This window comes from Lampetra fluviatilis, chromosome 73 (assembly GCF_964198595.1).
Source record: "Lampetra fluviatilis chromosome 73, kcLamFluv1.1, whole genome shotgun sequence".
NCBI lineage: Eukaryota > Metazoa > Chordata > Hyperoartia > Petromyzontiformes > Petromyzontidae > Lampetra > Lampetra fluviatilis.
Window position 1 is genome coordinate 961,722 of NC_136347.1, and position 72,089 is coordinate 1,033,810.

Consider the following 72,089-nt stretch of genomic DNA (forward strand, 5'->3'; position numbering starts at 1 on the left):
TGTGCGATTACCCCACGCTAGGGCTGACGGCGAACTGGGCTGAATCAACCCCCGAGAAGGGTTGGGGAAGATGCTCACCTCGGAGACTTTTGCCCGGATAAATCCATCGCAGCTGTGCCCAACAAACGTCACGCGGACGCTGAGGGCGGCGGGTGTCCACACGATTCCAGAAGAAGACCCCAAAACTCTCCCCATTTTGCCCTCTTATCTCAAAACCCGTTAATCCCCGGGTGACATGACGTCATCCTGCGCGTCCAATCGAAAGCTCCTTACCGGCCGTTAGGGGGGGGCATCACGCCCCCCCCCTCTTCCCCCCCCCTCTCCATTGTCCCTGTAGCTGCGTTCTTTACCGCTGACTCACCGGTTTAACCTGGATGTCGGCTCGCCCAGTACACACTGCCGACGACATATTCGTGATGCCCGCGGGGATCTTCCCCCCCCACCCCACTGTAGACGTTGTCCGTAGGGCATCTGCTTTGGGGGGGGCCACCATGTAATCCGGCCTGGGGAGGGGGTCGGCCAATCTCCTGGTCCGGGGAAACCGTGGAACATCCCTGCTAGGGGGTCCTCGCGTAAAAGCCCATCGTACCAGGTGGCCCCCCTCGAGACCCTACGGGGGTGCATGTGAGTGTTTTAGTGGGGGCGTGCGTGCGTTCGACCGAGTTGCTCCGCTGCCGTGGCACCACAGCCACTCCCCTCGTGTGTGCTGCGGCCAAGAGCTGGGGGGAAAGACGCAGAAACGGGGGAACAAAATCTGTGGGCGCATAAATTTCGATTTAAAGCTTTCGTGACTGCAGGGATTCATCTTCTTGGTACTTTTGGTAAAGTAACGTAGAATGGAAATAATAAAATAATACAAATAAAACATAATAAAATAATTCTCACGACGCTTCGGCCACAACGCAAGCAGCCGTCCTCAGGTGAAGAACAGGTCTGTCGGAAAGACAGCGTCTGAATGAACACCACCAGGCTTGGCAGCGTATATTTAAGCTGCTGGGTTGGTCTGTGGGCACCCTCTGATGTCAACCTCGTTATGAACCACAGCGAGTGTGCGTGTTAACCACGTGGTTTTCAGTTTCATGTGTAGAGGAGAAGTCTGACGACGTGACGTCATGCGCGCTGCGAGGGGCGATGACGTCATGTCGCGGCAGCTACTTAAGGGGGGGACCCCGTGACGAAAGCGGGGTCGTTGTGGGAGCCCGGGATGGTGAGCGTCTGAAGAAGGCCTCTCCTGCTCGTGACCGGACGGTGTTGGCTGATCGCCCATCCGGGTTCTACGAGTAGGAGAGCCGAAGAGATTGCCAGGGGTAGGGCTCAAGGAAGTCGGCAAGAGCCGGCTAAGTCACGTGGGGTGCTGCTCTCCTCGGTCGAGCGGTGTTGGCTGAACCCCCGTCCCGACTCGAGTGAGAGAGCCCAAGAGATAGCCGAGGTGAGGGACACATAGAGCCGAAGGTCCGCGTGAAGGACCGAGTGGAGGGAGATCGACCTCTGGGGTTTAGTGCTAACCCCTGTGTGTTAAATAAACGGCGTAAGCCCTTACCTGGAAATCTGCCTCCGAGTCGTCGTGCACCACACAACACATGTGTTAGGTATAGCCCTGTGAGTCATGCGGCTCTTGACTCGGGTGCAACAAACAAAAACATGAACAAAGGACATCTTAAAGTGACTACGCGCAACAGAGGGGTAGCTAGGATATTTTGCGCCCGGGGACGAACTATAAAATTGGCGCCCCCCCCCCCCCCCCGTTTAATCACATTTTCCTATTACATCGAATAAGGAATAACAATATAAATTTTAATGAAACATTGTATTTAAAGAAGCAAATTTATATAAATTATATTACATGGCTCACTCAGTCACTGTCGTAGACTGGTTGACATAGTCTACAAAAGATTAATTTTTCTTGATTTCACTGTCGCAAACTGGTCAATCATGTAATCAAAATCTGTTCTTTTGCAATGTTTCTCTTTCAACGCTAAGAAGAGCAAGATCGCTGAGACGATCTTGTCCCATTGAAGCACGCAAATACGACAAAATAAGTTTCAATTTGCTGAATGACCGCTCACAGCTTGCAATTGAAACTGCTATTGTTAATAAAATTTGCAGTGAAATTCGCAAATTCGGAAATATGTCGTCTCCATAAAACACAATAAAACTAAGAAGATCCAAAGGAGTTTCTGGTAGAACTTCATTCCGGTTACTGAGCAGCATTTTGCAATCTCCAATTTCTGTGAAAAGTTCGTGGCCATTGATGTCGGTGTCATAGAAATTTCCAAAATATGTGCAATTTAGACGAATTGCATCGACATCTGTGTCGGTTAGAAGAGTTTTGACGTCCAGCAGAAATACATATTTTGTCTTCAGGTCTTTTAGTCGTAAAAACCGTGTTGACATCTCCTGTTGAAGTCGATAAAGTACGCTCTTCATAACGCGCACAATTTCTTCTTCTGCTGAAAGTCCTGCATCTCTTGCCAGTTTTCCTGGCATCTTCTTCTGTCCACATCTATCCCCCAGGCTGTGCATCTTGTTTTGGCGTTTTCTACAGCAACTTGGCTCAAATCATCACGAAGCTTGACAAATTCATGCTCCAAAGATTCAAGATCAGTTGCTGCTTCGTTGAAGTTCATAGTAGGATCCTGTTGTATCTATGCCCCGTTTTCCAAAAATTCCTGTAAGCGCTTCTGAACACGATACATTTTTCCAAGAATGACATTCTAGAAATGTAATAAAACTATGAAGTTAAAATTGAATACGCATGCCTGTAACTGTTCTGCATCGCTTCTGGTTTCAGGCGTTATAGTTACGTCCTCCGATAATTTGTCTAGCAGCCCTACTAGTTCATCCAGTCCTTCATAGATAGCTTTAACAGCTTCTGATCGTGTACTCCAGCATGTTTCAGACTCCCACTTTACTGTGATGGGCACAGCTTTTTTAACTCTTCCCAACGAATTGTTGAACGAGAGAAAAACAAATATATACTTTCAACTGTTCCAAAAATGTGACGAAATGTGGATCCTGTTTAGCTGAGTGTACTCCTGCTAAGTTTAAGCTGTGCTTGTCACAGTTGACAATGCTCTGTGATTGTCACATATTCGTTGTTGAAGGCCAGATATATGCCCAGTCATCACAGCAGCATTGTCATAACATTGTGCCCGACAGTCGGCTTGAGGTATGTTGTCAGATTTAAGTCTTTCGACGATGACTCTTTCTAGGCTTGCTGCATCTTTTGCATGTATATCGATATAACCTAAAAAAATATATTTGATAGTTACTTTTTTAGTTTCAAAATCCACATCCACAAATCTTATGACCTGAGAAAGCTGTTCCCGATGTCTTAGATCAGGAGTTGAGTCAAGTAAGATACCGTAGTACTTGTTTTTCCTGATATCACTCAACAATTGGTTCTTTACAGTCGACGCAAGTATGTGGATGAATTCATTCTGGATTTCCGGTGACAAATAAGAAACTGATCCCGGATTTTCTCCTGCGTGCTGTACGTGTTTTGCTAACAATGGGTCATACTGCGCAACGAGTTTGATCAGCGCGATAATTTTTCCAACATTTTAATCCTCATCCGCATTCAAATTTTCCTCATGGCCACGTAGTGCCAAATTTTGTGAAACCAGAAACTTAATACAGGTGAGTATTCTTTGCAATATATCTCGCCAACGTTGTTTTTCCAAATGAATCTGAGCTTGAACCACAGCGTCAATTCCAGTACCATCAATTATCCTTCGTTCGGCTTCCTTCCATGCAGTAAAAGCTGTGCGGTGGCTAGGATTGTTTTCATGAGAATTTCGTTTTTCTGGCTTTCCCCACTTTTGAAACCGTTTGTTAACTCAAACGAAGCTCGTGAGTTTGAACTCGATGATGTAAATAATAGACAACAAAAACAGTAAGCAGCTTTATTGATTGGTGAATATAATAGCCACGAACGATTCACTTCCTCTCCGTTCGCTAGTCGGCGTTTAAACCATGCTGATGTAATTGAACGTGCGTGGGCTGCTCTGGCTGCTGCAGCCGCCTGGAGCGTGGTAGTGTCACTAATAAGAACTAAAAATAGGCCGTCGTAGTTACTGCCACCAAAAAACAGACCAGTGACTAAGGCTGAAAGACTGCGCCTGTCTGTTGTTTGGGACGTTCTTCCATGTAAGTTCTTAATAGGCGCGCGTACCAAAATGTAATTACATGACATGTAGGCTGTGTGTGGCGGGATATATAAACTTTTAGGTTGAGGTGTAGATTTGTGCAGTAGTTTCAGGCTGCTGCGCCCACCGCAATAAGTTATGTAACGTTGTAAGCCTCATTTTGGCGCCCCTTTACCTTGGCGCCCGGGGACATATGTACCCCCCTGCCCCCCCCTCGCTACGCCTCTGACGCGCAATAGAAACATCCAGGAAAAAACAGCTAAATCTTCCAGAAAAAAAGCACCGTATATCAACGCTGTGTGCAAAAATCCCAGTGGGATGCAATTCAAACAACCATAAGATAATTTAGATCAAAGTTATCAGGCTAACTCTGCATTTCAACAAACAAACATTGCCAAACCATACACCTTCTAAATCACCAAAATAAAGCTACAAAAACAACATAACAGTGATCATAGGAACTGTGATTCAAATTTAACAGTAAACGATATACATACCATGTACGACAAAACTTTGCAGCAATAGCTGGCAGCATGAGTCACTCCATAACAGCTGGAGTATCAGCAGGCCTATCACCTTTAAAGATCAGCACACTATAATCAAAACTCAAGATCATACTTTGCAGCGGTCATCCGGAACGATACATTTGATTTCAGGCCACTGCATAGCAGTGGCAGCTAGGGATGTACAACTCCTCTAGAGCAGTTTTGAGTTAATATCTCAAAGGTTCGTGTCCACGTTGTTGATTATCGTCACTGCAGCTGGCACCTTTTTTTTTAACGCCTCTCAATTCGGGGCGCGTCTCGAGACACCACACAACGCCGTGGAGGGGGGAGATGTCCTCTTGGTCCCTTCAGCAAGCCCCACTGACCGGCGTGGTGAAGTATAGTCAAACTTCACCCCCCACGCACACAGCTCATCGGATTCCTCCTGCAGTATAAATAAACATTCTGATAAAGTAATCGCTACAGGCGCGTCGTACCGCCGTGCCCAGTAATCGATTACCAATCAACCCAAAGTAATCCATTTACTTGCAGTGTGGGACCCCATTTGTTGGGGCCACTACCGCAAGGTAGATTGGGCCGTAGTCAGGGCGGCTCTACCAACCTCGCAGAGGCGTGGGTGGTGGAAGAGTTCTCGTTGAGAACGCAGAAATTACATATACTGATGCAGCTTGAAAACATTACTAGGTAAGAAACGAGTTTTGCAATGCACGCACTTTCAATTGCACTCAAAAAGAAGAACATTGATTGTTTTGACCCCATGATTTATCAAATTTGATGTGATAATAAAAGTGTTTTTTTTCCCCTATTGAAACAGCTGTATGCCATAAGGACCTGAAAACCCAATTTCTCTGTTCAAGAATACGACGTGAGCCATGTGGGTTGACAGCAATGGGCTAAGCCGGGGGCGGCACGGTCTGGAGAAGAGATGGAATGATGTGGTAAGAAGATATCGAGCTGAGTGCTGACAGGCGGCCAATCACCTCCGTATTGCTCGTCTATTTTGTGACTCCACTACTTGCATCGTCGCTGTCAACCCGCACGGTGTTCAGGCCGTATTCGTGAACAGGGAAATTGAGTTTTCAGGTTCATACGGCGTTCAGCTAATTCAAGACGGGCAAACAAAACATGTAAGTCCGTTTGTTTGTGTTTCTCCCTTGTGACGGGACATTGTAGCATGAACGTTGAGATGTATAAGGGTGCACGGCGTGACCACTACAGGTGAGACTTGGTCTGTGTTAAGGTAGGGCACTGATAGGGGTTGACAGGTGAGACTTGGTCTGTGTTAAGGTAGGACACTGATAGGGGTTGACAGGTCTGCATACTTCACCACCCAGGTCAGCACAGGTTGCTGAAGAGAGCAAGAGAACTCCCCCCTCCACAGTAAGCGTGGAGGTGACCACGGTCACACACTAACAATGTCACTTATACCACTACACCACTAATATTATCTCTCTACGCACATTGTCACAATCACAACACCTCTGCCACTATGTGACTCCTATGATACTGCTCACACATCAGCAGAACCTGCAGGGCGCGTGGTACTGGGGTGTAGGGGTAGAGTGTGGGCACCCCCACCACTCACAACCACGCCTCTGTGTGTGTGTGGTGGAGTAGAGTGTGGGCACCCCCACCACTCACACCCATGCCTCTGTGTGTGTGGTGGTGCTGGGGTGGTGGGGTAGAGTGTGGGCACCCCCACCACTCACACCCACGCCTCTGTGTGCGTGGTGGTGCTGGGGTGGTGGGGTAGAGGGTGGGCATCCCCACTACTCACAACCACGCCTCTGTGTGCGTGGGGGGTGAAGTTTGACCATACTTCACCACGCCGGTCACTGCGGCTTGCTGAAGGGATCCAGAGGACGTCTCCCCCCTCCACGGCGCTGTGCGGCGTCTCGAGACGCACCCCGAAATGAGAGGCGTGGAAAATCCTGTGCCGGCTGCAGTGACGATAATGAAACACTCAGTGTGGATACGAACCATTGTGTTTAACATATGTAGTGGCGGTACGTGCTGGCAGGGGGGGATCGTGTGAGAGCGCGTCGGGTGTGGCTACATCGCGGTCCGCAGGCAGGTGTCCACATCGCGGTCCGCATAGGCCCCGCCCCCTGGAGCGGGGGGCTATAATAGGGCGATGTGCAGCAACACTCGGGGGAGTTGGTAACCAGTGAAGACGGAAGACGGAGGAGGAAGAGATAGGGCCCTGAGACCCCTAGCCCCGCTGTTCTTGTAAGGGCCGGGACCCTGTGTGGCTCAGAGGCGAGACCGTGGGACCCGCGGCCGGACGTCCTTGTGAGGGCCGGGCTGTGGGACCCAGTGGTCGGGACCCATACCCCAGCTAGGGTGGGTCTGCGAGTTCCCCTGGAAGCTACGGGACCGGAGAGCCCGTGTGTGTGTAGCCAGGTTGGAACGCGTAGCGTAGGCTGTAGTTCGGCTACACGTGTTTCTGTAGTTAAGTAGATGTTAATAAAAGTGTGCTTCCCGTCAAGTGGTCTCCCGCCGTAATTACCATATTACACGTACACACTCGCTGTGGTGAATGATAACGAACCCACTATGTCGTGGTTTTGTATCCCCGTACCGCATCTGTTTTCCCAGCTCTTGACCGCAGCACTCAAGGGGGGAGCAGCTGACCAGCACAACACCTACCAGAGAGCTCCAGCACTCGCCACTCTACACACAGGGGGCTGGCAGTGTTGATTACGATGCACAAATTGTGGAGGAGAGCCACTGAGTTGTGGTGGTAGTTGTTGTTGTGTACGCGGCTGTGTGTGTTTGGGAGCGGTGGTGTAGTGGTTTAGCGCTATGCTGCGCTACGAACCCGGCTATAACCCGAGCTCGATTCCCGCTCACGGCCAACCCCAATGACGATTATCTGAACGGGTCAAATGAGTACCTGGAGTAACGGTGTGTAGTGAACATCGCCACTGGGGGAGAGACAAAGGCGGTCTAGCGTGGTGCACTCACACGCAATACTATCACACACACCACTATCACACAGCACTCACACACACAGCACTCACACACAACACTCACACACACAGTACTCACACACACAGCACACACACACAGCACTCACACACACACAGCACCCACACACACAGCACTACGCACACACAGCACACACCAGAGGTGTGGACTCGAGTCATGTGACTTGGACTCGAGTCAGACTCGAGTCATGAATTTGATGACTTGCGACTCGACTTGGACTTGCATAACAATGACTTTGTCCCACCTCTGGCACACACACACACAGCACTTATAAACACAGCACACACACACATCACTCACACACACACAGCACCCACACACACAGCACACACAGCACTCAAACACACAGCACCCACACACACAGCACTCACACACACAGCACACACACAGCACTCACACACACACAGCACTCACACACACAATCAGGTCGTGGGGGGTGTTTGACCATACTTCACCACGCCGGTCAACGCAGGTTGCCATCGGGACCAAGAGAGCCGCCTCCTCCCACGGTGTGTGAGAGGCGGCTTGTCTAAAGAACTGAACTCAGAATACCGCTCACGACAAGACACCCCCCTTTCATCATGGACTGCAGTGTGTGTGAGTGTCAAATCTAGAATGTACTGCAGTCATTTTATTAACACAAAGCTAAACATGCCTCAGTCTCATGAATCAAATATACAACCTCTGAATTCAAAACATTTGCACAGGGTAACTGAAGCACAGAAACGAGTTGCAAAGTCGATACAAAATGTCCATACTTCTCTAGCAATGTAAACTTGTATACAACGTAAAGAACGATGTGCACATCTGTAGATTGTATTTGGGTTTCAGTTCAATGTGCGCACCACGCCTCTGGCTGGATGTATGAAGGACGTTTCAAGCAAGCACCCATTCAGATGGAATGGAAGTCTGATTTTATCTGGTAATTAAGGCGAGTCAACGTATAAATGTATCTAGTTTACGATACAACTTCAGTACACAGGGAGGGAGCCGATCTGCTACAAATGGCAACGCATTTCTTTGTCAGGTATGAAAACATTTGAACGCAGTATTTTATTTATTTATTTTAGACACGAGTTCAAGTCACAAAAGCTCACTGCCTCGAAGCAGAACAGGAGGAGGGGAGATGTCGTAGCCACGGTCACACGACAGTCACGGCGCCAGCGATGTTTTGGTGGTAGAGGTGGATGTTCTGGGAATGGTGGTTCGGTCTGTGGTTAGTGGGCGTGGGGTTGTGGTGGAAGTGGATGTGGGGTTCTGGGGGTGGACAGCCACGCTCCCCCCCCCGGGGGTGATAAAAAGAGCGGCGGCGTCGCTGCTGCTGCTATTGCTCGGTGTTCGAGGCGACCCCACGTCCCTACTTCTTCTCCCCAGCAGCAGCACCAGCAGCAGCATCACAGTTGAGACGAAGAGGTGAGGTTGTCTCTCTCGCCCTGCTCACGGATACTGCGTCCCTGGGTCCCCACCGCGATTCTCGGGGTTCCATTTGGTTCATCGACTCCTCGTGTCGAGGCGTCTCTCTGTGAGAGTCTCTGCCTGTGACTGTTACACTCGTGGTCTACGTGTCTCTGTATATCACTCTGTGTGTCTCTGTGTCTATCACTGTGTCTATGTATGACTGTGTGTCTGTGTCTATCACTCGGTGTATATGTGCGACTGTGTGTCTATCACACTGTCTATGTCTGACTGTGTATCTGTGTGTGTTTCACTATAAACATTCTTCGGTTCTCGCCACAGCAAAGTGGAGGGTCGCCTCCTGCTCTCGAACGGTGGTTGAGCCCGTGGTGGACTTACGGCACTCACACACGCAGCACTCACACAGCACACACAGCATTCACACACACAGCATTCACACACACAGCACACGCACACACATCACTCACACACACAGCACACACACTCACAGCACACACACACTGAAAATTCACAACACTCACAACTCGCTCACACACAGCACTCACAACACACGTCGAACGATTGCGCACCCATCACCCTGTAGACTCACTCCGTAGGACCGTGGGCTCCCAGCGCTCCCCGCCTCGCCCTCCCCCACAGCTACATAGATCAGCGCATCAGCGCATCAGCGCATCAGCGCATCAGCGCATCAGCGCATCAGCGCATCAGCGCATCAGCGCATCAGCGCATCAGCGCATCAGCGCATCAGCGCATCAGCGCATCAGCGCATCAGCGCATCAGCGCATCAGCGCATCAGCGCATCAGCGCATCAGCGCATCAGCGCATCAGCGCATCAGCGCATCAGCGCATCAGCGCATCAGCGCATCAGCGCATCAGCGCATCAGCGCATCAGCGCATCAGCGCATCAGCGCTGTGTGATCAGCGCATCAGCGCATCAGCGCATCAGCGCATCAGCGCATCAGCGCATCAGCGCATCAGCGCATCAGCGCATCAGCGCATCATCGGTTCAGACCTCTAGATGGCGCCGATGATGGCAGCCTCGGCCGGTCGGTGCTCCCTGTTTTGTCTTGTTTTGCTTGATTACCTGTGCTGGTAAGAGAGGCCTGCTGTTCAGTCACACCTGTGCTGGCGAGAGGGGCCTGCTGTTCATCACACCTTTGTTGGGAGAGGCCTGCTGTTCAGCACACCTGTGTCCTGTGCTGGTGAGAGGGGGCTGCTGTTCAGCCCATCCGTGCTGGTGAGAGAGACCTGCTGCTCAGCACACTCGTGCTGGTGAGAAGATGGCACCGATGATGGTAGCCTCAGCCAGTCGGTGCGCCCTGTTTTGTCTGTTAATTCAGTGTTCTGCCAAGATTTTCGGAGTTCTCTGACAAGAGACGAACTTCTAAACATCAGGGAAACAACTCCTGTGGACTTAATTCCCACTTTTCTGCTTCCAGCGGCAGAATAAGTGGGCATTCTAATCAAAACCGCGCAAGGCTCACGCAGCAAAACGCCGCTGAAGGAGCAAACGGTCGGGGACTCTAGTACGGCTACGCAGACGCGGGATCAGAACAGTGCTTCCGAGCTTTTTACTCTCCAACGTACGTTCACTATGTAACAAAATGGACGAACTTCAGTTACTGATGGTGAAAAACAGAGACTTTATTTCATCTTCTATTTTATGCTTCACAGAGACATGGCTGTGTGATTTGATCCCAGACACTGCGTTACAACTGGCAGGCTTGCAACTCGCAAGATCGGATCGGGACATAGCACTCTCCGACAAAACGAAAGGCGGTGGTATATGTTTTTACATTAATAGTGGCTGGTGTGTAAATGTCACAGTGATTCTGCAACATTGTTCTCCGTTCCTTGAATCATTTTTTATAAACTGTAAACCTTTCTACTCGCATTCTTAGGTTTTTTCGGTAAAGTCACGTAGGTAAAACATCAAAATTTATGAAAATAAAATAAAATAAAACAAAAACCACGACGTTTCGGAGGCAACACAAGTCTCCGTCATCAGGTGGGACCGTCACAGCCGAATTAGCTGCATCAAGTGAGGCAATGATTCAAGATGTAATCCCTTATAAGCAAGTTGAAGGGGGGAGGAGAGGGGGGGGGCTCCTCAGAATGTGGTAGCCAATGAATGGAACGTATCGGGAGGGAGGGGGGCGGGGCTCAAAGACAGCACGGGGTGTTAATACAACGCATCGGGAGGGGGGGGGGCAAAAAAATTGGACGACGGCTTGGACGCGGTTGCTGCTGCACACGCCAACACAATGGACAGAGAGGGGGAGGGGAGGTCTGATACACATGATAGACAAAAGAACGAAAATGCCCATGTTTATACCAATGCTGGATGAACAATGAAGAGAGTACTGTTAAAAAACTGGGGATGTTAACACTCGGTAAAGTAAAGTAAAATAGTGCCTGTCAGATACGATGGTCCAAAAAAGTGTAATTAAGTCTTTTTTGCGTGGTTGATAACATATTTCCAATGATTACTAAGTTTGTACCCATCATCACGGTTGAAATTATGTCTGTGTTTTTATATTTGTATGGCTTCGTGTACAAACCTTTGATGGTAGCCGGGAGGTTTGCAGAGAACCTTGGTCTCGGAAAAGACAATTTCATGAGAGCCCACCGAGTCGTAGCAATGATCGGCAACGGCAGAAGAATCAGTTCTGCCGTGTTTCAGATCTGACTTGTGCTCGCGGACACGATCAGAAACATGACGTTTCGTTTCTCCAATGTAGCAATCACCACAAATGCAACTCAATTTGTAGACTCCAGGATACTGTAAGTCAGGAACGACATCCTTCACAGATGGAATCAGATCACGGATTTTATGCACTGTACTGAATCGGACTTGGATCTTATGTTTGTTTAGAATTTTGGAGATCTTTTTGGTCACGCCTGCTATGTATGGTAACGTGATGGTTTTGGTCGGAGTTTCATGTGGCTGTTTCTGTGTGGTGGGAGAGACAGCTTGGCGGATAGTACGGTCAGAGTATCTACTCGCCTCGCGAGTTCGCGTCGCTCATTATCGTCGGAGTTTATTTGCCGCCGGGTCCTCAGGTTAAAGAGGCCCAACGCATGCTCGCCGACCAGATTCTGAGTGTGGAGCGAGCAAATCCAGATTCGCTGGTTATCGTACTTGGCGACTTTAACAAAGGTAATCTCAGCCACGAACTCCCCAAATACAGACAATTCATTAAATGCCCTACCAGAGAAGGAAACACTCTGGATCACTGTTACACCACAGTCAATAGAGCCTACCACGCCGTCCCCAGAGCAGCACTGGGACACTCTGACCATGTCATGGTCCACCTAATTCCTGCATACAGGCAGAAACTAAAGCTCTGTAAACCTGCTGTGAGGACATCTAAACAGTGGACCGGTGAGGCTATAGAGGAATTGCGGGCATGCATGGACTGTACTGACTGGGATATGTTCACGACTGCTACCAATAGCCTGGATGAACTCACAGAGGCTGTGACGTCGTACATCAGCTTCTGTGAGGACTGCTGTATTCCAACACGCACCAGGGTGAACTTCAACAACAACAAGCCCTGGTTCTCAGCAAAGCTCAGAAGGTTGAGGTTGGAGAAGGAGGAAGCGTTTAGGAGTGGGGAAAGAGACAGATTCAAGGAGTCGAAGAACAGGTTCAGCAAGGTGGCGAGAGAGGCTAAACGACTGTACTCAAAGAGACTAAAACACCAGTTCTTTGCTAACGACTCTGCTTCTGTCTGGAGAGGGCTCAGGCAGATCACCAACTACAAGCCCAGAGCCCCCCACACCACTAACGACTCCCGCCTGGCCAACGACCTGAACGAGTTCTACTGCAGATTTGAAAGACAATTGGACTGTCCTGAACTACCCATTCCCACCCAAGAGGCCCCTATCCCGCCCCCCCACTACAGAGACAACTATCTCCATTCAGGAGGGAGAAGTTAAAAGACTTTTCAAGAGGCAGAACCCACGCAAAGCAGCTGGGCCGGACTCTGTCTCTCCAGCCACCCCCAGGCACTGCGCGGACCAGCTGTCTCCGGTGTTCACCAACATCTTTAACACCTCCATGGAGACATGCCATGTACCAGCCTGTCTCAAGTCCTCCATCATCATTCCAGTGCCCAAAAAGCCAAGGCCAACAGGACTAAATGATTACAGACCCATCGCCCTTACCTCCGTGGTAATGAAGTCTTTTGAGCGCCTGGTCCTGGCACACCTCAAAGCCATCACAGACCCTCTCCTGGACCCCCTTCAGTTTGCCTACAAAGCCAACAGGTCTGTGGATGACGCAGTTAACATGGCCCTCCACTTCACCCTACAGCATCTGGACTCCACAGCATCATACGCCAGGATCCTGTTTGTGGACTTCAGCTCGGCTTTTAACACCATCATCCCTGCCCTGCTTCAGGACAAGCTCTCCCTGCTGAACGTGCCAGACTCCACCTGCAGATGGATCACAGACTTCCTGTCTGACAGGAAGCAGTGCGTTAAGCTGGGATCACAAGTTTCTGCCTCCAGGTCCATCAGCACCGGATCTCCTCAGGGCTGCGTCCTTTCCCCTATGCTCTTCACCCTGTACACCAACAGCTTCACCTCCAGTTACCCATCCGTCAAACTCTTGAAGTTTGCGGACGACACCACCCTCATTGGGCTCATCTCTGATGGGGATGAGTCTGACTATAGGAGGGAAGCTGACAACCTGGTGACCTGGTGTAGCCAGAACAACCTGGAGCTTAATGCTCTGAAGACCGTGGAGATGGTTGTGGACTTCAGGAAGAATACAGCCCCACTCACCCCCATCACCCTGTGCAACTCCCCAGTCAACAATGTGGAGTCCTTCCGCTTCCTGGGCACTATTCTTTCCCAGGACCTCAAGTGGGAACTGAACATCAGCTCCCTTATCAAGAGAGCTCAACAGAGGATGTACTTCCTACGGCAGCTGAAGAAATTTAATCTACCAAACACAATGATGGTGCGCTTCTATACAGCCATCATTGAGTCCATCCTCACCTCCTCCATCACCATCTGGTACGCTGCTGCCACTGTCAAGGACAAGAGCAGACTGCAGCGCATCATCCGCACTGCTGAGAAGGTGATTGGCTGTAATCTACCAACCCTTGAGGACCTGCACACCTTGAGGACCCTGAGGCGAGCGAGGAAGATTGTGGACGATTCCTCTCACCCTGGACACTCTCTGTTCCAGCTACTCCCCTCCGGCAGAAGGCAGCGGTCCATCATAAAAACAGTTTCTTCCCATCCGCTGTTGGCCTCTTCAACAAGGCCAAGGGCTTAAAATGACTTTTACACTTAAAATGACTTTTACACTTACTATAACTTTTTATCTACATAATTACACCTTGTCATACTTACAACGTGTTATCTTATTTGTATTTTTGTATATTACGGCTAATTCACATTTTACATTTCACATTTTATATGGTCTACTTATTCATAATTTTACATACTTTAGCCCGTTAGTATTAGTTATACTTTGTAACGTTAGTATAGTTAGACTGTATATCACTTATTTAAGTTTTTAAGATTCCTACATGTTGTATGTATGCACCTTCCGGCCACAGTAAATTCCGTGTATGTGCAAACTGTCATGGCGATTAAAACCGTTTTTGATTCTGATCCTGATCAATGCATCACAGCATCGCAGCATCAACGCATCGCAGCATCAACGCATCGCAGCATCACCGCATCAACGCATCAACGCATCAACGCATCACAGCATCACAGCATCAACACATCATAGAGATGTGATGAACCACTCTCTTCTGTGTTCAACAGGAGACGGAGGCACCATGAAGTGGCTCCTGGTCGCAGCGTTCATCTCCCTCCTGCGTGAGTTCACACCGAGAAGCACTCACCCAGCACACGTGGAGCGGTCTCACTTTAGACCCCTTTCCCACCGGCACAACCGAGCCATGCCAGCCCAGAGTCCTGACGGTCCTGGTGGTTTTCCACTGGCAGTTTGCTGCACTGAGCCAGAACCAAACCGCCCTGGCCTCATAAGACGTCGGAATCTCGCCCAGGTCCAAGCAGGGCCAGGCGCAGCATTTATAATTTTCATCCTCCATGCATCTCGACTCCTTCACGGCACGGCTCTGCCCCTGCAGTGGAAAAACAGCCTGGCCCCGTCCTGAGCTGCACCACATCGGCTTGGCACAATCCCAGCATGGCTCAGGTGTGCAGTGGAAAATAAGTGATGTGTAACCAGCTGAGAGTCCAATGGAGGTCGTCGTCACGATGACGTCATGGCGATGGGGTCCCAGTGCCAGGGTCCCCGTGTAGCCGTGAGCGTCGGTGCCTCCCGTGGTCGCGCTGCGCTGAGACGCGTCCCTCACGCCGCCCGTGTGACCGCGTGAGCACTGACGACGATGGAGGCAGTCGTGCTCACTCACCAGCTGTGAGTGGTCTTCCTCTCAAGTAGCTGATGCTGAATGAAGCAAATTTTAGGTCACTTTTCAGTGAGCTTCTCGTTTTGTTATTCACTGATACTGCGTCAGTATAAGCGTGGATGTTACAGTGCCGCTGTGTGTAACACCTGCATCTAGACATCTCTCGGTATCTCTGCTATTGCTGAGTGGACCGGTGGTGAGCACTGTAAGGGCAGTGACCGGTCTCTCTCTGTATAGACGCCTGTAGTGAGAGAGTTTAGCTGATACTGGTAGGAACCTCCTGGTTACACCAGCACACAGGGGATTATTGTGTCCGTCCTTCCGTCGTGCAGGGAGGGGCTGGGTGGGGAGGGATGGGCTGGGTGGGGCTGGGTGGGGAGGGGCTGGGTGGGGAGGGTGGGAAGGGGCTGGGTGGAGAGGGGCTGGGTGGGGAGGGTGGGGCTGGGTGGGGAGGGTGGGGCTGGGTGGGGAGGGTGGGGCTGGGTGGGGGGTGGGAGGGGTGGGGCTGGGGCTGGGTGGGGGGTGGGAGGGGTGGGGCTGGGTGGAGAGGGGCTGGTCACCCCGTGGTACCCTTATAAAACTCAACGTTTAACCTACTCATGCCGGCTTGCGCCCGCCCTCACAGTCGTCCATATTTGCGGAATACACCACGCTGCCGTTGACCCTGGTAATTAACCGAGCAACCAAACGTTCCTACCAGCTCCCTCCACAGGAATGTGTTCTCTGTGGAGACATCTCTCATGAGAGTGACCGGTCTCTCTCTCTGTGTAGCTGTGACGTCTGCTGTAGAGCTGCAGCTCTTCCTGCCGGAGAGCGTGAATGTGACGGAGGGCGAGAACGTGACTCTTCCCTGCTCATTCTCCCCACCATCGACCGTCTCGAGTGACCTCTTTATCATGTGGCTCACGATGCCCACACGCTACATAGTAAGTAAGCACAGATGATATCATCAATGTGAGAACATCTTTCCAATACAACCCTGAATATTCTACTCAGTAACTGAGAGTAATACAACGTAATTTGGGGTTTGTTTTGTTCCAGAATAAGGAAAGAGTCGCTAAATCAGACAGGAATGTCACACCGAGTCTCACGACCCAATTTATAAGCAGAATCCTGCCATTTGGGATCGTGAGGGTTTAGAATCATGTTGAGAGGAAAACGGAGAACCCAGAGAAAAACGCCACCACACAAGGGGATAATGGAAAAAGCTCTACACCCTCAATCCAAAGATAAAACCACTCTTTAACGCTATCTGCAAATCAAATTCATGGCTGTACCACAATCTCCTGGCCACCTTGCAGCCCAATCCTACAACCCCTGGCATCCCCAGTCAAAGTATGAAGCAAGCTCAACCCTGCTTGGCTATCAAGATCTAATTAGTTCAGGTGTATTGTGATTTGATCGTAGTAGGATTGTGGTTCATGCTCCAATTTGTGTTTGTGCCATTCCAGATCTATGACTCACTTTTCGGGAATCTCTGGCTTGGAACAGTTGAGTTTGCGGGAGACGAGGAAAAGGGTGACTGCTCCCTCAGGGTCATCAACGTCTCCAGGACCCTCAGCCCTGTGTTTAAGTGCGATGTCATGTGTACCAACTGCAGGACGGACGACTGGAAGGTGGAACCAGAGGTGAAGCTGAACGTGACGGCTGCAGGTGAATGAGGGGAGCGTCGCGCTCACCACACGGTGGCGCTGTGACCCGCACCGTCGCTCGTGCAGACGGTGGTGGGTGGGAGGTCAAGGGTCACAGATCACAGGGTGGAGGGTGCAGAGCTGGAGAGCGGTCGTTGTACAGAGAGGAGCCTCGGCAGAGAATCTCCCTGCTGCACGTGAAGCCATGTTGAGTTGCTGGGTGGGGCTGTGGTGCTGGGTGCGAGTGTGGGTAACGCTGAGCCCCCCCCCTCTCTGTCTCCGTGTCTCTGCAGCCCCACGGTCATACGGTGGGGGCGTGAGTGACGCCACCCTCACCCCTCGAGAGGAGACCTCGCACAAGGGAGGGGTGGTGGCTGCCTGGGTCTTGGGGCCTCTATCTGTCATTGTCATCATCCAGGTGCCCCCTCACCCCCTCCAGCCCAGGCACCCGGACCGCCCAGCCCAGCCCAGCCCCTGGTAAATGAGCCTGGACGTGGGCAGACGGGCTGAGCTCTCTCGGTGGCCTCCCACTCGGTGTCACTGACGAGGTTTCACGTTCACGCACCGCCGGGTCTGGGTCTCTTCCTAAGCGGTTCATAGCGGCCGTGCCGGGGACACTGAGCTAGCACCGAGCTCCTGGGTTCAGCCCCTTGTTCTTGCCGATTCGAACCGATATTAAAGAGTGAGCGCCATTGAGGCCCTCTGCTCGTTCCCAACGAGATACGTACACGCGTTGCTGTGTGCAGGCACCGCGTGGTTGGTTAACCTGCTGTTTGTTTTTATTTCCACAGTGGCGGCGGGAATGCAGACGTGCCTGGGGACGTGCCTGGGGACCGGAAGGGGCAGCCGCCGCTGAACGGACACGAAGAGAGACAACAACAAGTATTGGAGATCGTGGCCATTTGATAATGTTCAGGCAGTTCTATGCCCCACGTGGAGCGGGTCGCACACACACACACAGGGCGCTGGTTCGGTACAAACTGCCCGTGTGCTCCGTGTTCCACGTTTTATTTGAAACCTTAGACCATCATGCCTTTGTCATCTCTTGCCTTAAATTTCGATTTAAAGCTTTCGTGACTGCAGGGATTCATCATGTCATGTGAGCCCACTGAAAACCATCACCTTACCCCTACATTGCTGGGGTCACAAAAAAGATCTCCAAAATCCTGATTAAACACAAGATCCAGGTCCGATTCAACACAGTACATAAAATCCGTGATCTGGTCCCGTCTGTAAAAGATGTGGTTCCAGACATACAGTGCCCTGGCGTCTATAAACTAAGTTGCCTCTGTGGTAGCAGTCACATTGGAGAAACCAAATGACATGTCTCGGACCGCATCCGTGAACATAAAGCAGACCTGAAACACGGTAGGACAAACACCTCAGCCATGGCAGATCACTGTTACAATTCAGTGGGCTCACATGACATTGACTTCTCCAAGACAGAGGTTCTCTGCAAGCCATCTGGCTACCATGAAATATTCGTTCATGAGGCGATCTACATATACAAACACAGAGACCATTTGAACCGAGAAGATGGATTCTGGCTCAGCAATCATTGGAAGGACCTAATAAACCTATGGCAGTATATAGTACGGGGTAAACCCGTGTGATGTAAGAGAAAAAGTTTAGTTGGAAGCATATTATATTTTTTGCGACGTAGAATTGTAATGTATTACTTACTGTTAGTAGCTCAGCTTATTGGAGAGTATATTTAGTTACTGCAGCTACATACTATTAACATTCCTTCCCTTTATTAATGCTACCCCTATCCCCTCCTTTTGATGCTGCTAATCCTGCATAATGCACGGGCATACTATGACTTTGAAACCCCCCGCCCACCTCCTACGCATTTCACAAGTAGTGACTAATCCCATATCTGCATTTCCATAAATATGCCAAATTCCTATTGATATGCAAATTGTTTTGTCAAGGCGCTCTTCCCCCTCCAACCCAGCTTAAATATACGCTCCAAGCCTAGGGTGTTTCATTCAGACGCTGTCTTCCCGACAGACCTGTTCTTCACCTGAGGACGGCTGCTTGCGTTGTGGCCGAAACGTCGTGAGAATTATTTTATTATGTTTTATTTTTATTACTTTATTATTTCCCTTCTACGTCACTTTACCGAAAGAACCAAGAATATATCTTCCCTTGACAACCGTAACTCTCAACCGGATATCTCTCGTGCGTCTCCAACTCCATCGCCTCTCTATCCTGGATTTCTCAGAGTGTCCGTGAACGAAACCACATGACCTCAATCCTGAAATTGCTTCACCAGGTCCCGAGTCATATCTGGGGTGCACTTGATAGTGGGTGCCACCGTGGTGAGATGTTAACCACCTCGCCTGGGTTTATTCCCGACCCTGACACCTGCCTGTTTATTTGGAGTTTGCACGTTCTCTCTCTCCCCACGGTGTCGTGGATTTTCCTCCAGATCCACCGGTTTTTCCCTCCACTTTTCGAATCAAGGTGCGTTTAGATTATGTGGCTGCATTACATTTCCACATGCTGATAAGCCACTTCGTTAAGCTATAATTTGTGATATCCAAGTCGCTTCTTCAAAAGAGCTACATAGCTCAGTGGGGCCTTACCTGGTAAAATAAACTAAACGGTTTAGTTTATATATATAATTAAATATAAAGCATCAATGAGAGCGATTGATGATCGTATGCCAACTAATCCACTCCAGTCACTCATTTTTAGTCTGTCGCCTCCTGATCACCCTTCGATTGCTACTGACTGGGTGGCTGGGTGGCTGTGTGAGGGGCTGAGTGAGTGGCTGGGTGAGTGTTGGGTGAGTGGCTGGGTGAGTGCTGGATGAGTGCTGGGTGAGGGGCTGGGTGGGTGGCTGGGTGGGTGGCTGAGTGAGTGGCTGGGTGAGTGGCTGGGTGAGTGGCTGGGTGAGTGGCTGGGTGAGTGCTGGGTGAGTGCTGGGTGAGGGGCTGGGTGAGTGCTGGGTGAGGGGCTGGGTGAGTGCTGGGTGTCTGGCTGGGTGGGTGGCTGGGTGAGTGCTGGGTGGGTGGCTGGCTGTGTGAGGGGCTGAGTGAGTGGCTGGGTGAGTGCTGGGTGGGTGAGGGGCTGGGTGAGTGCTGGGTGAGGGGCTGGGTGAGTGCTGGGTGGCTGGCTGGGTGGGGTGGCTGGGTGAGTGCTGGGTGAGTGCTGGGTGGGTGGCTGGCTGTGTGAGGGGCTGAGTAAGTGGCTGGGTGAGTGCTGGGTGGGTGAGGGACTGGGTGAGTGCTGGGTGAGTGCTGGGTGAGGGGCTGGGTGAGTGCTGGGTGAGTGCTGGGTGAGGGGCTGGGTGAGTGCTGGGTGGCTGGCTGGGTGGGTGGCTGGGTGAGTGCTGGGTGAGTGCTGGGTGGGTGGCTGGCTGTGTGAGGGGCTGGGTGAGTGCTGGGTGGGTGAGGGGCTGGGTGAGTGCTGGGTGAGTGCTGGGTGGGTGGCTGGGTGGGTGGGTGGGTGGCTGGGTGAGTGCTAGGTGAGTGCCTGGGTGAGGGGCTGGGTGAGTGGCTGGGTGGGTGGCTGGGTGGGTGGCTGGGTGGCTGCTGGGTGGGTGGGTGGCTGGGTGGGTGGCTGGGTGGGTGTCTGGGTGAGTGTCTGGGTGAGTGTTGGGTGGGTGGACCCTATGCAAAAGTGCCTACCGTGATCTATGGGATAACACGGCCCTGCTCGAGAGGGTCAGTGAGTGGTGCGGTGCTCGTGTAGCGCGAGTGAGCGCTGTGGGGGTCTGCGTGTGACTGCACGAAGGGGGGGGGGTCCCATGGGTGGCTCCCCCACGTGCAGTGCCGGGTGGCCCTCTCAGGCTGCGGCCTCTCTCGCGCCTTCAGAGGGACCTCGCAGACGTTCCGGAACGTCTGACATGAAGTACTTTGCTCGGTGATGCATTTGCAGGAGTGAAATATCGTTTAATATTTTATACACTGTTCTTATAAAACTCGGGGCCATGTTTTAGACATCTAATGTCGTGCCTTTGTGTATCGATTCTGCGCCCCTCGTGTTGTTCGTGAGTCGATGTCACGCCCTCCCGACTGGACATCTGACAGCTGATCGTGCTGATCGCAGCTCGTCGTGTTCCTGTGGTCTCAAGTCTTCTGGTTGTGACATTGACGGTGGCCAAGACGTGTTTAGAGTCGTTCTTTGTGTTGCAAGACTCGCATTGTACCTGAGTGGATTCTGAAAATAAATAATATTTAAAAACACTTTTTTTTAAACACGCTTTAATGAAATGTACCGTACTAGTAATGGCAGAACTCTACGACTCCAGGAAGTGGCCCCGAAGCTTGCCCACAACGTAAGGGGACCGGTGGTGATTTACAGCCAACGTCAGTGGACCGTGGACAATTAGACCCAAGCCGAAACATAACATGTAAAAAGATCGTTAAAATTTTTATTTTTTATGATAGAATATAGTATTGTCATCAGTAGGACATAAGCATACCAAGATTGCAGTCGATACCACATTGGGAAGTGGGTTAAAATTGAGTTACAAGATTTGAGGGTACGAAAACAAAGTGAGTTAATAGAAAGCGTGTAGTAAAAACTTGTTGCCTTCACTGTCCAAGGGCTCAAGCTCCCCTCATCCCACCTCGTCGCTCACCACTCGCCCTGCTTAGATCGTCACTCACCACTTGTCCTCACCTCGTCACTCCCCACTCCACTCGCCCTCCTCACTGTCACCCCCCACTCGCCCTCCTCAACCCCCACTCAGCCTCACCTCGTCACTCCCCACTCGCCCTCAACCCCCACTCAGCCTCAAACGAGCACCTGGTGTGATGTGTAAACGTCGCCACTGGGGAGACAAAGGCGGCCGGGCGTGGTGCTGGCTACGGGACTGCGAGGCTCTGGATCTCGATGCGAGTTCACGGTGCTCGTTGAGAGCCCTCGAGGCCGCCGCTTTGTCGCCGGCGAGACGACAGCGCCCCCCGGTGGTGGGAGACGGCGGGACGACAGCGCCCCCCGGTGGTGGGAGACGGCGTGGCCACAGCCCGCAGAGACACGCCGGGAGACGCGCACAGCGCGCCTCTGTGCGAGACTCTGGGTCTATGCGGGTGTGATGCCAGAGCAGCGGAGCCGCTCTGCCGACGCCCCACCTGCGATCCCACCACCACCAAGCAGCCTGGCCGACACTGCTCTTCCCTCACCGCCCCCCACATGAACACACGTGTCACACACCCCCACGTGGAGCCTCGCGGGGAGCCCTCCTCGTGATTTGTACGCACGCGGGAAAACGCGGAGATGTTCGCGCGTTGGGCCGCCATTTTGTACGCGCGCGGAAACTGCGGAGATGTTCGCGCGTTGGGCCGCCATTTTGGACGCGCGCGGGGGAAACTCTGGGGATGCGGGTCGTGCATACGCCCGCCATTTTGTACATACACGGGTGGCCTCGGAAATGTGGGGGTTGTATGTGTGAACTATTTCTGGGCAAGAGCAGGCATTTTTTTTTTGTACCACGTGGATTTCACATTTTCAAAAAAAAAAAATGTAGATACTTGGGCAACCCTGAAGTGAGACTTTTTTTTTTGCCCAGTACATGGGTTAACCGGGAAGCATGGCTTCCTTGACCCGGGATGTTGTACGACATCCCACGTTATACCTTGGGTGCAGCATACTGGCTCGACCTTGAAGCATGCCTTCCTTGAGCCAGTACATGGGTCGACCCTGAAGTGCGACTTCTCGACCTGGGACGTAGGGAGACGCCCAGAATGTTAAGTGGTGTGTGTAGGTGGGTGTTAGACTTTCAGTTTTTGCCCTATTGCTGCCTGTGGGGTGGAAGGGTAGCAGAGCGGTGTGAGACCCTGCCATCCATGGGGTGGTTGGGCGATTGATTTGATTACCGGTGTTGGTTGTGCATCCAAGGCGTCGGAATCTGTGTATTTTTAAATCCTTTATATTAAGTTCACTTGCTTGCTTGCGTGCTTGCGTGCATGCTTACGATCGTGCAAATCTTTCGGTCGTTTTTTAACCCACTTCCCGTGATCCAATCGAGCTGACATTTTACACACAGACTCGTTATGCATGACAATTCATTTTCGTGAAAACATTTTTTCCTAAATTTTCCACTTTTTAGGAAATGTTTTTTTTCATATTTTATTTAAAATACCAATGTGATAAAAATGAAACTCTTACTCAAGAAAAACAGAAATGAATAATAAAATAAAACCGATGCCACGCATATAGAGAATTTATAGTGAAAAACTTTGTTTTTACGGGTTAATTTTTTGCTTTTCTTCCTTCCACCGGGCGGAATACGATCATCTCCACTTCCCTGGGCCGAGTGGCTGGTTGTGTCCGACGAGCTGAGGCGCAGGCTTGTGGTGCTGTGCCTCAGGAGGTGGTTCTTCTCGTCACAGGATTCCTGCACCTGCCGCCCTTGGAGTCGTCGGTTGTGCTGACCGGATGTGGACTTGAAGGGGGAAGTGGAGCACCCGTACATCACTTTTGCTCATCTTGTTGCCCAACTCCTGGGGAGGGGCCGTGGCCTTTTTCGAGTTCCCCCAGGACCTCCAAGGAGAGCGTGCTTGCCTCCCCTGGGGGCTCAGCCACGCATGACTCTCACACCTTGTTGATTGCCTACGCCAGGGGTCTGCAACCTTTAAGACATAAAGAGCCACTTGGACCCGTTTCCGAAGGAAAAAATAAACTGGGAGCCGCAAAACCATTGCAACATTTAAAACAAATATAACACTGCATATATTGTTTCTTACCTTATTGCTATATACAGGATCGTGCAGTCAGCCGTCAATCTGAATAAAAAAAGGACTTTTTCACTTAACAATGTAAAATATATTTTTGCAAATTAATAGCTAAATTACCTGGTTAATGGGATTTTTGCTCCTGAACCTCAGTGCACAGTGTCTGCACATCAGGGCTGTAAGACGTCACCTTCATTTTCACACAGGCTTGCAAGCTGTCATCTGTGAGGCGTGATCGATGTTTGTTTTTAATATAGTTCATGTTGGAGAAGACCTGCTCACATACATTTGTGGAGCCGAAGATCGACAGGACTCCAAATGCATACTTTTTCATGTTTATATAAGTGTTGGGGATGGCATTCCATGTTTCGAATACAAGTTTGTCCTGTTTGGGAAGGTTTTCAATATCACTCCATTTATGATTCTGAGCCAGAATGGCCTTCTGACGGGCAACATCCTCAAGAGTAGCGGTCAAGCATTTGAACTTGGACACCCATATATCTTTGTCGGCTATATCGGCCAGTTCCATCTCAAGATCAGGTTGACTTACACCTGCAAATGCAGTCATATTCAATAGGGATGGATCGATCGCCAGGGGAGTGACAGGGAAGGATAATGTCGTTTTTTCCTCTCTGAACTCACAGAATCGTTTCCCAAACGAACTTTGCATTGTGGTGATTGCAGACTTGAAATATTCCAAATTTATCGTATCATGACTTTGTTTGAACTCTCTCAAAGAGGGAAAGTGAGACAGTGTACCTCTCTGTAAATCTTTGACAAACACTGTCAACTTGCGCTCGAATGCCAAAACCTCCTCCAGCATGTGCAGGGCTGTGCCTCCTTTCCCCTGAAGGGTTGTATTTAGCGTGTTTAGATGTGCTGTCATGTCTACCATAAAATGTAATTTTTCCAGCCACTCTGGCTGTTCCAGCTCAGCAAAGGTGAGTTCTTTGCTGCCCAGGAAGGTTTTTACTTCTTCCAAACATGTGACAAAGCAACGGCAACGTTATTGCCTGTCACCGGGCGGGCAGTGTGGAGCGGAGCGGCGACCTGTCAGCAGCGGCAACGCCAGAGCAGGTGTCACAGTGCGCCTCCTCCCCTCGCTAGCATCCGCCCCGGAGCCGCGGTCAAGGTTCAAAAGAGCCGCATGCGGCTCCGGAGCCGCAGGTTGCCGACCCCTGGCCTACGCCATTGTCAAACAGTGACTTTCATATGTCGGTGCGTGCATACAATTTGCTATGGATGGGCTGTGCCGAGGGATAAGCGGGTTAACCAGTTCTTTTCGGTGTACATGTGTTGTTGTTGTTCCCCTCGTCCCATACGTTCTTCCTTTTACCCCCTCTCGGTGCGTGTACATATGTTCTCGCAGTAATTATTATCGTCGCCGGTTATTTGTTATGTTGTTGTTGGAGGCACACTGGTTTTCTGTATTGTCACTGCCGGGACGGCTGTTTTTTTCATGGGGGAGGGTGATGTAATGATTGTGGTATCATTACTGTGTGCACACGTATGACGTCACTGTGCTTGGAGCGTTACTACCATGTGGGTCTACACACACACATGACGTCATCCCGGCTGGAGGCGGGAATGACGTCAGGGCCGGTGCTGGACACGTGACCAGATGCCAGTGGGGGCCGGGGGTCCAGGGGGACCTCGGGGGGCACGTGGACAGCAGGGGGGCATCGAGAGGGTGCTCGAAGGGAGGCGTGGCCGGGGTGGGGCCGCCTCAGGAGGTTTGAGGCTGTTCCTGCGGAGAATGAAGATGCCAAGAAGAGAAGGCCTCCAGTGAGCGGACTGCCAGCAGCTACCTGGCTGGGTCACGCTAGAGTAGCTAAGAGACAAGTGTGTGTGTTAGCTAGGGTAGGTCGGTGGTCACCACCCTATGTGTAGAGTAAGAGTAACTGTTGAGTAATCGTTGTGTTCATTAATAAATGAGTGTTGCCTCCCAAGAAGTGTGTGCGCCTAAATTGAACCCATTACACAGAGATGCCACTCGCATGAATGACGCTGCAGCGTAGACAAAACTTTTTAATGTTTTATTACGTCACATGCATCGTCATGTACGAATATAATCTGTGGATGTGAATGGGGATCTGTGGGGTCGTCACAGCTCGCCAAGATCGTGAAGCTGGCTTTGGTGGTAGGGGAGGAATTGACACAGCAGTGGACCGATCATGGCCCACTGTTAATAACAGCGAGGATGACGTCACGCCTCCGATTTTGACGATGACGTCACGAATGCGATTATGACGCTCCCACTGCCACGTTCCCCTTGCAGCAGCAGCACAGGGACAGCTGCCACCAGGGGAGGGGGGGTCCCCCCCCCCCCGGGCTAAAGACCACAGGTGGGGGCCATTGGGATGGTCGAGATGAAAGGCGATGATGATGGCGATGATGACGATGATGATGGCGACGTGGCAGAGCGAGGGAGCCCCACACGTCACATCCATTTTCTGACGTTTGTTGAACGTTGACCGGCGTCGTGCCCCCACCCTGCATCTACCACGTGGTGAGAATGGCGATCACGTGTTGTCCATCAGACACAATGTAGTCCCTCAACCCTGCGCACAGCACCACCACCACACAGACGGGGGGGGGGGGGAAGGTTAGTTGCGTGATCCGGGTCGAGCCAAGAGAAATAAAAGGGGGGCCGCGGTGGCTATGAGACGTTAACTACCTCGCCTGGTAGGCAGCAGGTCGTGAGTTCGATCCCGACCCCTGACACCTGCTGTATATTTTGAATTTGCTTCACTTTCATCATCACGGTGGCTATGAGACGTTAACTACCTCGCCTGGTAGACAGGAGGTCGTGAGTTCGATCCCGACCCTGACACCTGCTGTATATTTTGAGTTTGCGTCACTCTCATCATCACGGTGGCTAGGAAATGTTAACTACCTCACCTGGTAGGCAGGAAGTCGTGAGTTCGATCCCGACCCTGACACCTGCTGTATATTTTGAGTTTGCGTCACTTTCATCATCACGGTGGCTATGAGATGTTAACTACCTCGCCTGGTAGGCAGGAGGTCGTGAGTTCGATCCCGACCCTGACACCTGCTGTATATTTTGAGTTTGCGTCACTCTCATCATCACGGTGGCTAGGAAATGTTAACTACCTCACCTGGTAGGCAGGAAGTCGTGAGTTCGATCCCGACCCTGACACCTGCTGTATATTTTGAGTTTGCGTCACTTTCATCATCACGGTGGCTATGAGATGTTAACTACCTCGCCTGGTAGGCAGGAGGTCGTGAGTTCGATCCCGACCCTGACACCTGCTGTATATTTTGAGTTTGCGTCACTCTCATCATCACGGTGGCTATGAGATGTTAACTACCTCGCCTGGTAGGCAGGAGGTCGTGAGTTCGATCCCGACCCTGACACCTGCTGTATATTTTGAGTTTGCGTCACTCTCATCATCACGGTGGCTATGAGATGTTAACTACCTCGCCTGGTAGGCAGGATGTCGCGAGTTCGATCCCAACCCTGACTTGCAGGATGGAGGAGTCTCATTTCGCGCGAGTGAGCGAGTTGGGTTGTGTGTGGCTGATCGAGATGGCGAGCAACTGGTTGAATGAGTGAATGAGTGGGTGGTGGAGCGAGCGTGTGTGTGTGTGTAGGCAAGAGTGGGCGAGTGATTGGGTGGGTAGGAGGACGAGTGTGAATGAGGGCGCGAGTGAAATTGGTGTTCAGTGGCCGGGTGACAACGCGAGAGCGAGAGAGACACCAGGACAGGAGACCGAGGAAGAAACTCATTTTCCAATCGACTCTGGGTTGGTTCTCACCAAAAACGACTAAAACAGCAACAACCCCCCCACACTAAACAAAGTTCAGCAATCCGCACAACAGCGAAACACTTGAGGGTAGTGGCTTGGGATGGGAGAGCCTCCCCGTTCACACAGTTGGTAGCGCAGGCAGTCCTGGCGTCTTAGTATAAACAATGTAACGCTTTTATTTTACCAGGTAAAGAGCCCACGGAGATATTTCCTCCTTTTTCAGAAGCGACGTGGCTATCAAAAGTATAGCTCAACCAAGTTGCTTATCCTTGTGGAAATGTGTAGCAACAGACAAGTCATCTAAACAACGCACGTCGATTCGAAATTAGGGGAAAGAAAAACAGACGACCCGAATAAAAGTCGAGTCTGAACCACGGGGAGGGAGACGCAGAATCTCAAAATCCAGAGATGGAACCCACGAGACCTCCTGCACACCAGGCGAGGGAGACGACATCTCACGGCATCACGGCTCAAGCCGCTCGGCACTCCGTTGGAGTCGCACGCGGCTGGAATCAGCTGCCACTGGGGCTGCCCCCTCGGCTAGAGGCCTCACGGCAGCAATCGCGGTGCCACCCAGAACCGGTGACCCCACCCCCCATGCCCCGAGGCAGCCAACGGCTCCTCACCTTTGTCCAGCGGGGTGCTGGGAGCATCTAGCAGCTGCCAGTACTGGTGCAGGGCTGAGTCCGCCATGAGTCCGTTCACCTCCACCAGGTAGGGCCCAAAGCTCGACGACTTGGTCTTGAAGCTGCGCCACACACAAAAACACCTACCTCACCACCCCCCTTACTCCCTTCACCACCTCCATCGCCTCACCTCCCTCACCTCCTCTCACCCCCCCCCCCACACCTCACCAACCATCTCCCCCCCCCCCCCCACACCTCACCAACCCTCTCACCCCCACACCTCCCCACCCCCTCCCCCCCCACACCTCACCACCCCCTCCCCCTCCCCCCACCACCCCCTCCCCCCACCACACCACCCCCCCCACCACACCTCACCTCACCACCCCCCCCACCACACCTCACCACCCCCTCCCCCCACCACACCACCCCCTCCCCCCACCACAACTCACCACCCCCCCCCCACCACAACTCACCACCCCCCCCACCACCACAACTCACCACCCCCCCCACCACACCTCACCACCCCCCCCACCACACCTCACCACCTCCCCCCACCACACCTCACCACCTCCCCCCACCACACCTCACCACCTCCCCCCACCACACCTCACCACCTCCCCCCACCACACCTCACCACCTCCCCCCACCACACCTCACCACCCCCCCCACCACACCTCACCACTCCGCCATACCCCTCACCCCCCCCCTCTCTCCCCCCTCCCCTCCTCCCCCCCCCTACCTGAAATGGAGGGCGTTCTGTGCCTGGGCGGCCTCCAGCACGCGCAGGAGGTTGGAGCCGCTGGGCACGGTCACGTGGAGGCTGTTGTTGAAGCTGTGGCCCAGGCCGTCGGTGGCCGTGTAGGTCACTCCGATGGGCCACGACGAGTTGCCGGCGGGCGTGCGCAGCGTCAGCTCGCTGTGCAGGTCGTGGACGCTGTCTGCAGAGCAAGCGGCAGGAGAACTACATCGCTCTCGTGACACCGCAGGGTGACCACCACCACCACCACCACCATTCACATGGTGCAGCAGGTTGACCACCACCACCAATTACAACCCCAAGTGGCAATTGTCCCTGTGCATTGCCTACCATTGACCACAGCCACGCACCTCACCATCCCTACCCCCCCCCCCCCCCCACATTGTGCCACGGAGGCCCCACCCAGGTCCGCTCACCGTCGTCACCCACGCAGGTGATGCACGGCACGGTCAGGTAGGTTGTGCCCAGCAGCGCGGGCAGCAGCTGGGCCAGGGCCCCAGGGGAGGCGTTGAACTCGCCGGCCACGGCGGCGGCGAAGAGGAAGGTGCGGGAGGCATTGCCTCCGTCCCAGCCGCTCACGTTCACCCCGCTCCCTTGGGCAGCCTGCAGAGCCTGGTGGGGGTAAGGGGGGGGGGGGGGTGTTTGACTGCTGTGCCAGGCTAGGTGCAGGAGGAGGTCACGGGACAGACCCTGCAGGTGCCATGGGTTGACTGCTGTGCAAGGCTAGGTGCAGGAGGAGGTCACGGGACCGACCCTGCAGGTGACATGGGTTGACTGCTGTGCCAGGCTAGGTGCAGGAGGACGGGACAGACCCTGCAGGTGCCATGGGTTGACCGAGACGATTTGCAGACACACCACCTGTGCCCCAACTATGCCTTAGCCACCCCAGCGCTCCACTCGTTGTTGTGAGCATCACTCCTCTGCCCTCCTTTGTTGCTGGAGGGCGACTGCCTCGAACTGCCCAGTAGCGTCCTTCACTAGCCTCCTCCATAGAGGCCGATCTTGACACCGCTTGAATCGATTATCAGAAAGTCCACTCAGCTCCACATTCTTCTGTCAGCCTATGTCGTGCCCGGTTAGCCCCCTCTATCCAGCCAAACAGAAGCTGCTTGGGTCACGCAGTGGATGGGCATGCGGGCTACATGCCCCAGCCAACGCAGCTTTGCCTGCCGGAGAGGAGCTCAATGGGACCATCCAAATCTTTCAAGGATATGCGAGCGGTTCAGACAACCCAGCCTGGTTAAACCCAGGATGGATCGGAGGCATGCCAGCCGATATGTTTCTAACCAACGCAGATTTACCATTGGGGGGTGGCCCACGTTTTCCAAGCATAGAGGTCGTAAGCTACAGGCCAGGTAGTTTCCACACAGCGTTATGCAGCAGATGAAAAGATATTTCCACCCAACTGATTCTGAGGGAGACCTCTGCTGTCAAAATAGAGCTGGTCATTAGCACACTGCCCAATATGGCAAAACTCCACTATCTCTGGACAATTGCCCCATAAACAATGGAGAGTTGAGCAGGCGGAGTGTTGAACTTCTTTCGCACCGTATTTAGCAAACTTTGCGAGCTTTGGTGCAACTGAGACACTCCAGGTTTAGCAGGAGAGCCTCCAACTCCTCTGAGTGAGCAGCAATCACCAGATCATCAGTATACATAACATGGTTAACCAATAGGGAGCTATTTTCTAGACCTTACCCGGGCATCGATCAGCCTCCTATTGTATTTGTACCAGATGGAAATTGCTCCAGTACAGCCACAGAACGCTTCTCCAACTACGTGGTTCCAAAAAACGTGAAATAATGTCGGAGCATGTAGACATCCCTGTCGGACCCAAGGTGACCAACGGCTTCGACTCTTGGCCATATGGTTATACCCGGGCCTGCCCACCATCATGAAGGTCCTTAATTGTTGTGAGCAGAGTCAGTCTCATAAAGCACTTGCAATGAATACGCCAGGGCTTGGGGTTGTTCTAATATTGGCCTTGGCCAGGTCAATACAGCAGAGGGGCATAGAAGGCATCCAACTAATCGGCTTTGCCTGCATTCCTCCACGGATATTCACCTGTGGTGGGGGCATAAGCCACCACCACCATTCCTTGCTTCCCACGATGGGGAGTAGAGCCCACTCCTCACCGCCACGCTCCCACACCTCCTTCATTCCGTTATTCACAAGAGCCACCTCGCCGTTTCCTTCCCCCAGCGGAGGAATGTCCATCCCTCAGTGACTGGACTCAGAACCCAAATGGCAATCAAATGAGACCACAGCCCCCCACACCAGCCAGCCCCCCCACCATCCCCCCACCCCCACCTGCCCCCCCCACCAGCCCCCCCCCCCAAACAGCCAGCCCCCCCCCCCACCAGCCAGCCCCCCCCAACCTGCACGACGAGGGCGGTGCTGTAGATGTTGCCGATGGTTCCGTTGCCCGAGCGCTGCCCCAGCAGCAGCGTGGCGAGGCTCTGGGCGGCCGCGGTCACGGCAGCGGCGAGTGTGGGGGGCCCCAGGAGCAGAGTCCCCTTGAGGCACGACAGCGCCACCAGCGCCTGGGATGCCTCGTCTGGTGGGGGGGGGGGAGGGGGGCGATGCTCGCTCAGCCGCCCACTCTTCGCTCGTCCAGCCCCTCCGTATTGCTCTCACAAGAGGCAAAGATCACCCCCCATACCGCCTACAGAGTCACGTGGGCCAAGTGCCGTGAGCAAGTAGCAGCACCTATCAAGTCCAGCACAACGCCATGCTGTCTTCGACTCCGCAGTGGTGATGTTTATTAGACACCACAGCAGGCGACGGATTTAAAGACCAAACGAACCTCGGGGACGCCCAGGACCGGTTCGTATGCGCCACCGATGGTCGTTCCGCGAATGGGGATCATCCAGCTCGGTGTTGCCGGGTTCGTAGCGCGGTGCACACCGACTGCCGCTCACCTGGCACATTACTCGCCGTGCGCTCACGGCAGCCCCGTTTCTCCTCAAGAGCCCAAGCTCCGAGAGCGAGCGATGCTCGTCCACAGACCCCCGTAGGTGCTGCAGCATTGGCCCAGCTCACAGTCGCTCACCGAGCCAGTCGCTCACCGAGCCAGTCGCTCACCGATGGAGTGGGGCCCGTCGCCAGACGCCTGGAGCAGGGCCCAGCTCGTGAGCTTCTCCACGGCGTCGGGGTCCACCATGTCGCCGAGGATGCACAGCGCCTGCATGGCGAGCGCGTACTGGTAGTAGGTGGTGAGCGGCTGCCCTCTCAGCGCTGAGGGTGGAGAGCGCAGAGGGAGGGTGGTCCACCACCACCACGGCCACCACCACCACCACCACGGCGACGTAACCAACTACGTCGCCACTATAATAATAATAGTTCAATTTGTAACGCGCGCAAATTTGCGGACGTAGTGGCCGCAACTCAGAGGCGCGGAGCCAAGCTCAGAGTCGCTCGAAAGCACGGTTATAGAGTAGAGTTTTTAAGTCTCTCTTGAAGGAGGTGATTGAGGTGATGCTGCGAATGTGCAGAGGGATATTGTTACAGACTGTTGGGGCTGCCACCGAGAAGCGGCGCATAGACACGATGACCATCCTGGATCTTGGTATCAAGAGGAGGTCGTGAGTCGCGCTGCGCAGGGCATCTGCCGTGTGCCGAGCTGCAAGTCATCAATAATGAAGAAAGGTACGGCGGGCAGGTGAATATTAAGGCATTGTGGCAGAGGCAAAATGGTCCCACTACATCACCCACCCCCCCCCCCTCGCGTGTCCCCCACGTCGCACCAACGCTGAGCCGCTCCTCGTCGAGCCGCTGGTCCAGGATGCTGAGGAGGTTGACGCGGACCCAGCCCAGGTGCATGGCCTCCACGGGCAGGCACGAGGCCCTCAGCGCCAGCGCTGCCAGCGCCAGCTGCCCCGACGAGATGACCTCGTCGCGTTGGGACCACGAGTCCGGGTCGGGCACCTGCCCCGGGCAGCTGCGCGACAAAATCCCATCGCCCGTGTTTAAACGGCGTCTGCATGTACGACTTCTTTCGCACCATATGTAGCCAAATCGTGTTAGTTGAGAGGTGTGGAGGTGGGATGGGGGGGGAAGGACAACAAGAGAAGACGATCTCAAGACAAAAATAAGAGGTTTTACCCATTCTGGCAATCAAACGGGGGTTGTGTTAAGAAGTTCAAACACCTATAATAAAGGTCGTGGAAGCGACTTCTGGAATCCGGTCTTTATTTGTCTTTCTTTAAAACACTCCTTCACGCCGCTGACAGACAGCGTGAGAGGGATAGAGAGCGAGAGACACGCGCAGCCACGTGGCTGCCTGGACCCCCCGCTCTCGCGTGGCCTCACCCTCCATTCATTCCAGTTCTGACCACGTGTTGTCCGTCTCCACCCCTTTTAAATACCCCGAGTCACGTGGTACCTTTCACCAATCCTGGTTACCCTCTATGGAATCTTCTAGACTCCATCGTACGCTCCCAGGACCACGCCCCTGACTCGTTTCCCCCATTGGCTGTGGCTAAAGCCAGCAGAACCAATCCTCTACTTACAAATGTCACCTTCCCGTTACGTCAGGGCCACGCCCCTAGACTTCCCCCCATTGGCTATGGGCCAGGACCGGCAGAGCCAATCATCGTAACGAGGTGTGATCTATCAGCAACCCGGACATATCCTCACATTACACAACGAATGGAACCTGGGAGTGGTGGCAGTCGGCACTAACGCTGCCCGGCGAACCCGGCTACGTCCCGAGGTCCCGATTCTCGCTCACGGCCACCAACACCGGGTGACGATTCTCTGAACTCGATCCTGGCCCTCCCCTAGGTCGACTCGGCCTCAAACGAGTACCTGGGTGGAGCGGCGTGTACAATCATCGCCACTGGGGAGGACAAAGGCGGCAGGGCGCAGTTGCCGGCCACCCACCCCCTCGCGTACCAGTGCCGGCATTCATTCGGCGCCGGACACTCGACCAACTGCACTTGCCCCAACAGTCCGTTAAGGCTATACGGGGGATTTGTCTTTGGAGGGGGAGGGGGTGGAGGGGGGGTTTGGGCGAACCTGCGGTCGAGGTGCAGGAGGGCGAGGTGCGCCAGCAGCTGCTTGAGGAAGGAGCGCTCCATGCACAGGTTGTGCACTGGTGCCAGGCGCAGTGCACACAGCACCGTAGGGTCGACCAGGAAGCTCTCGTCCGAGGGTCGCGTCGAGTTGAGCAGCACCTTGACCACGGCCAGGACCACGGCCGACTCGGCCGCCGGTGCCGCTAGGGGGAGGAGTGGGGGAGGAGCCAGGAGAAGGTGGGGGGGGGTCTCAGAGCACCACCTGCAGCGGCTCGCGGTCGAACAACAAAGGCGGTGGGCACCGGGTTCTGTGGCCGTCTGGAACGCTCTTCCTTCTGATAATAGGGAGCCATTGGGAGCCGTGCACTTTCCAATCATCGCAGAGGTCGGCAAACTCGTTTCTTTAGAGCCGCTTTATGCGTTTAGTTTGCTGTGGTCACCCCCCCACCCGCACACCGTAGGGTTGGCTACGTACGGTTTGAAAGAAGTGGAACACACAGTAGCGTGCATAGTGTCGGTGTGTGTGTGTCTCTGTGTGCGTGTGTCTCTCTGTGCGTGTGTGTGTCTCTGTGCGTGTGTGTGTCTCTGTGCGTGTGTGTGTCTCTGTGCGTGTGTGTGTCTCTGTGCGTGTGTGTGTCCTCTGTGCGTGTGTGTGTCTCTGTGCGTGTGTGTGTCTCTGTGCGTGTGTGTGTCTCTGTGCGTGTGTGTGTCTCTGTGCGTGTGTGTGTGTGTCCTGACAAGGGAATGTGTTAGGCGGCCCACGACCAATTCCTGCAGGAGCGGCGCGCGAGGATTTTCCGGTGCAGCAGAGTGAGGGTGAACAAAGATGTAAAAACATTAACCCGTAAAAACAAAGTTTTTCACTATAAATCCTTTATATGCGTGGCATCGGTTTTTATTTTATTATTCATTTCTGTTTTTCTTGAGTAAGAGTTTCATTTTTATCACATTGGTATTTTAAATTAAATATGAAAAAAAAAATTCCTAAAAAGTTTTTTGGAAAAAATTTCACAAAAATAAATTGTCACGCACAACGAGTCTGTGTCCAAAATGTCAGCTCGATTGGATCACGGGAAGTGGGTTTAAACGACCGAAAGATTTGCACGGTCGTAAGCGCGCAAGCAAGCAAACTTAATATAAAGGATTTAAATAAACTCCTCCAGGTGCGGGAAAAGTACGGAAAACCGGTGACACCGGCTGGGTGAGATGAACACCACCACGCCGTGTTCATCTCCACCACCACCACCACCACCACGCCGTGTTCATCTCCACCACCACCACCACCACCACCACGCCGTGTTCATCTCCACCACCACCACCACCACGCCGTGTTCATCTCCACCACCACCACCACCACGCCGTGTTCATCTCCACCACCACCACGCCATGTTCATCTCCACCACCACCACCACCACGCCGTGTTCATCTCCACCACCACCACCACGCCGTGTTCATCTCCACCACCACCACCACCACGCCGTGTTCATCTCCACCACCACCACCACACCGATTTCATCTCCACCATCACCACCACCACGCCGTGTTCATCCTCCACCTCCACCAGCACGCAGTGTTCATCCTCCACCACCACGCAGTGTTCATCCTCCACCTCCACCACCACGCCGTGTTCATCCTCCACCACCACCACGCCGTGTTCATCCTCCACCACCACCACGCCGTGTTCATCCTCCACCTCCACCACGCCGTGTTCATCTCCACCACCACCACGCCGTGTTCATCCTCCACCTCCACCACCACGCCGTGTTCATCCTCCACCACCACCACGCCGTGTTCATCTGCACCACCACCACCACGCCGTGTTCATCTCCACCACCACCACGCCGTGTTCATCCCCGCTACCGGCGACGGGGCTGTGCAGGACGGTGACTGCCGCCAGCAGCAGCAGCAGCGCCACAGCGTGGCCAGGGCGAGCCATGACGAGCGAGCAGCCTCCTCTCACTGCAGAGACACCACGCAGAGACACGGCACAGACAGAGACACCAAGAGAGAGTCACTCACACAAACACCACGCAGAGACACGGCACAGGCAGAGACACCGAGAGAGAGACTCACCTCACACAGACAACACAGAGACACAGGCACAGACAAACACCACACAGAGACACGGCACAGACAGAGACACCGAGAGAGAGAGTCACTCACACAGACACCACACAGAGACACGGGCACAGACAGAGAAACCGACAGTCACTCACGCAGAGACACGGGCACAGACAGAGACACCGAGAGAGAGATTCACTCGCGATCATTACACGGCCACACGAGGTATTCTTGCCGTTTGCGTTTAGATCTCGACCTAGGAGAGAACCCATTCGGATATTCGCCACAGTGTGAACGCGTGAGGTGCTCGCCCTAGATACATTAATAATTCACGTGCCCCCCCCCCCTCTCTCTCTCTCGGGGTAATCATCATCTCCAGGGTCCATCCACTGCTGGATGGAGATCAATGTGGTGACGAGGAGGTCTCCAGCCTGCGCGTGCTCTCCAATCCACGTGTTCCCAATCTAATTTCAGTCTCCGATTAAAACGAAACGTCGAAATTTAAACGTTTTAACTAAACTCGAATATTTTATTATTCACGTGGTGGGGATTGTTGATAGCGGCAGACAACACAACCTGAAGCCTGCATCGCAGACTCGACTATAGAGCGACTTTATTAGTCACCTGGGGATTGTTGATAACAGCAGACAACAACAACCTGAAGCCACGATTATCAATGTGCAGGAGAGAAACGGGAGGAGAAGGAACCCTGCAGACAAACCCAGGCGCACCGTGGGTAACGAGACCCACACAGACTGCAGGTTCGAGTCGTTTTTGGTTCGCAGGTCACCTCCGAACGATAACAACTCGAACCTGCAGTCCGTCCCAGTCTCGCGTTACCGCTGTTGCTGCGCTCATCACAGCGCTAACGCAGACTCGTCATTAAACTCACCAAAATTCAGCGGCAGTGGCGCCGGTAAGTAGCCAGCGGCAGCAGCAGCAGTGAAGCGAGCCTGACTGTGTAGCGAGTCTGGCTGTGAGCACAGCGGGCCCCACGCTCCCCGCTATTTAAGCTTCCAGGGGGGTGCGGCTCCGGCACGCCCACAACGAGCGCTGCCGCGTGCACACCAACTCCTGCGGGGGGTGGGGGGTGGGGGGGTGGGGGGTGGGGAGTGGGGGAGGGTGGTGGGGAGTGGGGGTGGAGGGGGAGGGGAGTGGGGAGTGGGGGGTGGGAGAGTGGGGGAGGGGGTGGGCAGTGGGGGTAAGGGGGTAGTGGGGGGGTGGGGAGTGGGGGGTGGGGAGTGGGGGGAGGTGGGGGAGTGGGGGAGGAGGGGGGTGGGGAGTGGGGGGGGAGGGGAGTGGGGGGTGGGGTGGGTGGGGGGTGGCAGTGGGGGGAGGGGGGAGTGGGGGGGTGGGGGAGTGGAGAGTGGGGGGGGAGGGTGGTGGGGGTGTGGGGGGTGGGGAGTGGGGGAGTGGAGAGTGGGGGGGAGGGTGGTGGGCAGTGGGGGGAGGGGTGAGTGGGGAGTGGGGGGGGGGTGGGGAGTGGGGAGTGGGGGGGTGGGGAGTGGGGGGGTGGGGAGTGGGGGAGTGGGGGGGGAGGGTGGTGGGGAGTGGGGGTGGGGGGGTGGGGGGTGGGCAGTGGGGGGAGTGGGGAGTGGGGAGTGGGGGGGGGTGGGGAGTGGGGGAGTGGGGGAGTGGGGGGGGGAGGGTGGTGGGGAGTGGGTGGGTGGGGGGGGTGGGGGGTGGGCAGTGGGGGGAGTGGGGAGTGGGGGAGTGGGGGGGTGGGGAGTGGGGAGTGGGGGGGGTGGGGGAGTGGGGGAGTGGAGGGGTGGAGGGTGGGAGGGTGAGGGGGTGGGTGGGGAGTGGGGGGTAGGGGGGTGGGGGGGTAGGGGAGGGGGGAGTGGGGGGGGGTAGGGGAGTGGGGGAGTAGAGGGGTAGAGATGGGGGGGGGGGTAGAGGGGGTGGGGGGTAGAGGGGTGGGGTGCAGTGATTCTAGCGCTGCGCTACGAACCCGAGTTTTGATTCCCGTTCATGGCCACCAACCCACCCCAGTGATGGCGATGATCTGAAACCAACTCAGCCTCCCCTCGGTCGTAGGCGTGTTCTGTGTGTGTGTGTACACGTGTTTTGTGTGTGTGTACACGTGGTGTGTGTGTGTGTACACGTGTTCTGTGTGTGTGTACACGTGCTGTGTGTGTGTGTACACGTGTTCTGTGTGTGTACACGTGTTGTGTGTGTGTGTACATGTGTTCTCTGTGTATGTACACGTGTTCTGTGTGTGTGTACACGTGTCCCGCTCACGGCCAACACCAGTGACGATTATCTGAACCGGGTCCTCGGCTTACCGTAGGTCGACTCAGCCTCAATTGAGTAGTAACCTTGTGCCATGCGCAGTAAACATCGCCACTGGGGAGACAAAGGCGGGCAGGAGAGCGTGGTGCTGGCTACCCACCCCCTCGTGCGTCCGTGACGGCCTTCAAAGATGCTGCGACTCGCGAACAGCACTTGCCCCAAAAGTCTGTCAAGGCTACACAATGGGGGGAAATCGTTGTCTTTGGTCGTAAAAGGCCACGTATATAACAGGCGACGTTTCAGGCAATGACCCCTCCTCATCTTCTTCCTTCATGACACGAAGATAGAGGAGGGGCGAGTGGGGAGAGCGAGTGAACGACGAAGGCTGGGAACTGCGATTCCACACCACCAGCCTTGTATTGTCAGCAGCAGCAGCAGTCGTCAGGCATTGGTAGCTGTTGTGATGAAGCTCAATGACGGATACAGGAACACACACTCACGTATCTGTGTGGCCCCTTTCTAGGCGGTGTGACGACGACGATGATGATGACGACCAGGCTTGATGTGAATGTCTGTGTGTGTGTGAATGTCTGTGTGTGTGTCAATTAATTACCACTAAACTACGACCGAAAAGTTTTAATTAACAAGCTTGTGCCGGAGGCCCCGGGGGACAGGTGTCTATGACGTCTCCTGGCCAAACCCCATTTGGCGGAGCCAGGAGTTTTAAACACGTTCCTTCGGAGTGGGCAGGTAGGAACTTGGTTGGGCAGCGCATTCGTGCACAACAGCCAGACAACTCATACCTGGTGGGCAGTGTGGAACCTGTTGTTCCTACCTGTATAAAAGATAACTTGACTTAAGGTAGCCAGGCAGCCAGCCAGGTAGCCAGCCCCCTTAACTATCGGCCCCTCCCCCTTGCTTAGGCCCCTCCCATTACCCCCCTCCCTTAGGCCCCTCCCCTGACCCCCGTTCCCTTAGGCCCCTCCTCTGAACCCCCCCCCTCAGGCCCCTTTCATGACTGCCCCCTTCCTTAGGCCCCTCCCCTGACCCTCCTCCCTTAGGCACCTCCCCTCTCCGTACCCGGCAGTAGGTCTCCACCAATCAAAGAGCTGTTTGTAAGGTCTCCACCAATCAAAGAGCTGTGTGTATTATATATTTATTTATGCACGACAGACAGACAGTTAGACAGACAGACAATAAATCCCTGGTGGGCAGTGTGGAACATTGTTCCTACCTGTATCTTTACCCTCGGGACTCCTCCAGAAACAACAAAAAGCCACTACGGATGGCCACGTGGAATGTTCGAACGCTCACTAAGGAGGAGATGCTGCCACTCCTTTGTCGGGAGCTGGACCAGCACCGCCTGGATCTCTGTAGTATTCAGGAGGTCTGATGGACCGGCTCTGGCTCCTGCCACCATGAGGGGTGGACAGTCCTATAATCGGGGCAGGAGACTGCCAAACAACAGGGAGTGGCTTTTCTTCTGAACAAAAGAATGAAGGGGGCATGGGAGCGTGGTGGTGAGGTGTGGGAAGCTGTAAGCCCCAGGCTACTTTGGGCTCACCTTCCCATCAAGCGGAGGCGAGAAGTGGTGGCCGTGGTTACTTATGCCCCCACCGAAGACGGACATCCGTGGAGGGATGCAGGCAAGGCCGATGAGTCAGATGCCTTCTATGACCTTCTGTCACAGGTGCTAGCTAAAGTGGCCCCTCGGGATAGAGTTATCTTGTTGGGTGACTTTAATGCCCGAGTTATTCATGATGCTGGCACCTGGTCTGGAGTGATTGGAAGGCATGGGCTAGATCAAGCTCAATAACAACGGTAGGAGGCTGCTAGATTTTTGTGCACCCCATGGGCTTGTAATTACCAACACGCTGTTCCGGCATCGGCGCATCCATACAACATCATGGATGCATGCCGGGGGTCCAAGCAAGAACATCTGCTGGACTGCGTAGTGACAGAACAGCGGATGCGGTCCCATGTCCTTGACACCAGGACCTACCGTGGAGCTGATCTAACCTCAAACCATCCATTAGTCATCTGAAAGATGCGCCTGCCATTCTTCCACTCCGGTGGACTGGTCTCAGCTAGCTGATGAAAGTTGCAAGCGAGAATTTCATCATCGCTTGCGGCTGGGGTTGGCATCGTCCCCCACTCCTCCAGATGTCGAGGGTAAAGGAGTGAGGTTAAGGACTGTGACTCAGGCAGCTGCAATGGCGGCTTTGGGTACGCGGTCCAGACCTCCCCAGAGACCCTGGCTGACAGAGGAGGTGTTCAAGCTGGCTGAGAAAAAGCGACAGGCCCACTCTCATTGGCTACAGCATCCCACGTCGGAGAATGAGGAGGCTTACCGTAGCCTTCGCTCGGAGGTTCGGAGAGCCGTGAGGCGCTGCAAGGATCGGTTGTGGTCGCGGGTTGCTGAGGAGATGGAGTCTGCCTCAATGGTCCGAGATCACAAATCCCTATTCAATTCCATCAAAAAGAGTAACCTGCAGCGCCACACCTATTACCATCATTAGGGGAAAAACGGTGATTCAATCTCCGACCCCCAGGAACAGGTTTGCAGATTTGCTGAGCATTTCTGTAAAGTCCTGGGGGAGGGAAAATCCCTCCACATGGAAAACATCGTGGGACAAAGTGGGGATAACCCTGCTGAGACTGCGGTGCCTCAAATATTGGAAGAGGAAGTCACCCCCTGTGAGTGGCTGCCTGAAGTGCCATCTGTTGAGGAAGTACTGAAGGCGATCCAGAGTCTGAGACCAGGAAAGGCACCGGGCAAAGATTATCTCCCAAGCGAAATGCTGAGGGAGGGTGGCGTTTGTGCACAGACTGCCCTATATGACATCATCACAACAGACTGGACCACTGGAGGGGTTCCGCAGGACTGGAATGATGCCCTGGTGGTCGTCATCTTTAAGAAGGGAGACCGCACAGACTGTACCAACTACAGGGGCATCTCACTCCTCAGTGTGCCGGGAAAGGTCCTGGCAAGGATTATTCAACATCGCCTTGCCAGGCACTCTGAGGAGAGGCTGGTGGGGCCCCAATATGGTTTCAGGAAAGGGCGGTCCTGCACAGATGCCATATCTTCTGTCTGTTTGCTACAGCAGAGGTGTAGGGAATTCCAACAAGACCTACATCTCAGCTTTATTGACCTGGTCAAGGCCTATGATACCATCAGTAGGCCTGGGCTCTGGGTTGTTCTTCGTGCTTTCGGAGTCCCTGACCCACTGCTCACGATCATTAAGGACCTTCATAATGGTGGGCTGGCCCGGGTAAAACTACGTGGCCGGGAGTTGGAGCCATTCCCTGTTCACCTTGGGGTGCGACAGGGATGTCCTCTGGCTCCAACATTATTTAACATCTATTTCAACCACGTAGTTCGTGAAGCCTTCAGTAGCTGTCCGGAGGAATTTCCATCTGGTATAGATACAATGGCAGTGTTCATCAGGGTGCAGTGTTCATCAGTGTTCAGTGTTCATCGGGAAGCAGTGTTCATCGGGGAGCAGTGTTCATCACGGAGCAGTGTTCATCAGGGAGCAGCGTGCGGGGTTAATAATCAATCATAATCAGTATTTAGACTGCAGGAGGAATCCGATGAGCTATGAAGCTCTTGTGTCACAGATGTCCAGTAGCAGCGGGTCACAGCGTTACAGCAACAAACACACAACACAACAAACACGATCCCAGTGCAGAGTGTAGGAACTGTAGCTGGAAGAGCTGCGGGCTTCCCACGTATCAAAGGCACCAATCGACCAAAGACTCAGGCTGTCTGGAAACAACTCAACGATCACCTTGAGTCAACCACCACCAAGCGAGAGGTCTAAACACACCCCGTGCACTGTCGCCAACGTAGAAGCGGCTTCAGGGGCCACAAGAGCTAACAAGGCACTGCGAGACCCATGGCCCTTGTGCCGAGTTAAACTATAAACGATACATTTTCATTTTTTTTTAAATCAGGTGAGCTACGTCGCTCTTTCTTAGAAGCAGCCTGGTCACCACAAATGATCGCTGCTCGACGAAGTGGCTTATCATCATCGTCACCACGTGGTATTGTACAGCAGCAGCAGCCGAATGCTCTCTAGACGTGGTGATGTGGATTCTAAATGTGCAGGGCAACAACCGGAGGATCCAGAGAAAAATCCACGCGACCATGGGCATATAGAGAGAGAGAGACGCAAACTCCACACACACAGCAGGCGTTGTCAGGGTCGGGATTGGACCCACTGTAGACCAGGCGAGGTAGTTAACATCTCATGGCCACCGCGATGATGATGATGATGATGCGAGAGAGAGACGCAGACTCCAAATATACAGCAGCAGGCGTCAGGGTCGGGATCGATCCCACGACCTCCTGCGTACCAGGCGAGGTAGTTAACATCTCCTAGCCACCCAGATGCTGATGATGATGCGAGAGAGATAGGCAGACTCCAAATATACAGCAACAGGCGTCAGGGTCGGGATCGATCCCACGACCTCCTGTACACCAGGCGAGGTAGTTAAGATCTCATAGACACCGCGTCGCTCCTCTCGTCCCGCGCGTCCAGGTTGGTGGGACCGCATCGTGCTGGACAGACTTCACCCCAGGGCACCCTCGTGAACGCACACGAACTACATTTGGGGTTTTGTGTGTGTGTGTAGTTTATTCGCGTTCACGAGATCGAATACATTTACCGAAGCGACAACGCAGACCTTGCAATCATAATAATCAGCTCGTTGGGGCAGGCGCTGTTTGCGAGCAGCACCTGCAAAGTGCACGAGGGGGTGGGTGGACAGCACCACGCCCGTGCCAATGTTTACACATCGCACCACGTGTTCATTTGAGGCCGAGTCGACCTAGGGACGACCCAGGACCGGTTAAACAGCGGGATTAAAACTGGGATCGCCTCGTTCGTAGCGTAAATCGAATACACTTTTGAGAATAGGTGTTCCCCTTTGTCTGGCAACAAAACAGCTGTGTTAAGATGTTAAAACACTTAATTGACACCTTTTACAATGAATCATGTCTGCATTAACCACAATACTTGTGGTCAGAATGCAAACAAAATCCATACTCTTTGGTTCTTTCGGTAAAGTCACGTAGGCATAAAAGAAAATAAATCACGACGTTTCGGGCACAACACAAGCGTGCGTCATCAGGTGCTTTACCACTTGATGACCTTACGGACTACACACAAACGTGCAGACAACACAAAAACCTTACAGACTACAAAAACCCTACAGACTACACAAACCCTACAGACTACAGGAACCTTGCATACGATCATATCGGATGACGCAGCTTTAAAAGGATGCCGTTCATTTTCATCAAAAACCAAAACCATGGGTATGTTTTTTTCGTCGACCAGAGGTACAGTGCCTTCTGTGGCCTATTGGATAACACGGCCCTCGTGGGTGGGTGGGTGAGTGAGTGGGTGGGTGGGTGGGTGAGTGAGTGAGTGGGTGAGTGAGTGGTTGAGTGAGTGAGTGATTGAGTGAGTGAGTGAGTGGTTGAGTGAGTGGTTGAGCGAGTGAGTGAGTGGTTGAGTGAGTGAGTGGTTGAGTGAGTGAGTGCTTGAGTGAGTGAGTGGTTGAGTGAGTGAGTGCTTGAGTGAGTGGGTGAGTGAGTGGGTAAGTGAGTGCGTGAGTGGGTGAGTGAGTGGGTAAGTGATTGAGTAAGTGGATGAGTGGGTGAGTGAGTCGGTGGATGAGTGTGTGGTTGGGTGAGTGAGTGGGTGGTTAAGTGAGTGGGTGGATGGCTGGGTGAGTGAGTGAGTGGGTAAGTGAGTGAGTGGCTGGGTGAGTGAGTAGGCCCTAGGCACAGTGCCCACTGTGGCCTATTGGACAACAACAACAACACGGCCTTGCACGCAGCGCTTTGTTTGGGCAGTGCAGAAGCAGACGACCACTGCCCCACGGCGCTCCACAGCGGGCGGCCAGCTGCTCAGGGTTCACAACATCGCCAGACCGGAGACTGTCACCCACCCTGCTCTGAATGCAGTCTCTGGCACAATCTCTGGACGCATTCCCAACGTCACTAGATGACTTCCCCTACGTTCTATTTTGTCTCGTCTCGCGCTGTGTTCATCTCGCTTGCGCGTGTTTTGCAATATTCTTGTGCTGCACTGTCAAGGAGCAGGGCTCATCTTTGCCCTGTTCCTTTTAGACCTCCTATCTGTCTCCGTCACGACGGCCATCCATCCCGTGCGTCCATCTCCCCCTCCCTCCCTGTCTCACGTTAAATATTTGCATATCCCGCAGCAGAAGATTTTCATGATCAATCGCTGATTGGACAAGCGATTCAATGATCGCCAATCGAACAAGTGATTCGATAATAGCTGATTGGAGAAGTGATTCGATAATTCGACAAGTGATTCGATAATCATCGATAATTGGACAAGAGATTCGGTGATCAATAATTGGACAAGTGCTTAACGTAATCGCTAATTGAACAAGTGATTCGATATTCGTTAATTGGACGAGTGATTAACGATAAAACACGGATTATATGGGTCACAGATAGATTGTTGTCGTTATTGCTGTTCAATATAAGTATAATTTTAGTATGTTTTAGTATGTATTATTTAAAACAAAGTATATAATGATAAGTGTGCTGCCGATAAGCAGGGAAGGAACAAAGAATTTGTGCTTGCAAAATATTGAGCGTAAAACTCTCTTGAGGCGCCCCACAGCAGCAGCTCCCTGTTTTAGAAAGGTCGGGGGGTCACAGACAGAGGGGGTCACAGAGGGGGGTCAGAGGGGGTCACAGTCAGGGGGGTCACAGGCAGAGGGGTCACAGACAGATGGGGTCACAGACAGGGGGGGTCACATTATGGATCCAGGAGGGGGGGGGATAGGCCACCAGTGACATGAGGAAGGGAAACGTCACGATGTCGATTGTGTAAATGTCGTGGTGGGTTTACTCTCCAACACGCAACAACCGGTTAGTGCTGAACTAGTAACTAATTGTACACGTTTTGTTTACGTGACAAACCTCTTACTAATCAGCTGTGTCGCGTGGTGGCGGATTTAACGATGCATTTATATTTGTAATACAATCTTACCCAAGAAAATAAAAAAAACCCTCTATTGTGGTTAACATTGGTCGCGAAAGCCCCCTGCTACGACGAACTACCACGTGTTCAACAGGAGGGTACCCATCGACAACGATGCACGTAAGAAAACGCCGCAACGGCCCGCCACGGGTTTCAGAGTGGCGTGCGAGTTCGGGAACTCAAGTTTCAAGTTTCAAGTTCATTTATTAGGTATAGCCCTGTGAGCCATTCGGCTCTTGAATCGGGTGCAACCGCAACAAACAAAAAAACAAAAACATGAACAAAAACATCTTAAAGTGAATATGTGACTAAGTGCAAACAGAAAATCCAAGAAAAGACAGCAAAATATTGCAGAAAAAACACCGTACACCAACGCTGTGTGCAAAAATCCCAGTGGGATGCAAGTCAAACAACAACAACCATAAGACAACTTAGATTAAGGCCATCAGTCTAACTCTGTACTACAATAAACATGGCTAAACCAATACACTTTTCGAAATCACCAAAATAAAGCCATGAAAGCAATGAAAAAGCAATCATAGGAACTGTGACGGAATTTTCACAATAAATGGCATAAACATGTGTTAAGTAGTTGTTGTGGTTGTAGACGGAGGTACGCGGAGACGGAGGTGAGTTAGGGGCTTCCGCCAGGGTTTATTAACAAGTATCACTATAAAGGGTTCCCTCTTCACCCCTTCCACTATCCCCGTTCCTTCAGTGACCCCGCTTATGTCACGGGGTCTCCCTTAAATACCCTCTGAGGCGAGACGTCACGTGCACTGCCCAGCGCGTGCGACCCCACGTCCCGTGATGTCACCGCACCGGACAGCGGACGCGACGCCACCACTCTCCTCTACTCCTCTACATCACCCCCCCCCCCCGTGAAAAAAAACAGCCGACCCGGCTGCAAGCACCCCGCAAGCGGGGCCCCACACCGGACCGAAGACCGAATATTCACGAGTTCGTGTGCCTGAAGGTATAACCGGCTGCTAGAAACTAAACCTTAGGGCAGCACGGCCCCTCAAGCAGAACAGCAACAACAAAAAAACAAAACAAATAGACCCCGAAGGCCTCATCCGCCGGATAGCGCCGAACGGGCGCCAGGGGCTGGGCCCGCTGAACGGCCATCAGGGCCGTCACCGGAGCCGCATCCCCCTCGAGCGGGTATGTGCTGCTGGCCCGCTCCCCCGTATGGTGTCCGCCACCCGTGCAGGTGGCCCGTCAGCGGGCAACAGTCCCACCGCCGTGGCCTCCGGTGACCGGGGGGTCTCTGTCGGCCTCACTCGGGAGGGGCCTGGGGCCCCGGACCCGATGCCAAAGAGGGTCTGGGAGAAGGTGGAGTCCCTTTTCCAAAGGCCCCCGGGGCATTCCGGCAGCCCCGCTCAATGTGGCCCCGCTGACCACAGCGGAAGCAGGCCACCGTGTCCGCCTCCTGTGGACGGGAAGGTCCCGGCCGCCCCCGCTGCTCCGGACGGCGACCACCCGCCCCCCTTCCTCGACGATCGGGCATCGCCAGGGCCGCGAGGGTGTCCACCCCCTGAGAGGTGACCCCCCCGTCCGGCGCCGCGCAGCGAGGTGTGGAAGCCAAGCGGCACCTGCGGGCCACCCGGCGGACGCAACGTGGTGCGGCGGTGGCAGCATTGCGGCTCCCGCGGGCCACGCCGAAGACGCGGAAAGGTGCGGTGGTGCTGCGGCCCCCATGGGCCACGCCGTAGGCGCAGCGAATTGTGGCAGCGTTGTGGCTCCCGCGGGCCACGCCGAAGACGCGGAAAGGTGCGGTGGTGCTGCGGCCCCCATGGGCCACGCCGTAGGCGCAGCGAGGTGCGGCTGAGTTGCGGCCCCTATGGGCCACGCCGCAGACGCAGCGAAGTGCGGCTGAGTTGCGGCCCCCATGGGCCACGCCGTAGGCGCAGCGAGGTGCGGCTGAGTTGCGGCCCCCATGGGCCACGCCGTAGATGCAGCGAGGTGTGAAGGCGTCTGCGCTTTCGCGACCCACCTGTCAGCGGCGGCGTACGAAGCCACGGCGTCGTCTCGCGACGCGGCGTGTGACCATGGCGTTGCAGCCTCAACGGGCCACGCTGAAGACGCGGCGGTATATTTCGGCCCTGCAGCGGCCCCCGCGGCCCACCCCGCCGGCGCAGCGAGGTGCGGGACAGCGGCCGTAGCCGCGGCAACCTCTCGCGATGCGGCGAGGCACCACGGCGTTGCGATCTCCCCGGGCCACGCCGAAGACGCGGCGGTATGACACGGAACCGCGGCGGCCCCCGTGGGCCACCCCACCGACCCCGCCGGCGCAGCGAGGTGCGAGACAGCGGCCGTAGCCGCGGCAACCTCTCGCGACGCGGCGAGGCACCACGGCGTTGCGACCTCCCCGGGCCACGCCGAAGACGCGGCGGTATGACACGGAACCGGGGCGGCCCCCGTGGGCCACCCCGCCGGCGCAGCGAGGTGCGGGACAGCGGCCGTAGCCGCGGCAACCTCTCGCGACGCGGCGAGGCACCACGGCGTTGCAGCCTCCATGGGCCACGCCGAAGACGCGGCGTCATCCATGACAAGGGACGCAGGCACGGTGAGGTGCAGAGCCGCGGCATCGCCGGTGGCCGGCCCCGTGAGCGCGGCGACAGGTGGAGCCGCGGCAGCACCCGCGGCCCATTCCGGCGGCACGGCGATGTACGGGGCAGCGGCAGCCGCCGCTGCCCACCCCGGCGGCCCGGCGAGGACGGCACGCGCGTACTTACCCAGGGCCCCCCCGGCGGGCGCAGCCCGATGCAGAGCCGCGTCGTCGCCGGCGGCTGGTCCCGCAGGAGCGGCGTGCCAAGAAACCCCGGCCGCGTCGGTGGAGAGACGCGGCGTCGCGGTCGCCATGGCAGCCATGTCCGCCGTCCGCCGCATCGCAGCCGTAGTAGCGGCCGCATACGGCTCCCGAGCCAACATGGCCGCCGCGGATTGCGTCGCAGCCAACATGACGGCCATTTCCGGTGGAGCGGTCGCTGGAAAAACGGCGGCGCTTTCAACGTTGGCAGTTGACAGTTGCTCCCGTCCCGAGTGCGGGGCGGTTGGCTGCGTCCGTGCCTCCACCTCGGCCAACCTGACGGTCAGCTGCCCCACCGCCTGCAGGAGCTGGTGCAGCAGAGCTGCGGGGACGCTCTCCGTCTCTGGCGGCGGCGGTGAGCTGGCACTCCCCGCAGCCGACTCCTCCCGCTCCGGCCCGCTCGTCTCCATGGGGACCGTCACCGGGGTCCCGGGCTCCGGGGTCACTGCTGGAGCCTCCTCTCCGCCTTCGGCACCCTCCACGTCATGTGCCGGTGGGTTCTTACGCCGTGCACCCGCTTTTGACATGTTGGCGACGGTGTAAACTTCTGACACCAGTTGTTAAGTAGTTGTTGTGGTTGTAGACGGAGGTACGCGGAGACGGAGGTGAGTTAGGGGCTTCCGCCAGGGTTTATTAACAAGTATCACTATAAAGGGTTCCCTCTTCACCCCTTCCACTATCGCCGTTCCTTCAGTGACCCCGCTTATGTCACGGGGTCTCCCTTAAATACCCTCTGAGGCGAGACGTCATGTGCACTGCCCAGCGCGTGCGACCCCACGTCCCGTGATGTCACCGCACCGGACAGCGCACGCGACGCCACCACTCTCCTCTACTCCTCTACACATGTACTACCAAAACCCTGCAGCCATAGCTGGCTGCATGAGCCACTCCACAACAGCAGGAGCATCAATCGGAGTATCAAATTCCGACTCGTGACCTCCACGCGACAGCCCCTGTCGCAAGCGAGGGCCGTCACCAAACGGTGAAAGGACGAGACGTTCCTCACTGATGCTGGTTCGCGCCACCTGTTTTAATATCTGGGGCGCCTGGGGAGCGAGCGGTTGCGCCCTTGGTTGTCACTGTCGTTGTGAATGGCATCTGCGGGTCGTCCTGTACGGGCGGTGATCATTCGTAGCCCACCTATATTTTGAGTCTGGCAATCTGTTTAGGAGCTAGATGCCAATGTCGTTCAGACGTGGCTGGTCCTCCACCGCTGAAGAAGCGCATACTACAGTGGTTTGTTCGATGTGCTCCATAGTTTAAACTAAACTATGTTTGTATTTTATTAGTTGTAAAGCCCCACTGAGCTGCTATCTAGCTCTTTATCAGAAGCGACCTGTCTATCACAAATGATGGCTGAACCAAGTGGCTTGTCACCACGTGTAAATGTGTACTAATACTCTTGGAGACGACTTGTGGAATCGGTCCTTTTATTTATTCCAGTTGACAAGTACTCCCCGCTGCTTGCAGTCAACGGGAAGTGGGCAGACAGACCAGAAGAAACGCACCGCCACGTGGTACTCGGAGCCCCGCTCGCGCGTGGCCCCTCTCTTCCTTCGTTCTTTGTCTGACCACGTGTCGTTCATCTCTCCCCTTATTTAATGCCTGGGTCACGTGGTACGCTCCAGCCAATCCTTGGTAGCCTGCGCCGAATCTTCTAGATTCCCCATCAACTCCCGGGACCACGCCCCTGACTTGTCTTCCCATTGGCTGAGGCCAAGACCAGCAGAACCAATCACCCTAGCTGGCACCCCTAGATCACGCCAGGGCCATGCTCCCAGGCTCTCCCTCCATTGGCTGTAAAGCAGGACCGGCAGAGCCGATCACCACGTGAGCCGGACATAGGCTCTTATTACAAATGTATAGCAGCAGCCAAATACTCTAAACGCGTGATGATGATTCTAAATGGAGGGTACATCCAAAGGAACCCGGAAAAAAATCCATGAAACCATGGGGAGAGAGACGCACAAACTCCAAATATACAGCAGCAGGTGTCAGGGTCGGGATCGAACCCACGACCCTCCTGTATACCAGGCGAGGTTGTTACCATTTGCCACTGTGGTGCCCAATGGGCCACAATCACACTCCTGTGGCTCAACTTGAAAGTGTCTCTGTGCATCTCCATGTGTCTTCATGGGTTTACTGTGTGGTGCAGAGTTTGGGGGAGCTGCATGGCCACAATCCATGGCCCGTTGATTGAACTGTCGGTTCGTGGCCTGCCAGGATGCACTACAAGCCAAGCACTTACCAGTCGATCACAGTTGCTGGCGATCGGGGGTTCTCCTCCTCTGTTTTCGTCATCCTCCTGAGCAGCTGCTGAGCCTGAATGAGAGGAATCTTCTTCGTCCTGCGGGGCATTGACACTCGCGTTACGGAGCGAAAGCTCAACGCATTGGTCAATAACACCACTGCACGTGGCCTTAAAAGAGAAAAAATATACGCAATTAGGAGACATTTTAGGAAGTGGCCCTTGATGCACAGGGCACATGGTACGGGCATTTCCTCCGACTGAGAGGCTGATGATTGGCGGTCAATCGCCGACGGGAGAGTGTTGTGATTTTACACTCCATGGATAATGATGATGATAATCCATCATCATCATGACTCATCATCAGCCACATTCCCAATACAGTTCACAGGACAGACAGGATAGCTGGTACAATCCTGGGGTTCCATACGACATTAACACTCGCATCATTCTGCTCATTCCTGAACATTCATTACCTCGCAGATAAAGTGACTCCACTATTCTTTCCTCCTGGTTACATTCACAATGCTATCTGTCCATCCTAATCTCTCTGCCTGTTTCTCTTAAGCTTTCCTCAATCTTCACTAAGACAGCACCGTCTAACCCCTTCACCAATCTCGTCAAAAAAACTTCCATCGTTTTCAGCAAACTAATTCTGCCACTGAAATAACAGACGTGCAAGGAAGTTACAGATTTCCTTTACCGAAGACAGCCACCCACCCGTTATCAAGCAAAGACCTTGGCAACTACCCCAATCCCGATCTCCCCCTTCTGGGAATTGCAGTCACCATTCACCAGAATTTCTCCCAGATCTGGAAGAGCCATTCGGCAAACAAATTGGAACAAAGCAGACATCCAGAGTAAAACAACCACGTTTGTAGAACCCAAACACGGAACGTGTCCTGGCTTTGACATTCCTCAATCACACTGGTGTAACCCTCAGCCACATTAGAGCATCCATCGCTAGGCCGATGCACGCATCTTATTCGTAGGCTTTTGCGACCAATATTTTCCATCTAAGCCAAAAAACCTCTGTTGTGGATCTTATTCGTGAGTGGGAAATTAAAGATAAGCCGCAGCAGTAGCATGATTGTGGCCATGTAACTCATACAAGGGCGCTTATAGCAATCCACCGTAATCTGTGCTCTTTCAACAGAAGAGTAGGAAAATAAACGAAATCTCTCCGATAAACCCCTCTTCGTGACCAGAAGACCGTAACATTTTACATTTAGCTCCTGGAAATATTTCCATTATACAAGAATCGATCCGTATCAATCCCCTGTAGTAAGCGTAGGTCGGTCCTTATTGTTGTCCACGGGGGAAACGCAATAGTCATCTCCAGCAGATCAAAAGCTGTGGTCATCCTCCTGCTGTCCGATGCTTCAATGCATTAGAACACAGAACCACAATAATCCACTATGATACGGGAGGGGATGGTATTGGAATGTACTGTGAATGTTGCGGTGCACTGCAGAGGTTTAGACCGAGAACTCTACGACAAAAATTGCACTGCCGTGGCAATGCCACGGGTTGCGGGAGGATGGAGCTGCCCGACTCCTTCAATCCTGCAATAAATTGGCGGATTACACGGGAAGCACAGCTCCTGACGAGTGGATCCGATAACCCGCAATAAGTGTGCAGACTGCAGATTTTTTTCTTCTTATTCTAAGTCCGGAAGAAGAATGCCACCATGTGGGTCTATGTTCATTTGGGGGTTTTAATTCAGCGAGTGACAACAATGTGTGTAAGTTAGCAGAGTTGGTCTCTCTCTCTCTGCAATATATTCACGATATTTATGCCAATGTTGAGATGTCGCGAGTGACGACGAGAGCGCTGCACGAGAGAGTTTGTGTAGATTTGCTCATCCTCCGTTTGAATCAGCACAGACTAACGGGAGTTATCAGATGGTCGACGATCCTTCGTTGCCCATGAACCGATGGAAGGGGCAGACGATAACAATTAACTGATATTATTTGGTTCTTTCGGTTAAGTCACGTCTAAAGATGAAATAATAAATTAAATTAAATAATAGAATACGACGTTTCGATTGCAACACAAGCAATCATCATCAGGTATAATGAAATAGCGACATAAAATCTAACCAGAAAACTATAGACAGACATATTAGCAGACAGATATCCCCAAGATACATAGCGAGAGCAACACAGGTAACAGAGAGGGGTGATCGTCTCTGTGGGGTGGCCTTAAATAGACAGAGGGGGGGGGGGGCGGAGGCAGAGAGAGGGAGGGGGGTTAGAAAGAAAATTAGCATATCAATGAGTGGTCAACAGACGTGGTGCTGCACGTACGATGGCACGGTAAGCAAGCCTGAAAATCAGGAGAAGGACACACTAAAATTAAATAACCTAGTAAAATATCGAAATGTAATGTAATACAACACAGAGGGTCGGTCAATACACATGTGTTGACCTTAAATTCTAACTTAGCAATCTTTGAAATACGTAATCAACCAGGCTATGCGTTAATTGTGTGTTGACCGACCCTCTGTGTTGTATTACATTACATTTCGATATTTTACTAGGTTATTTAATTTTAGTGTGTCCTCCTGATTTTCAGGCTTGCTTACCGTGCCATCGTACTTGCAGCACCACGTCTGTTGACCACTCATTGATATGCTAATTTTCTCTCTAACCCCCCTCCCTCTCTCTGCCTCCGCCCCCCCCCCCCCCTCTGTCTATTTAAGGCCACCCCACAGAGACGATCACCCCTCTCTGTTACCTGTGTTGCTCTCGCTATGTATCTTGGGGATATCTGTCTGCTAATATGTCTGTCTATAGTTTTCTGGTTAGATTTTATGTCGCTATTTCATTATACCTGATGATGATTGCTTGTGTTGCAATCGAAACGTCGTATTCTATTATTTATTTTAATTTATTATTTTATCTTTAGACGTGACTTAACCGAAAGAACCAAATAATAATTCCTGCAGTCACGAAAGTTCTAAAAATTAAGAATTAACTGATACCTGCTTGTAACCATGGCCATTGGCCGTGACTTCCTACTCCATGTTGTTGCTACTTACAGCTTGCGTTTGACCTACGTCTTCTATTTGTGCTGAATTGTCTTTCTTGTTGTGGCAAAAAGAAGTCTCCAAAATGTTCACGATGAAGGTGCAGACGATGAACGAGAGGCACCCTAACATCCAGATGTCCATGGCTGTCATGTAAGAAACCTGCACGACCCAGGCACACATGCGCACACCCACACACAGAAAGACAAAGATCCCCCATGTAGCCTGTAACATCCGATGAACACAGTTCGGCTATGTACTGTGCTAAAGAAGTTCACCATACGTACACTACACTATCCACTACACTATTATATACTACTGTAATGACTCCGACGACAAGAATATAAGAAGAGCCACTTTTATTAGTTTACCCCATAAGGAATCCTACTATAAGTAGCCGGTATGGGCTTCATGTAAATGAACCACAAGTATAATTGTGAATGAAAGTAATAGTGACCATGGATTGGACCCATAGAGTCACGTGAGTGCACAATAGGCCACGCCTACCAGTAAATTAATCAATTCAGGGTACAGGGCACCTATTCAAATTCGGGTGGATGCTGGACAGGGGAACACAGATTAACAGCTCCGTTAAAACAGATGCATATAACCAATACATACTTCACCTGGAATGGAACCTTCTGCAAGCAAATTGAGGGCACCCCAATGGGCTCCCCCCTATCTCCGGTTGTAGCCAACATCTTCATGGAAAAATTTGAGACGGACGCCATCCAGACTGCCACTCTACGCCCGACCTTATGGAAGAGGTACGTAGACGACACTTTTGTCATCTGGCCACATGGCCGGACTGCTCTAGACCAATTTCTCGACCACATCAATTCCATACACCCAGCCATCAGATTCACCATGGAAGTCGAAAATGATGGCAAGCTACCCTTTTTGGATGTCCTAATCAAAAGGAGACCTGATGGTTCAATGAGCCACTCTGTCTACAGGAAAGCCACCCACACGGATGCTTATCTAAAACCGGATTCCCACCACCATCCATCCCAGAAGAATTCCCTCATCAAGACTCTATATCATAGAGCCCAATGCATCTCCGACCATGAACACATTTCCAGTGAACTCAAACACGTACGCCAAGCTCTTAAGGCTAATGGTTACTCCGACTACACAATCCGCAAAGCCATCACTCCAACCATCAAGAAGGATCCTGTTGAGGAGCCTTTCAAGACCATCACCTTACCCTACATTGCTGGGGTCACAAAAAAGATCTCCAAAATCCTGATTAAACACAAGATCCAGGTCCGATTCAACACAGCACATAAAATCCGTGATCTGGTACCGTCTGTAAAAGATGTGGTTCCAGACATACAGTACCCTGGTGTCTACAAACTAAGTTGCCTCTGTGGTAGCAGTTACATTGGGGAAACCAAACGACATGTCTCGGACCGCATCCGCGAACATAAAGCAGACTTGAAACACGGTAGGACAAACACCTCAGCCGTGGCAGATCACTGTTACAACTCAGTGGGCTCACATGACATTGACTTCTCCAAGACAGAGGTTCTCTGCAAGCCATCTGGCTATCATGAGAGATTCGTTCATGAGGCGATCCACATATACAAACACAGAGACAATTTTAACCGAGAAGATGGATTCTGGCTTAGCAATCACTGGAAGGACGTAATAAACCATTTTGATACACATTAGGGTGGGTAGAATAACACATAGTGTTATATTAGTATGTAATTTAATGTTGGGTTTGCCTATGGCAGTATATAGTACGGTATAGACGCGTGTGATGTAAGAGAATAAAGTTTAGATGGAAGCATATTATATAATTTTTTGACAACGTAGAATTTTTTATGTATTACTTACTGTTAGTAACTCAGCTTATTGTAGAGTATAGTAAGTATACTGATGATGCTATGTAGTTTATACTTTAGTTTGTTATGCAGTTTATACTTTAGTTTTTTTTACGTGGTTGTTTAGTAACTGCAGCTACATACTATTAACATTCCTTTCCTTTGTTAATGCTACCCCCCTCCCCCCCCCCCTTTGATGCTGCTAATCCTGCATAATGCACGGGCATAGTATTGATTTGGACCCCCCCCCCCGCCCACCTCCTACGCATTTTCCATATGCTGAATTCCTCTTGATATGCAAATTATTTTGTTTAGGCGCTCTTCTTCCCACCTCCGCCCCTCTAACCCAGCTTAAATATACGCTCCAAGCTTGGTGGTGTTTCATTCTTCGCCTGAGGACGGCTGCTTGCGTTGTGGCCGAAACGTCGTGAGAATTGTTTTATTATGTTTTATTTTTATTATTTTATTACTTCCCTTCTACGTGACTTTACCGAAAGAACCAAGAAGATGAATCCCTGCAGTCACGAAAGCTTTAAATCGAAAAAAAAGATGCATATAACTGTTTAATAATTAGTATCATTGTTATTTTAATATTAACTGGTAGGGATTAATTAATGTCAATGATCTGCTGATTGTTTTAATTATAGTAAATATATTCACAGTTAAGAGTTTAATATTTAAGTACGATTTTTAATAAATAAAGTGATTTGGGCGTGGTTCTACAATATTAACACTTGCAATCAATCCCTGTTGTGTCACGGAAACGGTGTATTGATGAAACCCGACTTCAGAGCTTCTTAGCTCACAGGGCACTTCAAAGTAAATGGACAAACTGAAGAGGAATTTCCTCCGGGATTTGAGACTCTGTTCTGAGACAGCCGTTGTCAAAAATCAAGGCACGCCCTCTTGGAACTCGCCAATAAGAGCCTCCAAGCATACTTTGACTGAATCAGTCCAGTAGAACTGTTAACGAGCACCCCTGTTAACGACTAATCGTTTAACGACGGGCCTCCATAGAGCCCAATGTGTAGTTTATAGTAGTGTAGTATATAGTAGTGTAGTGTATAGCAGTGTAGTGTATAGTAGTGTAGTGTATAGTAGTGTAGTGTATAGTAGTGTAGTATATAGTAGTGTAGTGTATAGCAGTGTAGTGTATAGTAGTGTAGTGTATAGCAGTGTAGTGTATAGTAGTGTAGTGTATAGTAGCGTATAGTAGTGTAGTGTATAGTAGTGTAGTGTATAGTAGTGTAGTGTATAGTAGTGTAGTGTATAGCAGTGTAGTGTATAGTAGTGTAGTGTATAGCAGTGTAGTGTATAGTAGTGTAGTGTAAAGTAGTGTAGTGTATAGTAGTGTAGTATATAGTAGTATAGTGTAGTGTATAGTAGTGTAGTATATAGTAGTGTCGTGTATAGTAGTGTAGTGTATAGCAGTGTAGTGTATAGTAGTGTAGTGTATAGCAGTGTAGTGTATAGTAGGGTAGTGTATAGTAGTGTAGTATATAGTAGTATAGTGTATAGTAGTGTAGTATATAGTAGTGTATTGTATAGTAGTGTAGTATATAGTAGTGTAGTGTATAGCAGTGTAGTGTATAGTAGTGTAGTGTATAGTAGTGTAGTGTATAGCAGTGTAGTGTATAGTAGTGTAGTGTATAGTAGTGTCGTGTATAGTAGTGTGGTGTATAGTAGTGTAGTGTATAGTGTAGTGTATAGTAGTGTAGTATATAGTAGTGTAGTGTATAGTAGTGTCGTGTATAGTAGTGTAGTGTATAGTAGTGTAGTATATAGTAGTATAGTGTATAGTAGTGTAGTGTATAGTGTAGTGTATAGCAGTGTAGTGTATAGTAGTGTAGTATATAGTAGTGTAGTATATAGCAGTGTAGTGTATAGTAGTGTAGTGTATAGTAGTGTAGTGTATAGTAGTGTCGTGTATAGTAGTGTAGTGTATAGTAGTGTAGTGTATAGTAGTGTAGTATATAGTAGTATAGTGTATAGTAGTGTAGTATATAGTAGTGTCGTGTATAGTAGTGTAGTGTATAGTAGTGTAGTGTATAGTAGTGTAGTGTATAGTAGTGTAGTGTATAGTAGTGTAGTGTATAGTAGTGCAGTATATAGTAGCGTCGTGTATAGTAGTGTAGTGTATAGTAGCGTCGTGTATAGTGGTGTAGTGTATAGTAGTGTAGTGTATAGTAGTGTAGTGTATAGTAGTGTAGTGTATTGTAGTGTAGTGTATAGTAGTGTAGTGTATAGTGTAGTGTATAGTAGTGTGGTATATAGTAGTGTAGTGTATAGTAGTGTAGTGTATAGTGTAGTGTATAGTAGTGTAGTGTATAGTAGTGTAGTGTAAAGTAGTGTAGTGTATAGCAGTGTAGTGTATAGTAGTGTAGTGTATAGTAGTGTAGTGTATAGTAGTGTCGTGTATAGTAGTGTAGTTTATAGTAGTGTAGTGTATAGTAGTGTAGTGTATAGCAGTGTAGTGTATAGTAGTGTAGTGTATAGTAGTGTATAGTAGTGTAGTGTATAGTAGTGTAGTGTATAGTAGTGTATAGTAGTGTAGTGTATAGTAGTGTAGTGTATAGTAGTGTAGTGTATAGTAGTGTAGTGTATAGCAGTGTAGTGTATAGTAGTGTAGTGTATAGCAGTGTAGTGTATAGTAGTGTAGTGTATAGTAGTGTAGTATATAGTAGTATATTGTATAGTAGTGTAGTATATAGTAGTGTAGTGTATAGTAGTGTAGTCTATAGTAGTGTAGTGTATAGCAGTGTAGTGTATAATAGTGTAGTATATAGTAGTGTAGTGTATAGCAGTGTAGTGTATAGTAGTGTAGTGTATAGTAGTGTAGTGTATAGCAGTGTAGTGTATAGTAGTGTAGTGTATAGTAGTGTCGTGTATAGTAGTGTAGTGTATAGTAGTGTAGTGTATAGTAGTGTAGTATATAGTAGTATAGTGTATAGTAGTGTAGTGTATAGTAGTGTCGTGTATAGTAGTGTAGTGTATAGTAGTGTAGTATATAGTAGTATAGTGTATAGTAGTGTAGTGTATAGTGTAGTGTATAGCAGTGTAGTGTATAGTAGTGTAGTATATAGTAATGTAGTGTATAGCAGTGTCGTGTATAGTAGTGTAGTGTATAGTAGTGTAGTGTATAGTAGTGTCGTGTATAGTAGTGTAGTGTATAGTAGTGTAGTGTATAGTAGTGTAGTATATAGTAGTATAGTGTATAGTAGTGTAGTATATAGTAGTGTCGTGTATAGTAGTGTAGTGTATAGTAGTGTAGTGTATAGTAGTGTAGTGTATAGTAGTGTAGTGTATAGTAGTGTAGTATATAGTAGTGTCGTGTATAGTAGTGTAGTGTATAGTAGCGTCGTGTATAGTAGTGTAGTGTATAGTAGTGTAGTGTATAGTAGTGTAGTGTATAGTAGTGTAGTGTATTGTAGTGTAGTGTATAGTAGTGTAGTGTATAGTGTAGTGTATAGTAGTGTGATATATAGTAGTGTAGTGTATAGTAGTGTAGTGTATAGTGTAGTGTATAGTAGTGTAGTGTATAGTAGTGTCGTGTAAAGTAGTGTAGTGTATAGCAGTGTAGTGTATAGTAGTGTAGTGTATAGTAGTGCAGTGTATAGTAGTGTCGTGTATAGTAGTGTGGTGTATAGTAGTGTAGTGTATAGTAGTGTAGTATATAGTAGTATAGTGTAGTGTATAGTAGTGTAGTATATAGTAGTGTCGTGTATAGTAGTGTAGTGTATAGTAGTGTAGTGTATAGTAGTGTAGTGTATAGTAGTGTAGTGTATAGTAGTGTAGTATATAGTAGTGTCGTGTATAGTAGTGTAGTGTATAGTAGCGTCGTGTATAGTAGTGTAGTGTATAGTAGTGTAGTGTATAGTAGTGTAGTATATAGTAATGTATAGTAGTGTAGTGTATAGTAGAGTAGTGTATAGTAGTGTAGTGTATAGTAGTGTAGTGTATAGTAGTGTAGTGTAGTGTGGTGTATAGTAGTGTAGTGTATAGTGTAGTGTATAGTAGTGTAGTATTTAGTAGTGTATAGTAGTGTAGTGTATAGTAGTGTAGTGTATAGTAGTGAAGTGTATAGCAGTGTAGAGTCGAACCCCTCTTAACGACCGCCCCTGTTAACGACTAGTCGTTTAACCACGGGCTTCCATAGAGCCCAATGTGTTCGCTTACCGACCATTCCCCTGTTAATAACGGGCTGTTGTAGGTACAGTAAATATGTATTAATGTATCAATTAACGATGTTTCTTTTAATTGTGTAGGGGATCTGCGAGCCACCCTCGCACACACGCACCACGCGTGTAATGGCGTCTCCGCTCTCACGACGACGCGCACCAGTAGCACGTGCGGGAATGCGCGGGACTGGGGTCAAGGGTCGAAGGGCAGTGACGTCACCCGGACCAAGGCGTGACAGACGGGGATGTGTCTTCTTGGTTCTTTCGGTAAAGTCACGTAGAAGGGAAATAATAAAATATATATTTTTTACTATTACTTTACTATTTGTTTTATTATGTTTTATTTTTATTATTTTATTACTTCCCTTTTACGTGACTTTACCGAAAGAACCAAGAAGATTAATCCCTGCAGTCACGAAAGTTTTAAATCAAGACTGGGATGTGTATTGGAGATCGGTTAAAGGGCGCTGTGGGACTGGTGTTTGTGGTTGGTTGTGGAACGAGTGTCGCTGTGCATTGGTGAATTAAAGACGTGCTTCAAACCATTCTCGACTCCTCTTCAATGGTATGTGTTTATAATGTTGTTAGTATCTTTACGTATCAATATCCATTTTTTTTATTTTTAGGTGACAAAAGGGGTAACTTTCGATGCTACCGGAACGAATCAAGCCTTCATCGTTTATTTCCTATACTCGCCTAATGACCAAATCAAAACGACCGGTTGCATGGAACCAATGAACGTCGCTAGGAGGAGGGCTTCTACTGCAGGGTCCTACAGGTGATGTGTTTGTGTGCGCGCCAACCTTGTGATGGGCTCGACAGAGAAAAATGACGACTTCAGCGTATATTGTTTTTTGTCGTTGTGAGTGTCTGCGCTCGAGCGCGCGCTGCAGGTACCTTGGGCATGTTGGCGTGAGCGTTGGCGCACTGCGTGATCACCGAGATGGTCGTGGTAATGCCGATGCCGGCCCGCGCTGGCGTCTTGTCCACGGGGATTAGGAAGGCGATGCAGGACAGGAAGGAGAGCAGGCCGCTCGACACGTACATCTGTAGGTCGGAGGCGCTCATTCTCCGACACAGCTTGAATGTGATGTTCAGGCACGACAGGTTTCCTTGGAGGAAGGTGGGTAAGAGTTAAGACTCAACGTTAGTAAGATATCTAACAATAGGCTCGACTTGGGATAAGCAAGAGATCATCGATTTATCCAGTGGCTTTGAGGTGGAGGGGGTTTGAAAGTGTAAATCAACGTCACAACAACTCTCTGCAAGGTGGCGGTGTGCGTCCACCGCACGTGTCCTCGGAGTTCCAGCCCCGGGTCCCACCAGGAGCACATGGCAAGCAGCCGCGACTCAAGGGCACGGCTCATGCAGAACGTAACCCCGAGTGCACCACAATGGCCTTGAACTCCGTGCCGGGGGAAGAGGAGGGGGCGGCGAATTAGCCGGGGGGGGCGGGGGTGTCGTGGGCAAAGTCACAGGGGCGGATTGATTCTCCGAAAGCGACCCGCTTTGTCATCGGAAAACATTTACCGAGAACCTCCAGAAACACATAAATGTGATGCTACACACATTCATGGCAATAGAGTTTATCGACGGAGTCCACTCGCACCGCCTTGCTAGAATTGATCGCGATTCCATTGGCCTGATCGGTAAACATCCTGGTTCACTTGTTGAGGGACAGGGTTAGGATTATACTTAGGCCTGGGGTAGGTATACCAATGATTTCAGTGTAGGTGCAGTTGTCGGAAAGCGTGATGTTTTCGACAACCAACGGAAGGATGCTGATGTCCTTGGCGATCATGCGGTGTTCGTCCTTGTCCCATTGCAGAAACATTTCGTTCGCCGTGTAGCTGGCTGGGCCGCACAGCCGCCACATGCAACAACGACAGAGGGTGGTGATATTAGGAGTGACAGGATGTATGGGTGACCGCAACATCATTAGGGTTACCACGACGTAATTATTACTCAAATCCAACACTCTCCATAAATGTCCGTCAAACTGGAGCTGGTCAGAAGGACACTGCTCAGGTATGGAAACATCTCCACTCTCTGATCTCGCCAATGCCTTCCAATCACTCCAGCCCAGGTGCCTGGTGTCATGTCCCACTCGGGCATTGAAGTTACCCGACAAGATGACTCTATTCTGAGTGACCAATTTTTATCTCGTACCTGGGACAGGAGGTCATAGAAGGCATCTGATTAATTATTTGGCATTGTCAGCATCCCTCCACTAATCCTCGCCTCCCATTGTGGGTAGGTGAGCCCACAGTAGCCTGGGACTTATAGCTTACCACACTTTCCCGTCATGTTCCCACGCCCCCTCCATTCATTTGTTTAGAAGAGCCACTCCCTCGTGTTTGGCAGTTTCCTACCCCGAGTAGAGGACTATCCACCCCTCAAAGTGACTGGAGCCAGAACTAGTCCAGCTACTTACAGAGGAGAGGCAGTGAGAATTTGAACATACCACGTGGCCACTCGCAGTGGCTTTTCTGCCATTTCTGGAGGAATCCTGAGTGTTTGGGTTCAGTCTCGCGGCTCCACCAAATGGGATTTGACAAGGAGATTTCAAAGTCGCCTGTACCTTCAGGGCCTCCTGAACAAGCTTAGCTTTATCTTCAAATTGTGGTTTTGCATACATTTTAATTGAACCTGCAGGGGTCATCTGCCCTTCGCAACTGTCCAGAGCCCTCGTTGGCCACTGACGTTTACGACTGTCACGAGGGGAACAGCTGATTGGAATCGGCCTCCCCTCAGTGGCATTGCTCACAGTCACCACATTGTTTCCGACTGCCCCCATCTTGGAGGTGGGGGGTTGTTTTTACCGCACTAGGCAAAGATGTCCTCACAGGCAGTGGGAAGGCATTACGCGCATTATCACGCGACCGCCACATTGCAATTACGAAATCATTTTAGTCTTGGGCAAACCCTGCTACCAAGAGAGCTGAGAGTGACTGTGTTGCTGTGTGTTCCACCAACTGCACAGAGTTGTACATTGTGGCCGTCCCATCAGTCAGCAGAGAGACAAGCGTAGGCTAGTCTGGTCCTCATTGTGGACTTGTGAGAGTCATCAGTGTTCAGTACATTCAGAAATAGTTTTGTGTTAAATAGCTGCCAGAAATAACATTTCCAAATTGCCTCTATCAAGACCACGAGGAGATTTATTTTGTTTACAATGCAGGAGGAATCCCCAACTGGCCTTGAATTGTTACCCTGCTAACTTCGATATCTGATTCATGGCCCACTGAACTTAATTCTGGCATGAACCCCGGGCTTTTGTTCGTGTGACTTACCACTGGTGAGGGTCATGGGGCAAAACTGGATATCCCAGGGGTAGTTTCGGATGTACATGGGACAGCTGAGGGTTAGCGTGATTCTGCAACACAAACATACATTGGGACACGTGGACACGCGCAAAGATCAGCATGAGACACGTGGTGACACACACCACGAGTATGAAACAACGACTGGTATTCGCCACTAAGTCCGAATGACATATCTACTTGCTGCTAGTTGTATGTATGTTGAACTTCTTTCACACTGTACGTAGCCAACTGTGCTTATCGGAGGTGCGGATGATGGACAACAAATATAAACGCAAAAATCAGTTCTAAAGAAATGGGGTTTCAATCGAGATTTCAAAGTGTATAGCTCCAGTGGCTTCCTAATATTGGAAGAAAGAGCGTTCCAGACAGCCACAGAAGTGCATCTGAAAGCTCCAGCCTCCTCTGCATCTCTTTTGCAGTGATCGCCTCGGGTGACAGCCGGCTACTGCGCGCTCTGCCCATTCTCTTTGTACCATCGTTGTTCGGATGGGAACGAGTTCATCAAGAACAACAGCGATGCCGTGTTCTAATTGAGCTGCAAATGAATCGACCGTCGATGCAGGATTTAGACACGTCAATGACGACCAGATCTTCTGACGGAAAGCATCGTGGGCTGGTCGTCTCCTGTCTCTGTATGATATCCTTGTGACCGGTCAGCGAATAATCAGCAATGCCACTGTGCACGTCACGAGGCTGTGATCTGAAATACCCACGTCTTCGACAACAACGTCGGTTACAGTTACGTATCGGCGGATGAGAAGATGTGATCCGGTATATTCCCCGAGCAACGCGTCGCACCGCTGACGTTGCCGGGTTAAACCATGTCTGTCGATAATCTCGGCGAGGTCGCCGTTGATTTTACCACAAGAACCCGTCGGAGTGGGACAGTTTCAGGTCACCACAAATGACATACCGAGAGCCAATTGACCCACAGACTAGCTGACCAGAAATCTCGGAAAATAATTCTAACAGCGGTTAAGAAAGATGGCGGTCGATAGATCACAGCGGCTGGAATGACGGTGACGGTTCATGAGTCGCTCAGGGACTTTTACGCAGATGTCTCCACGGTGCATGGCAACAAATGACGAACACGGTCGGGTAGGGGTCAGCATTTCAACAGCAGATCGTAGCATGGTGGGTGTGGAACTCGAGTAGTTTGAACCGGAGAATCGACCGATCAGCACTCCCGTCCGCACGTTGGATGCTGGGCCGAGTCTGCTGGCGAGTCCCACCGCAGTATCGGCGACGTTTGGATGACAAGGAATTGGGTTTGTCGATCCAGCCCAAGAAAAGTCCCACGTATGGCCCCCCATTCTCCAGGCAAAAGGGGGGCGGAGGGGGGGGGCATTGCTTGACCAGACCGCTCAGCTCACTTAGCCGGAGTCTCGCGACAGGAGGGCCCGGCCACAACCAGCCGGGCTGCAGGAGCAGCAGAAGTCGCAGCAGAAGTCGCAGCGTCGCCATCGCAAAATGTTATTACTGTTGCTGGTGCTGTTACTATTGTTGTCGTTGTTGCTGCTGTTGTTGTTACTGTTGTAGATGCTCCTGTTGCAGTTGCTGCTGCTGTTACCCACACAGCCCCGCCCCTCTAATAGACCCGGTGAAGAGGCCGATACCTCTTCGAGTGTTAGAGTCGTTACTCTGCTGTATTGAATTTAATTGTAATAAATACGTGTTGCCTCCATCAACTTCTCCTGCGTCACATACGCTCGTTACACATACACACAATCGGGCCTATACGCACCCTACGTGGGTGTACACTATTATATATATTACACACACAACCGTCTATCGCCGGTGGCACTATCTAACTAGAACAGTCGGCTGGCTGTTTAGCGGCGTCCCGCGATGGTGAAGACGGCGGCGGCGATGGTGGCGAACAGTAGCATGGCGAGGGGGTAGATTTCCAGCAACAGCCCCGAGCTCTCGCTCAGGGCTGCTTCTTATGCTCCCGGCGTGCCCTTGCTCCGCCATGGCCACACCCCCCTTCTGGAACCTACTAGCAGGTTCCCGGGGCTTCCAGATGAACCCCTCCATGAACTCTGCCCTAGTTGTCTTCCCCCCGTGGATAACTGTCGCCTGCTGACGTGTGTACTGCCGTACACGGAAGTTACCACTTTCAGTCAGCTGCCAGTGCTATTACTCTACACTGGGTTCATGGTTCATGGCGAATTGATTATCACAGCCCCGGGTCACTGGGCTGAAATTGTACACAAACAACAACGCGTCCACCATAACATTGAAATCAGATGGCTTTGATGGGATACACATTTTCCTCTGTGGAGCAGAACGGGTGTGGACCTACTGCTACCGCTGCTGCCTACGTGACTTTACAGAAAGAACTAAGAGTATGAATCCTTGCAGTCACGAAAGCTTCAAATCTAGAGTCAACTATACCGACCAGAAGTCGCTTGTGGAGAGCTCGGATGTAGCTGTAAATCGTCTTCTGCGGGCTGTCTCTCCTTTTCACGAAGGGTCGCACTGCCAACAAAGACAATTCACAAAAGATCGGATTGGCCCTGCGGTGCTCGAAGGGGAATGTCGAGCGTGCACTCACCTCATGGAGTAGACGACTCTGCTGTCGTTGTAAACCTTCAGTATGGTGTTGGGTGCCGTCACCGAGTGGACCACGGAGTTCTTTTCATTGTTGAAGAACACGGTCGGCCTCCACAGGTAGCCTGCTGCAGCCGCGTTGGGTATGTCGATATAACCCTCTCTTCTAGACCACTTGCGACGGAGGTGGAGACGGTGATCCATCCATTGGCGGACCAGGAAGATGGTCATTTTATATTCCTGGTTTGTTGATGCGGGGGCAGGGGCGGGGGGGGAGTTGCAGAGGGTTTGGGGGGTGAATGGAAGTGATGGGAACATGACGAGGGAGCAATGGGATGATGAAATAGGGGGAATGATGTCATGTGAAGATGAGGCAATCATCAGCGTCATCATCACCACGTGATATTTTGCGATGAACGTAACAAGTCATCGCATGTGGAAGTCGCACGTTTAAACCAATGACGTGTACATCAGGAGCCCACAGACTGTAATCAGCTCAAGCACATTTCTATCTTCACCAGCTCAAGCCTCCCGTGTATCACGTGGCTTCCGTGTGGCAGCCCCCCATTGTGAATCCATCGCCTCTGCCCGCCACCGCCCACTGTGAAAACAGACGCCGCTCTACCGGACATCAGTGTTGACGCCCCAATGCAGCCTCCTCCTCCTCCAGCTCTTTTTGCTATTATTTCTGAGTAGCTTTTCTGTTATCTTCCTCTTAGTGGGATTGATTGCAATGTTAGCGGTGTCACAACAACAACAATACAACTGCCAAAATTTGACTATATTAATTTTTTAAACTACCGCATTTCTTCATGGCAAAAATGATACCCGGTGTGTGTCTGTGTGCCTTTTTAAATACTCGCCATGTTTGAGACGTCGAAGGAGGCTATGTTCTTGACAGTCATGCTGACGTTCACGATGGTGGGTCCATCTGTAAGTTTATAGAGATGAAAAAACGAGATAAATAAACGACTACCGATAAACTAAAATATTACCATCTACGCCCATGCACCCAGCAAGAACATTGACCAGCTGCAAAGAATGGTGCAAGGAGCTGAACCCTTTACATTTCTGGGAGTTATTCTGGGAAGATCTGGGTGTTTTATGTGGGGTTCGATCAGCCGGAGCTGAGCCCTTGTTACTGTGAATCTTGCACCAGGAACTGTGATTTTAACTTTTTTGCACTGGGACTGAAGAAACTGCTGCACTTGCCTGGGCGATTGTTGATCACCCTCAGACACTGACGATGGCACACAGGGGGCAGAGTGCATTCCACTCCGTGGGATCTGCAGATGTGAAAGGCGGAACGCCCACCCACAGTCTTGCATGTTTCAGAGTTGCGTGAGCGAGTTCGGGAAAGCCCAGGGGTATAGGCATTGTTCTTTTTTTATAAGCGTGACAAATGTTCTCAAAGGAGGTCACAATGTTAATCAATGGCGGCTCGTGACATTTCCACGAGGTGGGGCTGTTGTGAGTGACCTCTGAAAAGACGGTGTTCTAATTAAGAAAAGCCTCGTCATGTTATTGGACGTCCCATAAAAGTAATATAACTGTCTTATCTACCAACGATAGGCATTTAAAAACAATACTAAACAAAACAACGAAGCACTCCAATGCTATCCCCATGACCCTCAAACCCACACCACAGAGGTCGCAACCGGGTACCCGATACCCGTACCCTACCCGATACCCGGCTACCCGTACCCGGCCGGGTTCGGGTACCCGTTTGCGACCCTGGTGCGGCCGGGTACGGGTACGGGTAGGCCGTGAGTCACTGGTGAGTCACCGTTTGTCACTCATTTCCCAACGTCTTGTCTCTTCTCACAATTCAAGTTCCTAGAATCAACCCACCCGCGCCTGCAACATGGCTTCATCCCAGAGGTCGCAATCGGGTACCCGTACCCTACCCAATACCCGGCCGGGTACGGGTAGCCGGGTATCGGGTAGGGTACGGGTACCCGATTGCGACCCTGGTGCGGCCGGGTACGGGTACGGGTAAGGAATCAAAACCCGTTTGCGACCTCTGCCACAGCACACACCTGCTACCATAGGCATTGCTGTTGTTTCCTCCTAGAGCGTGTAGGCCGTGAGCTGCTATACTTGCACAGTGCAACCTCGCGTTGTGACATCGTCTCATTACAGCCATGGGCGCCTTTTTAAATCCTTTATATTAAGTTCACTTGCTTGCTTGCGCGCTTACGACCGTGCAAATCTTCCGGTCGTTTTTTAACCCACTTCCCGTGATCCAATCGAGCTGACATTTTGCACACCGACTCGTTGTGCGTGACAATGTATTTTCGTGAAAAATTGTTTCAAAAATTTTACACTTTTTAGGAAAAAAAAAATTTCATATTTAATTTTTACGAATTTTTTTTTTTATATTTAATTTAAAATACCAATGTGATAAAAATGAAACTCTTACTAAAAAAAAACAGAAATGAATAATAGAATAAAACCGATGCCACACATATAAAGGATTTATAGTGAAAAACTTTGTTTTTATGGGTTAATTTTTTCACCGCCCTGAATGGGTCTCCAACGGCGTGGCTACAATGCGAAGCTAACTGCAATGATGAAAGGGAAATGTCTCACTCGGACGTCTTCACAGCCGCCCCGAGACGCCCCCGAGGCACAAATCAGACTTCGGTGTTGCGGCGGTTTCTAATGTGAACGCCTTAAAATGTTGTCTCCATTAGGCAATTCACGTTGAAAGAATCATTATACAATTTAAAAAAATGTTAAACAATTTTTTTTTAATAGAAATGTATTTTTTTATTCGAAAAATCACTTCTCATCTCCAACTGTTTGGTGGGGCAGCGCCCCCTAGTGGACGAACCGCGCCTGCCGGAGACAAAGCAATCGTCGGGGATGTGAACATGTCCGATTTGTGATACACGTGCATGTACAAACAATGGTGTTTGCACCATCACACACAGATGCTTCAGGAACGCATCTAGCGCGTCAAACGAGGACTTGCTGTATAAGAATAACTTTTCACCTTTCTGGCAATAATACAGGAGGTGTTAAGATGTTAAAATACCAAACTGAAACCGTTTGCAAGTAATCGTCTGCTTTAACCACACATACTTGTGGTGAACATGCAAACAAATCACATGCTCTGGTAGTGTATGATGCATTGTCTTTCAAACGGATTGCAAACGGATTGGTCCTGTACTTCCGGTACGCTGCAGTACTTCCGGTACTCTGCAGCACTCCCTCTAGTGGATGAGGAGGCAATCGTAGGGCCGTAACCTTCAGCTCTTTATTCTTCTCGCACTGACCTCGGTAGTTGGGTCGGATCATTCTGTTGTATCTGCGGAAGTTCTTCATGAGTCTCTCCATGTCCGTAAACGTCTGGCTCTGTATCAGCTCCGCATTGCTGGGAATGGAGTCCATTGGCCCGTCATGGTGGACATCGTCGTATTGGCTGCAGCTGCAGGAGAGGCGATGGCGACCATTACGACGTCACATTGAGTGATTTGTGCCACTGCCGAGTTTCAAGTTTCATTTATTAGGTATAGCCCTGTGAGCCATTCAGCTCTTGAATCGGGTGCAACCGCAACAAACAAAAAAACAAGAAAACATCTTAAAGTGACTAAATGCAAACAGAAAATCCAAAAAAGACAGCAAAATATTGCAGAAAAAGCACCGTACACCAACACTGTGTGCAAAAATCCCATTGGGATGCAAGTCAAACAACAACAACAACCACAAGACAACTTAGATTAAGGCCATCAGTAACTCTGTACTACAACAAACAAACATGGCCAAACCGAAAAACTTTTTAAAAATCACCAAAATAAAGCCATAAAAGCAATGAAACAGTGATCATAGGAACTGTGACCGAATTTTCACAATAAACGACGTAAACAACATGTATTACCAAACTCTGCAGCCATAGCTGGCTGCATGAGTCACTCCACAACAGCAGGAGCATCAGTCGGAGTGTCAACATTTTTCAATGCACCTTTAAGGTCAGCACACAGTGTAGGGACAACGTCTTATGCCCCACCGACCGTCACGTGTCGGCCCTGACCAATCGACCGCCCACGCGCATCATCTGTGTGTGGTGGTGGTGGTGGAACATTGGCTTCCTAAAATATTTTGTTACGGTGCACTCAAAAGAGGGCACGCAAAGGGTGTTCCTGGTGGCCATGAACTGTGCTAACAGAGGCGTCCAGAGAAAGACACCTCGAGGCAGCCCAATATCAATGTCTGGGACACGTGGGGAGGAAATGTCAGCCAACCGTAAGCAGTGGAGAAAGTGGATGCTGTCAGCCAACTCGGCCAAGTGGGTTGAAGAAAACGAGGACAAAAGCCCTCGCGGCATCGTCAACACCAGCCGCGACGGCACGAATCCCATTCAGCAGACGAGCAGCAAACTCTTGGCCACAGTGCGGCCGATGCTTCCGCTCCAAGGGCTGGGCTCTCTCATCCCACCGGGGCGCAGGAAAAAATGGAACTGCTTCGCTGTTCTTCGCAGTCAACAACACTTGCGATGGACAGCCAAAGAAGAAGAAGATACATATCCGACTATTGCATTGTCTCCGGTGAGGAAGATTCGTGACATTTTGATTTATAGCTTTCGTGACTGCAGGGATTCATATTCTTGGTTCTTTCAGTAAAGTCACGTAGAAGGGAAATAATAAAATAAAATAAATAAAAAACAAAGAAAAGTTTTATTTTATTTTATTATTTCCCTTCTACGTGACTTTACTGAAAGAACCAAGAATATTCGTGACGTTGTTACCGCCTTTGAGAAAATTGTCACGCTTAGAAAATATGGCTCATAAAAAAAACCCCAATGACATTAATATTGGTTTCTGGAAAAAGTCCAGCTCTGACAGCGGATGATGAGAGTAATTTACAGTCCTTTGTGAATCCACGGCCGGATAAGGTCTCTGCGTGCCACGTTGATTGTGAGGGCCGTTCAACCATACTTCACCGCGCTGGAAGATAGGATTGATAATTATCAGTCGCTAATGACGTCATCCGTGGCCAGGAATCGAACCCGGGTATAAACCAGACTCACAGTGCAGAGCGCTCACCACTGCGCCAGGTGTCATTGAAACTAAACTAAAAACGAAGCTATTTTTATTGTACCAGGTGTAAGGCCAATTGAGCCATGCAGCTCTTTTTCAGAAGTGACCTGGCGATCTCAAATGATATCGCAACGAAGTGGCTCATCATCACGTGGACATTTATAGCAGCCAGATATTCTTAAATGCGTGACACTAAACCTCCTGTATGCCTGGCAAGGTAGTTAACATCTCAAGGCTACAACAATGATGATGATGAGACATAGACACACATGCAACCTCCAAATATACAACAGGCGTCAGGGTCGGGATCGAACCCACGACCCCCTGTATACGAGGCGAGGCAGCTAACATCTCATAGCCACCGTGGCGCCCATTTAAGATCGGTCTCACCTGACAGGCAGCAGCATCAGCAGCAGCAGCATCGTCGTCGAGACGGGATCCAGCAGCCCAGCGTGGTCCATGGTGCCACTCGCTCTGCCTGCCCAACTAAAGTAATGGAGGACCTTATTATGTTATCCGACTCTCTGTTGTATTACATTACATTTCTAAGTATATATACTAGATTTGTGTTTTTATTTCATTTATACCTAATTGATGATTGCTTGTGTTGCAATCGAAACGTCGTATGCTAGTATTTAATTTATTATTTTCTCTTTATACGTGACTTTACCGAAAGAACCAAAGAGTAATTCCTGCAGTCACGAAAGCTCCAAATTAAGTTTGAGGACCTTCGTGTCAAGATGCACGGACCAGCGAAGAGGGTGTGTGCCTGACGCCTCCAGCGGGACAGGTGAGGAGTGGAATGATCCCCAATCGCTCTAAATATATGGGAGGAGATGTTGCGGGGGGGGGGCGAGTGAAGGGGGGGGGGGGTGCTGTGGAATGGACCGGTGATTCCCCATAACTCGGAAAAAGTACCGATGGTGAAGCACGAACTGAAACTGTTTCTTGAAACATGACCACAAAAAAAAACCTCAAGAAAGTCGTCGATCTGAAGGTTGGTAGCCACAAGGTAAATAAAATATTCACAGTCATTTGTTGAGTTTTTGAGCCACGCCAGGCCAAGATTGGCTAAGAACATAGCACTACGTTTAATCCGTAGACTAACACTGCACGTAGACCAACACTGCACGTAGACTAACACTGCACGTAGACTAGCTATCGGCTGTAGGGGGGGAAGAGAAGTGGGGAAGGGGGAGTAGAAAGTGCGACTCTGCAGCAGCACTTGAATCATTGGGGGAGAGATCTAAGAGAGATGCACAGAGAGAGACACACACAGAGAGTCGTAAATAACAGCTGACATAGGCAGGTAGGATGGAAACATCACAGTCGGTTAAGACTTTACCTGCTTAATAACGTCCTTCCTCTTAGATTGCACTCTCATGCTCACAGGTTCATCACAATCGCTGGCCCCACCCTCTTGCGCGATGCGGCCACCTCCTCTCCCTCCCTCCCCCTCTCGGGCCAATATAATGCCCCGTCCATAGCAGTCTGATTCTCTCACCTGAAGACGGTCGCTTGTTGTTGCGATCGAAACGTCGTTATCTATTATTTTTTCTACCTTCGTGACTTTACCGAAAGAACCAAAGAATACAGGTAATTATCTGTTGTTGCGTTCGCTTTGTGGGGGGTGAATCTGGTGTAGCTGTCAGATGGAGTCGGGTTAATTGATTGCGTGACAAAGGGCGACTTAAAGTAATTTTTGTATCCGTGGAAAATATCAGGTCCAATTGTGTTTTTTAATAATTAAAAAAATCGACATCTCTCACACCCACATATCTCGGTTCAGGAT

General features: G+C 51.3%; 1 protein-coding gene across 1 annotated transcript; it reads right to left on the reverse strand.

Annotated features, from left to right (window-relative positions):
- Positions 1–26,281: 26,281 nt before the first annotated feature.
- LOC144953250 (cobalamin binding intrinsic factor-like) lies at positions 26,282–36,959 on the reverse strand. The gene is made up of 10 exons (XM_078883821.1): positions 36,908–36,959; positions 35,815–35,913; positions 33,956–34,157; positions 32,683–32,876; positions 32,021–32,173; positions 31,315–31,493; positions 29,353–29,548; positions 28,919–29,117; positions 28,180–28,301; positions 26,282–26,343 (listed from the first exon to the last, which is right to left on the reverse strand). Exons 2-10 carry the CDS (start codon positions 35,888–35,890, stop codon positions 26,282–26,284), a joined length of 1,383 nt encoding a protein of 460 aa, XP_078739947.1. The 5' UTR covers positions 35,891–35,913; positions 36,908–36,959.
- Positions 36,960–72,089: the final 35,130 nt, after the last annotated feature.

What these genes read in the sequence shown, in the direction of transcription:
- LOC144953250 (XM_078883821.1), bottom strand. Translation starts at nt 35,890, where the DNA reads ATGGCTCGCCCTGGCCACGCTGTGGCGCTGCTGCTGCTGCTGGCGGCA. An exon ending in CCTGCACAGCCCCGTCGCCG is followed by an intron (nt 34,158 to 35,814) that starts GTAGCGGGGATG and finishes TCCTCCCCCTAG; the next exon opens with CGGCACCGGCGGCCGAGTCG. An exon ending in CGAGGAGCGGCTCAGCGTTG is followed by an intron (nt 32,174 to 32,682) that starts GTGCGACGTGGG and finishes CTCCACCCTCAG; the next exon opens with CGCTGAGAGGGCAGCCGCTC.